General features: G+C 36.1%; 5 protein-coding genes and 1 long non-coding RNA gene across 9 annotated transcripts; 1 reads left to right on the top strand and 5 right to left on the bottom strand.

Moving 5' to 3' along the window:
* Positions 1-2,593: 2,593 nt before the first annotated feature.
* On the bottom strand, positions 2,594-12,051 carry LOC120006130 (protein INVOLVED IN DE NOVO 2-like). Of its 4 annotated transcripts, none has more exons than XM_038856037.1 (9): positions 11,770-12,051; positions 11,548-11,649; positions 9,155-10,441; positions 8,767-8,948; positions 7,759-7,848; positions 7,374-7,658; positions 6,749-6,958; positions 5,330-5,568; positions 2,779-2,915 (listed from the first exon to the last, which is right to left on the bottom strand). In XM_038856037.1, exons 3-8 carry the CDS (start codon positions 10,419-10,421, stop codon positions 5,332-5,334), a joined length of 2,271 nt encoding a protein of 756 aa, XP_038711965.1. In that variant the 5' UTR covers positions 10,422-10,441; positions 11,548-11,649; positions 11,770-12,051; the 3' UTR covers positions 2,779-2,915; positions 5,330-5,331. The 4 variants fall into 4 exon arrangements, with proteins under 4 accessions (XP_038711966.1, XP_038711965.1, XP_038711964.1 ...); XM_038856036.1 differs by having other exon boundaries at positions 11,548-11,590; XM_038856038.1 differs by lacking the exon at positions 11,548-11,649 and having other exon boundaries at positions 2,594-2,915; positions 5,330-5,418; positions 6,748-6,958.
* A 5,387-nt stretch (positions 12,052-17,438) lies between these two features.
* LOC120004737 lies at positions 17,439-18,135 on the bottom strand. Its single transcript, XR_005469630.1, has 2 exons — positions 17,974-18,135; positions 17,439-17,752 (listed from the first exon to the last, which is right to left on the bottom strand). It is a non-coding gene; the product is annotated as an uncharacterized LOC120004737 (long non-coding RNA).
* A 412-nt stretch (positions 18,136-18,547) lies between these two features.
* LOC120005834 (AP3-complex subunit beta-A-like) lies at positions 18,548-29,337 on the top strand. The gene is made up of 11 exons (XM_038855683.1): positions 18,548-18,763; positions 19,565-19,641; positions 19,946-20,195; positions 20,769-21,389; positions 22,628-22,801; positions 24,137-24,263; positions 24,343-24,452; positions 25,567-25,767; positions 25,882-26,843; positions 27,602-27,871; positions 28,826-29,337. Exons 1-11 carry the CDS (start codon positions 18,548-18,550, stop codon positions 29,178-29,180), a joined length of 3,363 nt encoding a protein of 1,120 aa, XP_038711611.1. The 3' UTR covers positions 29,181-29,337.
* Positions 29,338-30,053: 716 nt separating this feature from the next.
* On the bottom strand, positions 30,054-35,180 carry LOC120006408 (serine/arginine-rich SC35-like splicing factor SCL30). The gene is made up of 8 exons (XM_038856435.1): positions 35,043-35,180; positions 34,350-34,542; positions 34,161-34,238; positions 32,468-32,632; positions 32,314-32,348; positions 31,300-31,378; positions 31,027-31,212; positions 30,054-30,511 (listed from the first exon to the last, which is right to left on the bottom strand). Exons 2-8 carry the CDS (start codon positions 34,532-34,534, stop codon positions 30,412-30,414), a joined length of 828 nt encoding a protein of 275 aa, XP_038712363.1. The 5' UTR covers positions 34,535-34,542; positions 35,043-35,180; the 3' UTR covers positions 30,054-30,411.
* Positions 35,181-43,186: 8,006 nt separating this feature from the next.
* On the bottom strand, positions 43,187-44,862 carry LOC120005939 (protein FAR-RED IMPAIRED RESPONSE 1-like). Its single transcript, XM_038855819.1, has 2 exons — positions 43,731-44,862; positions 43,187-43,542 (listed from the first exon to the last, which is right to left on the bottom strand). Exons 1-2 carry the CDS (start codon positions 44,860-44,862, stop codon positions 43,187-43,189), a joined length of 1,488 nt encoding a protein of 495 aa, XP_038711747.1.
* A 1,467-nt stretch (positions 44,863-46,329) lies between these two features.
* LOC120005041 (probable dual-specificity RNA methyltransferase RlmN) lies at positions 46,330-52,481 on the bottom strand. Its single transcript, XM_038854469.1, has 10 exons — positions 52,153-52,481; positions 51,863-51,938; positions 51,615-51,712; positions 51,177-51,278; positions 50,937-51,023; positions 49,473-49,589; positions 48,658-48,761; positions 47,274-47,413; positions 46,994-47,130; positions 46,330-46,912 (listed from the first exon to the last, which is right to left on the bottom strand). Exons 1-10 carry the CDS (start codon positions 52,447-52,449, stop codon positions 46,736-46,738), a joined length of 1,335 nt encoding a protein of 444 aa, XP_038710397.1. The 5' UTR covers positions 52,450-52,481; the 3' UTR covers positions 46,330-46,735.
* Positions 52,482-59,410: the final 6,929 nt, after the last annotated feature.

Here is a 59,410-nt window from a genome sequence, read left to right as displayed (position 1 = left end):
CATAAAATCTAGATTATTGACCATTTTCGTAAGAAAATAAATAAATTGCATTTGTCTTTCCTCCATGAACAATGATCAAATTAAAGTATATTTTATCAACAAAAACCCCCTATCTTCTGCCACCATCGATTATTGTAATACAATCACTAAATGGTTAGGAATCCCACATCGAAAAAATATAAGGATCCAATACGATTTATAAGGATAAGACATCCCCATTTTACCATCATGACCTTTTCATGAACTCAAGTACCATTAAATGACATTAAATGAGACGGCAAATGAAAAACAAAGTCGTGTAGATATCTATGAGAATTGGATAACCAAAAGTAAACAATATTATTGGTATAAATGGGATGAGATTGATCCAATATGGTTTATATGGATAAGGTCTCCCCCATGCTACCATCAAGGCTTTTTCATGGGCTCAACTACTACTAAGTTAGTAAGTTAGACGGTTCATGAAGAACAAAATCGTACGAACCCGATATATTCACGGATAACCCAAAACAAACTTATTGTTGGTGTGAGTGAGATGGGATTTTCAGCACTAAGCATCTATTATTATAGTACAATCACTAGTTTTAGATCTCTTTTAAGATTCAATTCACATTTCATTGAAAATCTTAATTAAATGTATCAATTGTCTAATAAATTTTTTTAACATTAAATAAAAAATGCCAAAATGATATATGTACATAATTTTTCCATCCATAAACTTAAGTGGTAAGCCAGATAGACATGCCACATAGATTAAAAAAAATAAACTAACTTTATTAAAGAAGTCACATAAACATGCCACATGTTTATATAAGTTTATGAATATTTATTTTATGGATGTGTAGTGCTTCCGTAAAATATAGGGAAGAGTGGTGCAATGTCAAATGTTTTGTAAAAATATTTATTTTAGATTTGAAAAGATAGATGAAAGGGAACCAAAATAATATGTGTACATAATTTTAATGTCCATAATTGTACAAAATGGTCCCCATACTTCTTCTCATGCCACGCCACCTAGAGTATGGACATCAAAATTATGGATATGTAGTGTTTCTGAAAGGGAATCATAAAACTCAAAATCAAGAACCTTTCCTTGCTTTTTTGACAAAGTTACTATCTTAGCAGCTACTGGATCAAGCCATCGTAAATAAATTCCTCCATTCACAAGCTTCAATTGAATTTGCTCCACACGAAATACCCTACTTGCAAAGGTATCTACCACCGAAGTCCCAGAACACCTTTTCTGTTGTAGCATTTTCACAAACACCATATGTACACATGGTTCATTGTGAGGATTAACAGCCATGACCTGCTCAATTGTCTCTATCTCTTCTCATTTCCACGTATAAAATGTGAGGGATTTATGGAGTTGAACAGATGACGTTGCTTGGGATCTTCTACCGTCGACACTGCTTCAAAATTCCGCTCTTGAGTTTCTCGTAGTTTTCGGTGAAATTGTTGTCAATGGTCGCTATAAACTCCTCATCATAGACCTTTTCTAGATCGGACGTTGATTGCAGCGTTTTAGTGGAGATCGGAAAGATCTTCCTGGATGCCGCACGGAATCAAGGTAGACAACGGCGAAGATGCCGATATGTGCAAAATGATTGAGGGATTCGTATCAGACATGGAATTAAGAGCAAATGGACGCACCTAAAACATGAAACCTAACTCTGATCGTTCATCATCATTTTCACTTGCTTCATAGCGTAATAGATCATGTCTGAGTTGTACGAAAACCTACAGTGAGTGCTGCTTGGAGGTTTGTTAGAAGAACACTAACCTTTTCCAGCTTAGCTTCAATGATGGATAGGCAATTTTCAAGATGAGCTTCATCGCTCATCATGGATGGATGATTTGATTATCCATGGCAACAAATTGTTGATTGTGCGATTTGCGCAAGAAGTAGAACCTCTGTCAAACCTAACCCTAGCAATAGAGGGAAGAGAATTACATATAAAATCAGACAAGACAAATGCTGAAGAAAACTCTTCATTTCGATATCATTCATAAATTGTCTTACAAACTAAGCTAAGTTTGTTATTGTAGTAACAAACATTACAGGAAGACTAACGGAACACTTAACGGTGAAACCACACAAATGAAATTGCTAACTAACGAGATCAACTACAACTGCTACAACAGACTATATGAAAAGAGTATCATATCACAATTTCCCTAACATAGCCCAAAGTTTAAGAGGTTGCAACATGAAGAAGCATAAAACCTTGAAATAAAGCGATCCCTTCAAGTGTTTGAAGGATTCGATCGACTTGACAATCAAAGACAGAAAAGAGACGTTCTGGACCCAAGACCCAAAACCCACCTGAGAAAGAACTCAAAGATGCAAATTTCCCTAATTTGCCAATGAGTCACCGATAATTTCTCAAAATTTTGACTTGAAAACGAAACAGACAGGATGTAACACAAGGTTGGGGGAGCTTTATAACTTGCTTGGTATCCTCAAAAAAATTTCCATAGCAATTGAGATTCCTTACTGCTAACCACCTTGTGCCAATGCCAACGGCACTGAGCTTGCATCTGTTCAGATGCAGGTCAGGCTTTATCAGACCTCACACCCAACAGCAGACAATAACGGAAAACAACGATCGACGCATTCCAACACCAGGCAATGTTTCTCAAACAACATGCAGGTTAAACCAGGCTGCTACAGTTAGCGGGGTTAGCAGGGTCAGGGAAGATAAACTGGTTGCCAGTTCTTAGTGCACATGATTGTTTATGCTTAATCTAACACAAATTTAGACGGAGATTTTTAAGACACTACTTTACAAAGAGAAGATGCGTTCTACCACAATTATTACATGACAGTTTGTTACATAATCTGATGTGCAGGTTACTTGTCTTCCAGTTTCTAAGACCTCTGCTCCATCTTTAAGCACTTGGCACTCTGGTTCCTGTAACCATATCGTTTTCAAGTGAGGAAATGACCAAATTGTACGTTGCCTCAGTAAAAAATCAATCAAGTAATTATTTTCATTAAGTTCTATGATTTCAACTAATATATTGCAGCTTATCAGAAGAAAAAAGAAAGAAATAGAACAATAAATGCAATAATATGATAAATGCAATGCATGATAAGCTTCTATTCTTGTTTTGAAAACACATGGTGAAGAAGATGCCATGTTATGAAATATTAACTGAACTCAAGGGCATGAAACAATGTCTAAGAAATTTGGCATAATTAGCAATTCTTTGACAAGGCACACATAGCTCTGTTCACATATAATATCTGCATCATCTGAATTTCAAGTCACGCAACTAAAATTGCAGACACATATTCAAGGTAATATGACTTATCCACACTTCCTGATAGACAAGTAGAAGTAGAGTTGCATCCATTAATATTATGCACAAAAACTTTCCTGATCAAACTTCCTTGTCTCCACTGCTCTTGAACTAGCTCTTCTTTCTCATGAAATCTGTATTACATGGTACAATTCTTACTCTTCCTCACCCATTAAAATGTTTACAAGCTAAGATCCATATATTAATAAAAACAAAAACAAAAACCAAGCAGTTCTCTCACAGCAGTAAAGATCTTCCCAAACCGCCAACAGAACCTAATATCTCGTGCAACTATAAAAGGATGAGTTGGTAAACAAGGTAAAACATTTTTTGTCATAAGGAGTAACAAATGCATACTAAGACAGTTACGGCCAAATAACTGACTGATCCCTCAGAGACAGCAACACTCTTGCAGATCCGGAGATCCTGGGCCCTGCTGGCTAGGATGGATGTGAGACCATGTAAGGAAGGATGAACCTTAGTTGCACCCCATTATTTGCTAAGTACACCACACTCTAAATAAACCCCAGTTAAAATTAAAAAAATTATGAGTTCACCCCATTTTGTTCTTTTTTAAAATTTTACAAATTGCACCACATAATCTCAGCCGTTGGATCTCACCAACGACTGAGATTAAAGAAAATTAAAAAACAAACCAAATCAGATTCATCTTCAACCCTAGCTTTCCCTAGCTCAAAATTGCTTGAATGATAAAGGATCGGATGGCCTCGATTCTCAGAGTTCTGGTTCCATGATTGTTTAAAGAAAGCTTCAAGAGGAATTGATGGACTTGTTCAACCAGCTTCAACAAATATGGAGAAATCTATATGCTATAAAGGTTTCCTGGAAGATGCTTGCACCAAATAAGACACGTGTTCAAAACAGCTGACAGCACCAAATAAGACATGTGTTCAAAACAGATGACAGATGCAAGAGATTACATGGGCTTGATGAGCTCCCTGTTCAAAACTCCATGGCACATGAATCCTGAGCCCTTCGATCGACAACTCCGTGACGTGTTCAAGGTACTGGACAAGGACAACACGGGTTACTTCACCGTCTCGGATCTGTGCCACATCTTGACCACCAACATTGGGGAGAAGCTGGAGCCTTATGAGTTTGATGAGTGGATCCAAGAGGTGGGATGTTGGGTTCGATGAGTGGATCCATGAGGTGGATGTTGGATTCAGGAGGTGGATGTTGGGTCCGATGAGAGCGTGAGGAGGGAAAGAGAGAATGTGGAGGAAAGTAGGCTCAGGAGGGGGTGTGTATAAATGAGGGTTTTTTGTGTTTTTTAGGGTGTAGTTAGTGAAAGCTGGGGTGCAAATAAGTCATCATAAGGAAGAGGACTATCCCAACTTACTGCCCGTTAAGAACTTAGAATATATATATATATATATATAAATGATGTGAAAAGCTAGGTTGAATGACAAAGTAACTAACCTTAACATGGTATCGAAGCAAGAGGTCTTGGGTTCAAACCTTAGCTTCAGCAATTTAAACTCCAATTTATTATTGCCCCAAGTGTGAGCCTTTGTGTGTTTGTTGTTGCCTTAGTGTTGGGCCTTGTTTGTTGTGCACGTGTTGGGCCATCAAAGTTGTCCAGCCCACACGTGAGGGGGAGTGTTGGAATAGATATATACATATATAGAAGAATTCTCACATGCATACCAACTATAGCCACCAATTTTACGCACTATTACACTCCAAATCCAATGGCTGATGATAAAGCATAACAAAAGTGGGGACCGCACAATTGCTTTGGGACCCCGTGCATCTATGATTGAAGAACAAGTACGTAAAGTTGGTGCGCATGTGAGAAGAGCTTTATATATATTTATGATGTGAAAAGCCTAAACCCAACAAGTTAACTTGAATGGCAAAGTAACTAATATTAACACTACGTAGCCAATGACAACAAAGAACTCATGACCATGGGCATTTTAGAAAAAGAAAAACTGTCAGTGTGGAAGTTACCTGTAACTATAGAGACCAGTAGAAAAATTGAACATTAAATACGAACCTTCAATATATTCCCCTCTTGCGTTTTGGTAAAGTCCACTGCTCCAATAAAAATGAAACTCCCTCCCGCAAAGTTGCCCGCCTTCCATCCTTAAAGTTCCACAACTCTGAGGTTACGTAATTTGCACTAGGGTTGTATTCAACTATCTCAATTAAAGCAGTTGTCACAGCATTATACACTTCATCACCAAACTCATTCTTTAGAGCTTTCAATTTCTCATCTTCATTGTCAATTATCCTCTGAAACAATTAGAACAAGGAAAAAAAAAACTGATTTAAGTCAACAATGCCAGAAGCAATACCAAGAAGCAAGTGGGGAGCACTTCGAAAAAGAAGAAACTATATATATGTGTGTGTATGCCAGAGTCCATGATCTTTCTTATCCCTTCTATCCTTTTTTAAACACAAAATAATTTAATTAAGGGGCAGAAAGACGGTGCAATCCAAAGAGAAAGAACAAGGCTACAACTAGACAAACCTCAACAAAAAAATAATAATATAAGTACAGCATGACACCCCAACAGACCCTGATTAGGCTACATCTAGAGAAATTTGGTCAAAGACATTCTTAGAATATTGAAAGCCAATTATCGATGAAGTCGTCCAGAGAAGCTTTTTTGACAGAGAACATCCTGTTGTTCCTCTCAGGCCAGATAAGCCAACAAGTAACTCAATTTAAATTTTAAACTGACCAGCAGCTTTCCTTAAATTCTGTTCATACCAAACCAGCCCCAAGCTATCAATTCCAAGAACAGCTTGTTGCCACTTGCCAGTGACCCCAACTATATTTCTATCAAAGTTTTTTGGTCTCCCTACTCTGTTCTTATTCTCACCAACTTGAAATTCCTCAACTCCTTGCACACCACACTAATATAACAACAATTTATGTGCGCGAACCATTTTACACGATTTTTTTCCCCAATTTTCTCTTTGCTAGGTGCTACACCAAACCTAGCTCGAATGACCTCGTTTCTTACTTTCTTATGCTATCCTTCCTTTATTGACAGTTTGACAATGCAGTATGTACATTTTGCGAGTCCTCACAAGGAGATTGCTTAGCGAACAATCTCTCTCACCCACCCCTGTCCAGACCAAATTATAAGAAGTTAAGAACTACATAGGAAAGAATCGAACACATAAGAACTAAATCACACCAACTTATAAAAGTCTAGAGATTGAGGGGGAACAGTCTGTAAATTTTTAGAACTGAAACACATTTTACCTAAATAGGGGACAATTACAACTTCAGATGCCATTTCAAAGAGCAAAAAAAATTCATTTATCCATAAGCATGAGTATTAAGATCCTATTATCCTAAGACAATAACATACAGAGCATAGTATGGACTAGACAAAACTTGCGTAAAGAAGAAGCTGCAGGGCTAGATATTATCATTTTATGAGATTGAAGAAAGGCAAACCTCAGTTTTCCCTCCAACTGTTATGACTCTGAAAGGATGCCAATCTGGATCTTTGAGATATTCTTCCCACAATGAGCACAATTCAGATGCTTTATCTTCGGCTTCTTCATGGTTATATTTTCTTTTCATCACTTCGTGGAATGGTTTGTTATTAAGTTCTCCCATTCGCTTAACACCAATATAACCACGAGTTGATATTTCTTTCAAACCCTACAAAAAAAAAGTTAATTAGTAAATCTTCCCACGCTAAAGAAGCTAGTGATGTAGGCAAGAAAACTTCAAGGAGAGACACGGTTGACAGGATGTATAGTAGTGCTGCATATTATAAATCAAACTAATACCAGGGAAGATGCTTGCATAAAGGATTTATTCTACTTTCAACCATAGTTTTAAAGACCTTGAAATTTATGAGTAAAACCCCCGATTTAATAATTTACGCAATATACAAGCTAAGTAAGTGTATTTCAAAAAGCTCTTCTGCAATTGCTTCCATTAGTCGTTTCATCAGTTTATCTAGGTCATTTGCAGTTCCCTAACATCTGGTAAGATGATAAAAAATGAAGATATACTGTCAATTTAACTTACAGAGCCATTTTCAAAAGTTGTACAAAATAAATTTACCCACGTTAATTAGTTCTTTACGTGCTTCCTGCAGCTCCTCATTGCTCTCATGTTCCCTTACAATTAGTGTTTGGTTCAATGCATCTAAATCTTCAAGCTCCTCTTCCTTTTCTCTCTTGTTCTTAAGGATTTCCTCCACTTCTTGCATGACTTTCACATCGCCATCAGCCAAGTGCTTCTTGACATTTAACTTTCCTCTCATTTGCTCAATCTCCAACTCCAGAGTTTGTTTCGCATCCAGCTGCTTCTCCAGCCGAATGATCTTTTCATGAAGAACCTCCTTTTCCCTCTAAAAGAAATTATTGTCCCAATCACATCACCAGTCTATTCCTTAAATAATAAGGAAATATAATGATTGAGGTTTAAGCACCCTAAAACATATATAATACCTTTTGGTCCTCAGACAATTTCAAGACGCTTTCGTCTGCCCTCTGTTGCTCCAAAGAAGCACTTTGCAGTGAGCTATTTCTAATGGCATTCTGAAAGAATAATAAAGTTAGTGTTGGCAAGCACATCCATCGCCTACATATCAAGCATTTTAAAAACTCAAATTGATAGTGCAGCAGCAAAGAAGCTAGCAGATCTACCAAATTTTTCGATGCCATCTCTTCCAACTGAAAAAGACAATTATGGCAGAACATGCAGAAAAATCCACTTAGCAAAAAAAATACACAATTTACCAAACTGCAACTGCTTCCAAACATAATCATGTGGCTGTGTAGTACACTAGGCAGCTCAACTCTTAATAACACAGTTCAATGTGAGAGAACAACCATATTGGTCAGGTAATTCGGTCAACTAGCACTTTTCATATCATGTACCTTGACGTAACCGTTAGAGACCAGCCATCCAATTACATAAGAGGAGTGGCAGGATAACATATGTAGGAATCTATGTATATAAATATGTAATATACACAATAAAGAGAGGAAATGAGGACAAAAGATTGGGAGACTCATTGTAAAGTTTGCAAAGTGCATTGTCCACTGGACCACTACACACTACCAAAAAAGGACATTCTCTGAAAAGGCATGCCTGTTTGTATCCGGAAAGGAGATATTTGCATAATTTCTAAAGAAAAAGGGATAATAGATAGTTGATTATCACACAAACATGGGGAAAATAGCTAAAAGCCTGCTTCGCAATTAGATGAATACCGCATCAAAGAGGAAACTGGGAAAGACAAAAAAATAAAAAAAAAATAAACAAATGAAAACCAAAGATAGGACATGGAACCGTGTCACATATATCTTTGGCTCCGAGATGATGGCTCTCAGGGAATGTAACCACATCCTTGTTATAAATAAAGTTAATCAAGACACTCTCTAATGACTAGAAAATTACTATATTCAGGGATAAAAGTGCAACAATCAATCAAAGAATTGGTCAAATAGTACCTTTTCAATCTCTTCAGAAAGCCTTTTCCTTTCACTTTCATTCCGGGCCTCACGTTTTTCCAATTCTTCAACACGTGATTCCAGCTCTTTTTTGTGAGATTCCAATTGGATCTTGAGCCTCTCATGGTCATTAAAAATCCTCTGAAAGTGATCCCTTGCACTCAGTTGCATTTTTCTTACCTCTATGAATGTGAACAAATATACCATGAAAATAGTGTGATACCAGGAACAATATTCTAAAGTAATAAAGAAATTTGGCAGCTGAGAAATACAAGAGCTAGAAATATAACACGGCCAGTTGCCCAAAGAGAGATAATGACTAGCTTTTTCACTATCCAGTAATGCAGAGTACAGAAAAACAAGACCTGGGCCTTATAGCAAGTCAAACCTTCGTTGTAGGATTTATGAAGCAAGTCTTTCTCCGCCATCAGTCTGCCGAGATTGACTGCAGTTTCATCAAATCGTGACTGCATCTCAACAATGTGCTTCATCTTGACCTCAATAATGTTTGTAAGGTTGGATACAAGTCTATTTTGCTTTCTTTCTTCTTCCTCCATCGTTTCAGAAATAGATTTAAGGTCTCGACTTTTTTGCAATTGCTCTCCAACAATGCTCGACAAATTGTAATCATCAGCCCGAGCTACCCAAGCATAAATCCCAGATTTTTCAGCACCATTTGCATACCAGTCCCTTTTTCCATGATGATCAGCATCATAGGCCTTCTCAAATGACATGGCATTATGTAGCCCAGGCCAATCCTTGTGGAATTCGACAAGAGCACAACCTGAATGGCCCCTGTAATTCCAGAGTGGAAGAACTCTTATTGGGTTGAAGCCTCTCTTTGTCAACTCATCCCTCAACTTGGAACCACTTTCTCCAACATATCTCCCATCCTCTGCCCTTCTAGTTGGAATGTTAACCAAAATACCTGTCCAAGGCCACACAAACTTCTCATCGTGGCCACAACCATCAAGAGGATCAACCACAGCCACAGGGTCTGATGGACCACCTCCATTCGCTAGATCCTTCTCCAAATATTTGACCAAAGCTAGATGATGAGCCTTCTCCTTCGCACTTCTTTTGTTTGAACTACTCTTGCCTACACCAGAAGCATGCTGTAGAAGATCCTTATAAAGGTAGTCCCGCTTTCTCTTCTTCGGACAGTAAGGACAAGTAAAAGTCTCATATGATGTTTTCACGGAGTAATTTCCTTTTTTCAATTCTTCATAAGATTTAGCTTCGTACTCTTCCATTTCAGACTCACTGATACCTGTCCAAGGCCACACAGACTTCTCATCGTGGCCACAACCATCAAGAGGATCAACCACAGCCACAGGGTCTGATGGACCCCCTACATTCACTAGATCCTTCTCCAAATATTTGACCAAAGCTAGATGATGAGCCTTCTCCTTCGCACTTCTTTTTTGTGAACTACTCTTGCCTACACCAGAAGCATGCTGTAGAAGATCCTTATAAAGGTAGTCCCGCTTTCTCTTCTTCAGACAGTAAGGACAACTAAAAGTCTCATCTGACGTTTTCACAGAGTAATTTCCTTTTTTCAATTCTTCATAAGATTTAACTTCGTACTCTTCCATTTCAGACTCACTGATGTCTGAGATATCCTCATCTGAGCCCTGATCCTTCACACTGGCCATTAAAACTTTTTGGACGGCACCTGAAAAATGAAAGAAATATTAATTGACTCAACTCCTCATATTTTTCTGATTTACACAATTTGCATCTATTGCAAAGGAATTTTGTGCAGCTGGTAGATGATGTGATAAGATTCTTGATTGAGCAACCAATAACAGATTACAAAAAAAAAAGGTTTTTCTCTGGATAGCTTCCTAGTTCCTAATTCTAACTCCAAAGACCAACTACAACCAGAAAATTACCAAAATACCCATCACACAACATAATGTAGCTGAGTAACCAAATGCAATGTTTTAAAAGCCAAACGAGTGATCGACCTGGTCTGGGGGGCATGACCGATTCAAAAGACCTATCACACAACATAATGTAGCTGAGTAACCAAAAGCAATGTTTTAAAAGCCAAATCAGTGATCGACCTGGTCTGGGGGGCGTTACCGATTCAAAATACCCATCACACAACATAATGTAGCTGAGTAACCAAAAGCAATGTTTAGAAGCCAAACCAGTGATCGACCTGGTCTGGGGGGTGTTACCAATTCAACCGGTCTGGTCTGACTGGTCAGTTAGTATTTTTTTCCAGCTATTAGGAAAGGATTTAGGCATTTAGCATCTGATTATAATCTGACATCACAAAAATTAAAAGCTACAGACATACTTGTACAAAAGCTAACATACATGGTGATGGTCACTTAAAATTGAATAAAGTATGTGCTTCCTTAGAAGAGAATCAAACAAGGAATAAACAAAAATATAGACAATGAAGTTCCAATTATCCATTACATGTTCCATTCATATCAACTCTTTATTCTTACTATACACTCCATCACATGCCAACAATCAGGACGCACTTACATAAAAGCAAGTACTCTTGCAGTGGATTGACATTACTAAATTGAATTAATGGGTCAGAAGTAGTGAATAATTGGACTCAAAAGTAAATTGAAGACCAGCAAGGCAGCAATGCTTTTCAAAATCAGCCGGTAAAATCTAAAATGTAAAGAAAATGACAAGATTGCCAGCTAAGGTAGGCTAAAAGTCTGGATTCTAAACAATGCTACATAGGAAATTAAATTATGCTATAAAAGGAAAACGAAAATAAACTATTGCTTAAAAATATGAGAAGCTCACCAGAAAATCAAATATAGACAATGAAGATCCAGAAAACAAATCCCTGTTCAAATTTCAACACAAGTAACTTCAGCACAACCACAAGAGTCAAAGCCCTAAACCCTGACCCGGAATGCAGGTCCAGCCAAAGACAGATTTTTCTTTAAGGGAAATTAATGGGAAGTAATGGCATTAATTAGTAATGACAAGTGTAAAACAACAAAATAATTGCATGATAGTTACCGATTACACGAGCACTGGTTCTCCACAGGCACTGGTTCAGTGATTCTACACAGGCAATGGTTCTCCTATTAAATGAAATAATAGCAGTGGTGATCCGTGATCCGCGGTGATTCAGCGTGGTGCACGAGCGACAGTGCGAGACGAGCTGCCGGTTAGGGTTTCGTCGTCGTGTTCACGGTTTAGGAACGTCAGTTGTTGAGGAAGAGAATGGAGAGACAGAGGGACTCATGTCACCTGACAGGCCGACACCTGCCCTCATATTTGTATAATAAACTAGTCGGACTCCCGCGCATGGCGCATCCATTTTAGTTAGAATAATCTCAATCTCTTTTTAAAAGCCGATAAATATTATTTATTTATAAAACTCATAAAAAAAAACAGTTAAGAGTCAAAGCAAACTAATAAAAGTGAGAGAGTCGATATTTGTACATAATATTGGACTCAACACACACAATTACTTAACACATTCTTAATTGGTTTTCAGTACACACATTGAACTTCCTAAAGAACCCCATATTAATTATAAAATATTTAATATCCTAAACTACCCTTTTTCCCACCCATATATCTCAACTTCCTTCCTTTAATAATCATTAAAAGATTTTTGACAGTTTTTTCCAAATCAATTCTGTAGATTAAGTTTAGATAGAGGAGAAATAGATATAAAAGACTTGATATTATTGAATTATATTAAGGAGAAATAGACAAAAAAAAAATTATTGATTTATTATTATATTAAGGAGAAATAGATAAAAAAAATACTTCCTACTATTGATTTATTATACATCATTACAGACACCAATTTGTGAACTTGTGATAGCATGGAGTAAGTTCGACAATTAATAGTGGAAGACATTGAATTCTCTATCATAATATTGTTCTTGTAATCCATGAATATTCAATACTGGGAGAAGATGGAAGACTAAGAGAAGATAGGATGCGAGAGAAGAACAATCCTTCATATAAAAATTTAATTAAAAGATTAGGGTTACAAAGTTAAATTTAATTTAATTGTATTGAGTAAAAAATATGAGTGCAAAAAGTAGATAGGTTTTTAAGTAATTTCATTTAAGGATAAAATGATAAACTAAAATATTTAAAAAAAAAAATGTGTGTATTGAGTTCAAACTTGTGTGCAAATATCGACACCCTAAAAGTGAGGGCCTAAGGGCCCAAGCCAAAGTAAGAAAAGTTTTAGCCAATGAACAAAAGCCTCTTCTCCAGTTCTCCCCATCCATCGTTTTCCACTATTCCGTATTCATATCTCATCATTCTCAGTCTCACGACTCTCCCCCCTTCTCAGATCGAGCGATCGGCAATGATCGACTGATTCTCTTATTGTGTTTGTTGACTGGCGAGAGTTGAGAGAAAGCTTTAGGGCCGACTGGGTTGCAGCCTTGCAAGTAATTTTTCAATTTTCTAGGGTTTTTTTTGTTTATCAATTTATCTTCATGATTTCTTTTCCCAATTTTCATAATAGTTAATCTTTTGCAGATTATTATTAAAATCTAAATATTATATGAATACTTGCTTACTTGATGTTGGTGTTATTTGGTGATTTGGTGTATTTGCTGTGCTTGGTGATGGTGAGAACCATGCCTGGTGCTTGGTGAGTGCCTGAGTGGTGTCGTGCTTGTTAGTTTTTTAGTTGATTTTTTTTTCAATTTCTTTTGCTCAAATTTTACACATTGTCATATGAAAAAAGTAATTATTGTGGGTGTTGAATTGATTTTTAATCATTGTTTGTGAGAAATGGTATCATACTGTTTCAAATCTATTTGCAATCTATCAATTTTCATTTGCATTGCTCATCAAATTTGATATGAAATTTATTATTTTTATTGTAATACATATAGTTTGAATAATAAACTAATTTTCATAGGCTTGATTTGGTGGTGTGTCGTATATTGTATTTGTACTTATACTTAAAAATAATAATAAACTCATTTTAAAAGACATGTTATTTAGAATTTTAAATAATTTCTTTTCGTGATCAATGCAACTTTTTTCATAGTTTATACAACTCTACCTCTATGTTGCACCTTATACATTTTATTTCTAGCTTCATATTTCCTCGAATGTATTTCTCTTAACCTTTCCAATATCGTCTTTCTTGTTCAATGCATAGTAAATCAACTAGGATGTTCTTGCGATCTCATCTTGTCATCATTCTACTACATTCTCTTATTGTTTTCTTTCTTTTTTCTTTCTCTATAAGCATAGATAATAGAATTTCATTTTCATTGTTGTCTTCATCCATTATTTGTGATATTGTCAAAATATATAACAATATTGGTTGATAGGTAGAAACGGATTCTAAAATATAAGTCATCCCAACACATTAGCATTCATATGAAAGAACAATTTCGTTCTTATTAGAAGTTTTGCGTTTAGGTTTCCATGTTGTTCAAGATCCATTAGAAAATGAATCATGTATCATATAATTTGCAATAGTAGTATAAACAATTTTATCAGTCGAATAATCAGGGATCTCTGTTGAAATGATCCTATCCGCATGCTCTACACTCGGGTTCTTGTCATCACTACGTAAAAAAACTAAGATATGAGCATGAGATAGCCCTCTTTTTTGGAACTAACAGCATACAAAAAAATTATAGGAGAAAAATTGCATTAGCCACTTAATATAACCAATGTATAGGTTTTTTTTATAAAATCAATAAACTATCGGAGAAAATAATGTTAATTAAAGAACTAAGACATTCAACAGATTGACTTACTATTGTTCTTTCGAAAATTTCTTTCTTCCTTAAATCACACATAAGCTTTATATATCTTAATCTCAAAAACTCTATTTACTATATCCAGTCTTTTTACAGAATCTGTTTGTCTAATCTTCTCCAACATATATCGAATTTCTGGGCATTTGGGATTACACATGAAAGTTGTAAAAAGATCGAGATAACCTACCCATTGACAAATAATCATAACATCTTGATAATTTTGAATCATGTACCTCAAACCCCCGGTATGAGTAGATGGCAATTCGCTTTCCAACATCTTCCGCAATAGTATCACCACACAACGCTGCATTCCTCAATTCATCATATAACTCAATCGTTTCTCTTCAATACACGTATAAACATCTAAACAGATGTTCATAACCAATCAAGATCGAAGATTCCATCAATCTTGGTTGAATTCTAATAGCATAATACCCACACAAAAACTGATTAAACAGACATCCATAACCAACCAAGATTGAAGATTCTATCAATCTTTGTTGAATTCTAATAGCATAATATTCACACATACTAATAGTATCCAGCATAATTGCCTTTGCACCTAAAACCACTCTAAATGAAATATTTGACATATAATCGTCTTCTCCGCAAGATAACAATAAAGGATATTGCATTGACATAAAGCTTGAATACTACTCGTTAATATGCTTTAAACCCTCACTAGGATGCTCGACAATAACATCCCTACGCACATTTTCAAGGCTGAAATCTCAAACAACCAAACATTTAACTTTAGAACACGATGGTAAGTTGTACTCCCGACCATTATGGCTACGTGAACTATACAAACACATTCTACAATATAACATATCAAATTCAAAAAACTTATCTCTTGCCAATATGTAAGTCAAACAGAGGTCTACTATGGAGACAATAGCGGGCTTTAGGAGAGCCGCACAATAAAATCGATGGCATTGGCCAAGGGAGAGTCGTTGGACAAAAGGAGAGAGAACTTAAAGCTCCAATACCATGTTAGAGTGAGAAAGAGAGAATTGTTGTATATCTTGAATTAAGTCTTAGGGTTACAAGAGTATAAATAGAGAGAGCATAACGAGTAAAATACTAAACTACCCTCAAGACAAACATAAACATAATATATCTCTAACAATTCACGATAATTAATATATATTAGCTGTATCAATATATGGTTGATGATGATGATCCTTACGATATTTCTTTGTTGTTGATTCTTCCCTCGACAATCTCATGCGCAAGTAACTCTTCTTTCATAGGTAAAAATTGAAGGTCATGTTACTTTGTCACTTCCCCATAAAAAGAACTTAGCATTATGACCAATAAAAAGCGATTGCTTCACACTGAATTGAAATGACAATTGCTTAGATTGTTTAATTACATATTAGAATGTACATCTCACCCAGAACTCCAAGATAAAAGGAAAACGATTGAAAATCCAAGCATTTCAGGTAGCAAGAGTTATGCCTCTGTATTTCATATTTAAAAATTGTCAAAGATGAACACCATACAGTCACAATTGTCTAAAAGATACATATTTACTAAAAGGATGCGGTCAAAAAAATGGAAGTGAAGCCGCCAGGAATCTCCAAGCGAGTATGGAGGAATGGGAGCAAAATGGGCGTCCTTAAGGGGCAGGGTCAGAAAGAATTAGCGGATGGGTTGGAATGGCGTGGATAGAAGGACCGAGCGCCCCCGGACGTAGCTGAAAGGTGAACCGGGTAACCAAAGTCACGGTCAGAATCAAAGGTAGTTCGCACATATATTTTTCATCACAAAAATACAATGATAAACTGATGGGAAAAATGATACATAATAACCCAATGTACATGCTGTAAATGAAAAGAAAATGCACACATCAAACTTTCTACCAAGATTAAATCATCATAATAATAATAAAATTGGGCAAGATTTGAAAAATCATTCAATTTATTGGAAAATCATACATGTTTTGTGCACTTGAATAACGAACTTTGCTTGTGCATACACCTAATTATTCCCGTCTTAACCCTTAAGAACGAATTGTTATTGTGGATACCCCAAGGAAATCCCGTTTCATGATATATTAAGAGTACATGATGTCTTATGTGAGAGAGATTAGAAGAAGATTGGTGCTTTGGATTTGGAATGCCTATTTTTTTTTCTTCAATAATTTCTCATGAGATTCCAACACATCTTGCGAAATCATGGCGTTTTTAAAATCGTTGTGAGATGATGATGGTTCCATTGAGTGCTAACCAAATCAGTGAATCGATGACAGGTAGAAGACGAAATATTGGACTTGAGTCTTTTTTTCTTGGCTTTGGAAAATCTAGCTTGGAGATGTCGTGAGTGCTTGAAATGGAGATAAGTAGTAGTGAATCACCACCTAAAAGGAATAACAATCCAGGTGTCAAAATAAGATAAACATTGTTTAGAGCCTCTCCTTTATGTATAAGGATAAATATAGATACATACATTATATTTTAACGTCACACTTCACAGTCTCACATAGTCATAAGCTAAGGCAATAAAATCCATCTTACAAATTTAAAAACCAAAAATTAAAACTCTAGAGCCATAGTTGACGTATTTCTCGTGGTGATGGAAGGTGGATTTTAGATGAAATAATCATTGCTTGACCCTAGATAATATAGAAATATGATTATTATCATCTATTTTTTATCATTATTTTTTTTGAAAATTCGATTCCCGTAGCTGATAATCTTATTTCATGAAAAAAGAAGAAGCTATAATCTTAAAACATTTACATTAATCAAGGAACATGATTGATTACTGGGATGACAGTGATCTCATTTATTGGGATCCCCATCACTTTTGTTGTGGGTTCAAAAATGTTGGGGATCCCAATCATCCCAGTAATAAATCTTGGTCATTGATTGATGTAAGTGTAGGAGCCAACAAAACATGATGTACATTAATCAAGGCATATGATTGATTACTGGGATGACTAAGATCTCATTTATGTGGCCTGGATGACTTGATATTCTATTTTAAAAAAAAATAAACCCAAAAAAAATCAAAACCTAAAGAAATTTCCACTTTTTCTTTTTGCATACCGCCGCCCCACATTCCACATTAGTGTCATTGCTTCTTCCTTACCTCATCGTCGTTGCCTCACCCACCCATCCATCCATCCATCCCACTACCTCCCCCAATCCATTATTGTCACTACAGCTTATGCCCTCGACAAATCCGTCATTCACGTCGACTCCAACACCTTCTATGGCACTCAATATTTGATAGATCTGCAAAACCACAAATTGGGTTTCTAGATGTTGGAGCTCAAGGCATTCAGTAACACAAGGATGCCATAGAACACAAGCGGCCAATATAGAATAAACAAAAAGCAATAGATGCAGATCCCGGAATGAAGAACAAACAGTATACAAAAGTCAGATTCGAAATTGAAAATTGATGAAAGAGTAGAGAGTGCAAGACTTTAGGGAACATGAGAGAAGGAGCTGACCTTTCTTATACTCGGAGAGAGAGTCTCGTTGCTGTCTTTGTGAACGACTACCTCACGGACCACCGGGAGGGTTTGCTAGATAGATTCTTCGTCATCCTCGAATGACTTTGGGTTTTTTTATGTTTATTTTTATGTGTGTTTTTTTAATAAAAAAAATCCAAATCATTAAATTTGTCGGGTCATGTCAGGTCAAACGATCATATCAACTGTTTGACTGTCCAAAAAGACATAAATCTACCCGTGTGATAAATTTGAAACAAAACTAAAATTTTCGATATTCAAATTTAAACATTTGAAAAACGAGTTCCGAATTGAATTAGGTTAAATTATTTAATGACCAAAAGTGTTATTACCCTAACAGAACGGTATTAGTGCTCAACAGTAAATTTATAAAATAAGACCATTACCCATCACCGATTCTCCCCGATCAGGTATGGACTGATCCGCAACTAAAGCCTGTCTGTTCCTCTATCCAAACACACCCACGGCTCTTGCACTCAGTGCCCACGAGTCCGCCAACACCCATCATAATCTCGGTTCAACAGTTCTCGAATGTGAATTCCGACGTCTGGAGATGTTCCCTCAATTCGGTGCAACTGCGGACAACTTAAGCAGAGCGTCGACTCTGATGTTCCGGATCGGTACGGACGCCCACCTATACGACGATCCGGAAGACGTCAACATCGCTCCGCTCCTCGCCAGCAAATTCGACTCCGAGATATGTGAGGCTCTCAAGCGTCTCCTCGCCCTCATAGCCCAGGGATTTGACGTCTCCAATTTCTTCCCTCAGGTAGTGTATGATCACCTTGATCACATATATAGTTCAGTTTCCCACACTATTCAATTCATCTGTTTTATAATTATTTGAATGATGCTTGAATCTTATTGTTTAAGGTAACGGAATGCACTGATGTAGTGATGTTACTTCGTTTGTTGTGTATGAGATATGTGAGTGGTGGTACATTGCTAATCCAATAACCTGGCTAACTTGGAAACGCTGATAAGTTGAATTGAGTCGTCATCCTGGTTGCGAAAACTAGGACGACCTCAAAACTGTTCTGGACTGTTGAATTGAGCTCAGTTTCATTGTAATCCAGGTCGAAGTTAAATTTTCCAAGCTTTTGCAAAAGGAAAAAAAAACAATGAAAAAAAAGAAGAGTTCTGCTAAGAAATCAGATGTGGAATTAAGTTCAGTTTTGCTGAGTGTTTTAAGTTAGATTTAATACCATGTAAACGTGTTAATAGAGGTGAAGTTTTATATCTCCTTTTACCTGGTTTGTTTTAATTTCGTTTTATCCCTGATAAATGGATATGATTTAACTCATCCTTTCCAGAAAGAACCAAAAATTAAGAAAATATTGGTATACTTAAAACTCTCTAATACAAGGAGGGCTCGTTTCTAATTATTCTTTTTTTGAACTAAGAAATTATTTGCTTGGTAGACTACCAATTCTCCAAATAATTTTGCCGTACGAGCTGTCCAAATAGAACCACTATATCTTGAAAATTTCCATGTTATCCTGTAAATAAATTAATTCTTATGTGGTACTTATTGGGAAAACTTTTTCGTTGCTTTTTCATGGAAATACAGGTTGTTAAAAATGTGGCATCTCAATCTTTGGAAGTGAAGAAGTTGGTTTACTTGTATCTCTTGCATTATGCCGAAAGGTATGTATTGACATGTAGTTTCTATGATTTAATAATTTTGTATTTTACCTACATGGTCATTACCAAGCACCTTCTGCTCCTGACTGTTGGAGAGAATTTTGTGTTCCCATGGTTGTCTGCTGTGCATAAAGTCTGACTAAACTGTATTAACCATCCCTTCATTTCTGGAATTTTTGCTCCATTGGAGTGGCCAGATGAATGCAGGGTTCTCAGATTATGTCTTCGTGCTATGTTATGAGTTATTACTTTGAGAGTATTAGACTCATGGCTTGTTATCAAATTACTTTTCTATTTTGTATTTTAGGTGTCCAAATGAAGCATTGTTATCAATTAACTCTTTCCAGAAAGACTTGGGGGATACAAATCCATTGGTGAGGGCATGGGCACTTCGTACCATGGCAGGAATCCGCCTGCATGTAATTGCACCACTTGTTATGGTGGCTGTGGGAAAGTGTGCTAGAGATCCATCTGTTTACGTCAGGAAATGCGCTGCCAGTGCCCTTCCCAAGTTGCATGATCTGCGACTGGAAGAACACACTACCGCGATTGAGGAGGTTTACTTCACTAACGTGGCTGTCCAATGTCATTCTTTGATTTGTTGTCTGAACCTATTTAGAGGCAAAAGTTTTTAAATACTTGCATTTGTTGGTTTGTTTTATTTTTAAGCAACCACCAGTTGTCCATTGGCTTATTTGCTATGATGAAAATGCTATGACAAGTGTAACTTGTGAAATATAAGCATTTTAGAAGCTTCATTGCAAAATGCCATGTTTCTTTTTCTTGTGTGATTCTCTTTGTACATTTTTTATAATTATTTCTTCTTTTTTGATTGTTATACGTGAATTAATTCTCTAGTTACCTTTGAAATTAATTTCTTTGCATTTGAATCAAATTACTTCAACTTTCTTTACAGGTGAAAACATGTGTCAATATGATTGGGTGTTTGTGGTGCATATTTCTTCTTTATTGTAGGCTTCTTGCCTTGAAATTTGAAGGGACATAATCAAAATTATACATGTCAATTAAACATCTTGTTGAGCCAAATGCTTCAAATATTTCTTATGTATCTGAAAGGCAGAGGCTAAATTTGGTTCCGCTAACAGACATTGAATCTTTTTGTTGTGCAGATTGTAGGAGTTTTATTGAATGACCATTCTCCTGTTATAGTTGGAGCTGCTGCATCTGTGTTTTCTTCCATCTGTCCTAATCGTTATTCATTGATTGGAAGAAGTTATCGAAAGTTATGTGAGATTCTTCCCGATGTGGAAGAGTGGGGTCAGATAATCTTAATTGGAATTCTTTTGCGCTACATAATAGCAAGGCATGGGCTCACTAAAGAATCAATCATGTTCACTTTGCATCAGAGATCCCATTCTGAAAAAGATGGATCAGACATCAGTTCTATCTTCGGAGAGAACTCAGGTGAGGTGAATGCTACATTTGAGTTTGAATTAGCAAATATGGTCTCCAGGTGTTATGTTGAAGGGCCAGATGAATTCCTGTCACGGGCAAGTTCCACCAACACGACTTCCTCTGAGCTGAATGTTTCACAGTTCACTTCTGCGAAAAACAACGATGATGTGAAGATCTTTCTTCAGTGTACATCGCCATTATTTTGGAGCAACAATAGTGCTGTTGTGCTTGCAGCAGCTGGTGTACACTGGATTATGGCACCAAGGGAGGATGTCAAAAGAATTGTTCAACCGCTCTTGTTCGTCCTGAGATCATCTAATGCCTCAAAATATGTGGTACACTGAGTTTTCTCTATCTAGCTATATCATGGATATGTGATACTCTATTTGATTCCTTTCTACACACAATCAACCCCCATGTGTACTTATATTGTTTAAATGGAAAATGTATACTTTTTGTTACTGTTATTATAATTATGCATTCAAAAGTTTTATCATGATTATGATAATACCGAATATTATCATACAGACCTTCATCTTGTGGAGATTGTATAGTTCACTATGTGAATGAACATTAGTAGTTCAAACTTCAAATATTTGGGTGGCCACCTTCCTTTTTTTGGGTGGCTGTCTGTTAGTAGATTTAGCTTTATGTTACGAATGGGAACTTGTGATTTTTGATTTCTTGGTGTTGCACTGGTACTGAGGCACCACACAATATTATGTGCAGTCTGCCTAATTTAAACTTTGCGAAAACAAAAACTGGGTTCCACTTTGCAGCTTTGACTTTGAAGATCTATTTTTGCTGCCTGTAATTCACTCACATTTATTTTTTGATAAGATTTTCTTTTAACTTGTTCTGCCTTTTCCATTTTGGGTATGCTTTTTTCTTTTTCTTTTTCTAGAAGCTTATGCAGCGAAGTTATACTGTGAGAGGCATGGCCTGTTAAGGCCCCAATGACAGAAAGAAGAATTGTATCATTAAGAGCAGGGGGAAAGGGAGAAGTTTTGGAGCAAAAAATTGAGTTTAATTGTATATGAGAAGGTCTTACGACTCTTACCATTGAAGTCGTGGGGGAAATAATTAAGATTTCATAGTCCTCAAATTGAGCTTAGATTCTCTCTCTCTCTCTCTCTCTATATATATATATATAAATTTATATATATATATATATATATATATATATATATATATATAGATATATATATCTCATAGTAGTTTTTTCAATTCTTCTTCAGGCACTTAGTTGATATTTCAGTCGAGAATTTATTTTTTTACTATATCTACATATATGTGTTGACATGTATGAATCGATTAACATTTTTCGCTGCTTTGACCACTAATGGTATTATTGGCAAATATGAAAGATACATACAGAGTATTTCAAGCATCTCTAGAATCTGTATTTCACGAAAATCTTCTTATTCTTTATGGATCTGTCAGCTTCTATTTGTGTACATTGATACTTATATCACTAATTGTGATCTTGGAATTTGGTTTCTGGCTTTCTGCTATTTTTAGCATTTGTTCAGGGCATAATTGTAAGGATGACTTTCTTAATCAACTGGTGCAGGTCCTCAGCAACATTCAAGTGTTCGCCAAAACATATCCGTTTGTCTTTGCTCCAGATTTTGAAGACTTCTTCATATTGTCTTCAGATTCTTATCATATAAGAGCTTTAAAGCTCGAGATTTTATCTTCCATTGCAACAGATTCATCTATATCACTGATCTTAAGAGAGTTCCAGGTAAATTTTGAACCCCATCCCCCATAAACCATGTGCATGCTAGCTACTTTATGTTATACTGTTTCTCCTGTAGAGGTTTGTCATTGTATATAAGATGCATTGGATAGAGTGAAATCGAGTTGTTAATCTTATACATCCCTTATTTGGTTTCTATAACCGATGTATGCCTCTTGTTGAGCTGGGAAGTCTACTGAGATCTTTCTCGGTTTTGTTTTTAGGAAATTTACTATGAATGAACTGTATTTAATCTAACCCGGCATTTTTATAGTTGCAATTATGGATGGTTAATGAAAGCAATAATAGCAGGGAATTGGTTGATGCTAAAAAGGCAAAATTTCTTCTGAAGAAGGTTAAATTTAATTGGTTGACTGTTGGGAATTGGGACTGTCAGTAGATTAGAAGCTATTTGGAACTGGATAAATAAGGTTCTGATGTTGGGATTGTCAGATGGTTAGTCAATTAGAATGAATGAGAGCATCAATGTATGTTAAAATTTAGGCTTTATGGTGCGTTTGGTAGAGGGGTAATGGGGTGTAATGGTTACAAAGGTAATTAAATTTTAAGTTTACTTGTGTTTGTTATGTTAGTATAATTTTTACTCATGTAATAAATTTTAGTAATTGAGCTTATTTTTTATACATAAAGTTTATTGGTGGGGGGACCTGGGTAATAAAAAGTAATAGGCAGTTTTACTCCAACCTATTACCCCCTTAATTAAATCCCCAAAAAACTCCTCACATATGGTAATTGAAAATAAGCTCCAACGAGAAGAATTTCACACTAGAAACTTATATATATATATATATATATATATATATTTATAATATGTGTCTGCCTGTGTGTATATATATATATGCATATGTATCTATATTTTTTAAATTTTGATACATGATAGTCGTAACAATAAAAAAAAAAAAAAAAGAAAAAAAACATGATCTTACTTTTTTCTAGTTTGGTTCATTACAATAATAACAAATAAGGGTAATGGTATTACACCAGTAACGTATAGCCGTAACAAACAAGAGCAATGAATGCTTGGGTAAATTTTACCCTTCTTTACCAAACAATGGTAACAATTATTCTCCATAATTATTACTACCCTTGTAACATTTACATGAGTAACAAATTATACCCCCATACCAAACGCACCCTTAATGTATTTGCATCTGTGCAAATTTACTTACTAATACGGTGCACCAAATACAATCATTTGTCTGACTTTGCTTTGTGTTATCCAATTATTATTTGAATTTCATCATTACTTTGTTGTAACTATTGCCATTTCTATATGTTTTAAGTGCATGAATTGATGCATATTTATTAGTTTGTCACTAGGATTATATTAGAGACCCGGATCGGAGATTTGCTGCTGATACTGTTGCTGCAATTGGTTTATGTGCTCAACAACTTCCAAAAATGGCAAACACATGCTTGGATGTGTTATTAGCTCTCACTAGACATGGTTTGTTTCCAATTAAAGTGCCATGTTTTGTGAAATATTCATGTATATTTATTGTCCCTGATTCCCAACCAAAATGCAGAATTTTTTACTTGTGATGTCGGTGACATGAATGGAGAGGCGGGAGTTTTGGTTCAAGCTATAATGTCTATCAAATTAATCATAAAACAAGATCCACCCAGTCATGTAAAGGTACATTTTTCTTTCTCTTGTTCTGTTTTGCTTCTCAAAAAATTTCTGTTGCCTTTTGGCAATCTTTGTTGAATGAATTTTCAAATCTTTGAGAAAAGAGTAGTGAGAAAAATGAGAAGGATGACTTCAGCTACTCTAAATTTATTTTTTGTTATAATTTTTTGCATTATCAGTAGGTTTTTGTGCAAGCTGCAAAATTTTAGTGTTTGCTACTTTTCTTGCTTACCTTTCGTCCTCCTGTTGGGTCTGATAAAATTGTAGGTTCTTGATTCTATATGCTACCATTTTTAGTTTAGTTTTTCATGTCCTCCCTCCCCTGGCATATCTCATAGCTTTAGTTGCCTCACCTTTTGTTTTATATGATGTGTAAATTGAGTGGAGTATTGTGATAGTAAAGACTTGTAAACTGCCATTTTTAGTTTAGTTTTTTTTCCCTCACCCCTCCCTTGCCATATCTCCTAGCTTTGATTGCCTCACCTTTTGTTTTAGACATTGTGTAACCTTTGTTTATGTTAGAATATATTTACATGTTTTGAAATGCCTCAACACTAGAAGTTAACTTATTGGATTGAATGCAATTTATAACCCTCATTTGTTGTTGTCCCAAGTGTGGGCTTTTGTGTGTAATAATGGGCCTCGTTTGTTGTGCTCGTGTTGGGCCGTCAAATTGTCCAGCCCACGTGTGATAGGGAGTGTGAGAATATATGATGTGAAATGCCTCAACCTAGCTAGATAACTTATTGGCTTGAATGATAAAGTAACTAATCTTAACATTTTAATATCGAGTTGAGTACGACTTGTAAATTTATAGCAAAATTTTTTTGAAATATTGCTAGCTGTTGCATCTCAACCCCATTTGGATCATTGTGAAATGATGATTGAGCATTATATCGGATTACTGTGATGGGCTTCTGGATTGTCAGAGTGTTGCATACTTGTTAGATACTAAATTTTAAAGGAATTGGATTACTCCACACTTCAGTTTGCTTTGGTTGTGAAAATTCATAACTACATCTTTTTTAATGTACCTCCATCATGAATCTTGTTTTTGATAATGCAGAACTTCAATTATTTCCTGTTTGGCTCTGACTTTTTTGGAATAAAAAATATGAAGGTTATTATTCAGTTGCTTTGTGGTCTGGATGCAATCAAGGTGCCTGCAGCCCGTGCAACAATCATTTGGATGCTGGGGGAGTACAGCACTTTAGGCGACATGATCCCTAAAATGTTAAGCACTGTACTTAAGTATCTGGCACAGTGCTTCACTTCAGAGGATCTGGAAGCTAAGCTTCAGATTCTTAATACTAATGCTAAGGTACATCAACTTAATGCCATATTTATAAAGAGTCAGAACTCAGACATGTTTCCGGTTTAATAGTTAATACTACGTGATATTATTCCTATCTTCATCCATTGGCTTCTGCTTCAGGTACTATTATGTGCAAAAGGGGGAGATGCTGGGACATTTAGAATTATTATAAACTATGTGCTTCAACTTGCTGAATGCGATTTGAACTATGATGTTCGTGATCGAGCTCGTTTGTTAAGGAATATCTTGTCGTGCAATCTAGGTACGCAAGGCCTGGAAGAAGATAAAAATTGTCTGCACAAGAGCATGTTTTGGGGACACAGGGAAGCATCATCGCATGAACCTTTCAATTATCGAACTTATCTTCCTGGGTCTCTCTCACAAATAGTTATTCATGCTGCTCCAGGGTATGAATCTCTCCCAAAGCCTTGTAGTTTACTCCGTGATGAATTCAACACGTTCTCAAATGTAGTTCAAGGAGAAATGGGAGCTAGTAACAGTGGTTCTTACGGGACAGATGATTCTGAGATATCATCTGGATCTATGGAAGTGGAAAGTCCTTCTGATTATAGTTCCCAGCAGTCTGTGACTGGCTTAAGTGACAATGAGGAGACTGGTTCTGCTAATGAGGAAGACAACCATGTTGAGCCACTGATTCAGATTTTAGATTCAGGCAAGGCTACGACTAATAAGAATGGAGTTGCTCTATCGCGTTCCGCTGATTTAAATGAGTTGATGTCAAAGGGAGCTCTAGAATCATGGTTGCATGAGCCTGGTTTTTCCATCTCAAGTACAACAGAACAAAGTCAAGCACATAGATCTTCAGCCAGAATATCAATGGGTGATCTAGCAAGCAAGGTTAAGCCTAAAAGCTATACGCTCTTGGATCTATCAAATGGAAATGGCTTGAAGGTGGATTACTCATTTTCTTCTGAAATGTCAAGTTTATCTACTCAACTTGTATGTGTAGAAGTTTTATTTGAGAACTGCTCCTCGGAACCCATGTTGGAAATGGCTCTAGTAGACGAGGAGTCTATCAGAACCTCAGATTCAGCTGAACAACCATCTGTTTTTACTGAGAGGTGACTTTGATACATATTTGTCTGTTAATGTCTCTAGTTTCCCTTGTTGTGCTTCTCTGGCTCTGTGATCTGGTACCTTGTAGTGGGATAAGTTGGTATATACTGGTTTTATAGGTGTTCTTCTCTCATATTAACTTGTGGTCCATTTTCCTTCTAATTTGTTTTCTGACTTTTAAATGGTCTTGCCACAAAGGTATGTTAATGATGAGCATGAAATTGATGACCAAAAATGAAGTTCTTTTTCCTTTTCTATTTCTTGAATATTGGAAAAGTTCATACCTCTATTGCCAACAGAGTAACAGTTTGACATACTCGTTAACCAAAATATTTATAGGGAGGATTTATCACCTGTGTAAAATACTCATCTGATATATCATATATCTTAGGCAATAAGATTCATAGCAACTATGCCGAGGTCATAATTTCAATTAGTTTTTTTCTAATATAGATTTGACATGCTGTTTTCATCTTCAAAATTTTTTGAATGTATGCTCATATGAAAATTTGCTTATTTATTTGAAATGAGTTGTTTGTATTGTTTGTTATTTGATGTTTGGATACGGTGTTGGTCTGTCAGACTATACTGTTCTTTTATCTGTCTGTTAAGCCTTTGTTTTTCTGCCCATAGGTTCCCTTTACAAGTATGGCTGGTGTTTGTTGGATTCATGGGCTTTCTGCTGATTAAAATAATAAAAATATATATCTCTTGACCTTTTCAACCCTAATTTGTGTTACTGTCTTGTGTTTTCATTAAACAGCTCCTTGGTATCTCGCCATGATGTGCCCACATTAGTTGCAATGGAAGAGATTGCTTCCTTGGAACCTGGACAGACAACGAAGAGAACTCTGCAGGCTCACTTTCATCACCATCTGTTGCCTCTGAAATTGAAATTGTTTTGTAATGGCAAGAAGTTCCTAGTCAAGCTGCGGCCTGATATTGGATATTTTGTTAAACCACTACCAATGGAAGTTGAAGCTTTCATGGACAAGAAATCACGTCTTCCAGGAATGTTTGAATATGTGAGGAGGTCAGTTTATATAATTGGATTCCTTGGTCATTATTTTCTACCTGATACTTAAAAGAAAAGTGAGTAATTGGAAAATAATGCCAATTACTATCTCTCTACATCTAATAGTACCAGTGATGCAATTGGTGCGAGGCTTTCAAGGCAGTGCTTGTATATTGGTTGAATGAACTGGACACTGTACCTCACCCGAATCCCACTGAAAAGAATAAGAAGAAAGCACTTTAGAAGGCACATTGCTTGTATTCTGAAAACTATATTATTTTCCTAAAGCAGCAACTGAAATTTTTTAGGTTTGAAAAGCAAGAGAAGTTTTCAGAATCTCACCTAATGGGACCCTTGTTTTCTTCATCAAATATATATCTTCTAGTAAATACTGACTTATTTTTTGGTGTGGCAACTGTTAGATATTGCCATATACATTTTAGTATCCACCAATGCTCGGCCTATTTTATTGGATAATCTAGACATCTTAAACAGTTTGTCCGGAAGGTACAGGTTGTAGGACCTAGGGGTTGGAAGAGCTGATCATCCATATGTTCTTGTTGCCTGTGATAAAAAATTTGGCTTTGATGCTTCTGTTTAAGATGAGTGAAGGGTTTGAAATTGTAATTTGAAATTCACATAGAAATTCAAATCATCTATTACTTCTTATCTCAGAGAATTTAAAGTTAACATTGATGTTTTTGGTTGACCCATATTTGAAGGTGCCATGCATAAATACCTGGGATCAATTATTAGTGCTCTTCATGTGTTTACTTGAGCATATGCCTAGAGATCTCAGTTTGTGCAGACTGCATGGATGAGTTCTATGTTGTACCTATCAACCTTTATAATCAATTACTTGTGATATTTATGCTTGTTCGTAATTTTTGTAAACTGTTGTTTGGTTTACTTTCTGGTATGCTAAAGTGAAATTATTATTTGTTTCTCTTTTTTATTTTTCGTGTTCAACAGTTGCACTTTCATTGGACATGTTGCGGAGTTAGATAAGGACAAGGGCGATGGCTTGCTAACAAAAGATTGTTTTCTCGTAATCTGTGAGAACTTAGCATTAAAGATGCTTAGCAATGCTAATCTTTATCTTGTCTCTGTGGATATGCCAATTGCTACCAACCTGAATGATGCGTCAGGTTTGCAGTTGCGGTTCAGCAGTGAAATCGTAAGCAACTCAATTCCTTGTCTAATTACTATCACCGTCGAAGGTAAATGCTTAGAGCCTTTGAATGTCTCTGTAAAAGTCAACTGCGAGGAGACAGTATTTGGCTTAAACCTATTAAATAGGGTTGTGAATTTCTTAGTTGAGCCCTGATAAACCTATGTGTAACTGATGATCATGGTGAAAACTTTGCAAGCATTGATCCCTGGGTTCGGAGGGCATGTGATTCATATAATTGTTTTTAATGTAAGATTGAATTTGTTATTTTTCCCGATTATTATAAATATTAGGGATCCTTTTTTTCCTTGGATTTTCATCCAAAAATCATGATTTAATTTGACTTTGCCTCAAGCCTTTTGTGTTCATCTGGCTGGTTGATACAAACGCATTAGTAGAGAGTATGATTGGGTAGAACTAAGTGGAAAAATAAGATCTCTGTGTTATACTCAAAGTGATTTTTGGCTTGGTGTCCATGTAGTTGTCACAAAACTCAATAGTATTTTTTGGCTGTCTCCACTTAGTTGTCCCAAAAATTTTCAATTTATGCTTCTTGGTATTGGTCTTCTGCCATTCAACTCACACCTCCCCCTTCCTTTTTCATTCTTTTGGTGTGTCAAGCCTGTTACTGAACAGGGGGTGACATGCCATCTCTCTTATCGTTCTCTGTGTCTGTCTATGTATGTATATGCGTTTGATGCTGAAATGAGGGATTCAGTGAGTAACAGCAAAGCGGTAAGGCAGTCAATGTCCAAGAATAAACAAACCCATCCAACTCATAAGCCAACCGTTCCTTGCCTTCCTCTTTCTTTCTTCTACCGACCATGTCAAAATGGGCAACACATTTGATCCTTTTTTAATTGCTCAATTTGTAACTTAATCTGAGTTTCAAATGCAAGAAAACGCCTGATTCTATTAATTAATAAACTGGAAAGTTCAATTCTCAAACTAGGTTTTCAGAGTTGATGACCGCAGCCACACCACACCATCATGACTACCAAAGAGAGCAAGCTGAACGACAGACAGTTCCATGATACAGAACATATTAGGCAAACAAAACAGTTTTATCATTGAATTTCTGAATGAGAAATATGAAGGACCAGACTGAAAAGCAATACATTTCCAACTTATACCCATGGTTTTGGAGTTCTGAATTCTGATTATCTAACGCCATAGTAAATATGTGAAAGCCATATCGTTTGACCAACAAACTCAAGAGTATTGAAGGCGAATTAAACGGATGATGTTTATCCAAATTTCTTCCTGGAGCTGGATACAGCGACAGCATTGGAATTTCACAGAAAACTAGTAAACTTGCTCAATACCAGACTGATAACTAGCACACACTATCATGCCACTGATATTGCCTTGTACTCTTTTCTTCGTTTCAGGAACCAGATCGAGATCTGGATCCTGAAGGTGACCTAGATACTCTACCGGGTGATATCCATCGAGCACGTGCATCCTCAGAATCATACCTAGATTTCCTGCAATGGCAATATCCAATTAAGAACATAATAAACCACGAAAGGAAGAAGACGGGTGGCAAAGAAAAAAAAAATCAAAGTTGATAACAAATTTTCTTTTGGTGCTGACTGCAAACAGAGAACTTAGGCAATATCACAACCAATATTCTCTGTGCTCTCGACAGGATTCATCAACCAGCCCCTGCTAGAAGGTGCTTGGATTCACCTCTCATAAAACACCATTCAATAAAAAATAAACAGGGCACTAATTACAAAAGTTACAATTCGTAGGAAGCATTATAATCCACAAATTCCACAACGAAGCACAGCCAATTACTTACTTCCACCAGGTAGCACAGCCATACAAAAGAGTGCAACAATAGGAAGAATACGATGAGTAAGAGGAGCCTTTTATTTTTTTTATAAGATGAGTAAGAGTAGTTAATTAGCTTCCCCATGGCAACGCAGCCACAGGAAAGAGTTGAGTCCAATGAATAGGATCAAACTGCATTAAACAACTAAAAAGGTCCACTTACTCGCCATAACCATTGCCATTTCGGATTTCATCCACACCATTTCCATAACCTGGAGAGTATGACCTGCGATGGTGAGCACCATCTTGCTCCTGCGGAGGACCTCTAGGAGATTTTGGGTGGTCTGCATGCCTTCTACTTGGGGACACAGAGTAGTCTCCCTGCCGTCTCGGGGCAGGAGAGTACGACCTGCAAGGTAAAAAATGCATATAGGTGCTCACCAACTTGTTTTATGTTATAAAAGGACGACGAGTATTCATCACCTAGACAACTTACCTTGAGCGATACCGAGTTCTAGAACTTGGCCGACGACGTGGGGAACGTGAACGGGACAATGAACGAGATCGAGGACGCCCTGCGGCAGAATTAATAGTATGAATTATTCTGTTATGACTGCATTCATTTATATGACAGATGAAAGGAATGAAGGAGAGCAATTTGCAGGAGCCAACACTGGTAATTTAATCAAGTGAAGGGCTCAACAGAAATTCCGTAGAAAGCAATGTGTCTACCTGTTCTACAACTTAAAACATGCTATCACAACGGTAAAATTTTCATTTAGAAGGAAGATATCACATTACACAGAAAGGGAGGCCCATGCAGTTTTACACATAATGGGGTTCATAATCAATAGTACTTTTCACCCTATTGGCAAACTTGTAAAAATTAAAGTAGTTAGGCCAGGAGCTACAAACCTATGGAACATAATATCTCTCCACGACATTATACCAAAGTACTGGACATCTCAAAGAACTGAAATTTCAATTTACTACACCTCATAACCCATAAAAGAAGCAGAAAGGTGATTCGCACTTGATTTCAAGGGTTCCAAAAATCCAAACCTTTCTTTGGCATGCCACACTGGTGCAAGAAGTACATATCAAAGACAATGGTATCGCCTGAAGAAAAGTTATTTTACGATGGTGGCATGGGAAGGGGGAGAGTTATAGACAGCCCAAACAACGATATTGATGAAGCTAATAATTGGACACTCAAAATCCCAAAACAAGGGGCAGCACAGAGGTCATGCCACTTTAAAAAAATACTTGCATATCCCCCTTTCTAAAGGGAGAATCTGAAGCCAAGGAAAATCGAAAGGAAAGATAATTTCTCTTGAATACCATTTGCCAAGACTGAACAAGTAGTGCATTGACTACATCAAGATATGTGGTGTACCCATCTAATAGAATTGATAACCAAAGGCAGAAGGGGGTGCAAGTAAGAAATTGAATCTGTCCCATATAAATATGTCCATTTGGAATATACTACCCTTAACAAGTAACTACATACCATAATATGACGATCGCCCTCCTCCATAGCCTCCTCTGTAGATCATATAAAAAATCAAAAAAAGATCTAACACAGTTAACTGTCATGAGAGCAAGTCACTTAGAGTAAGTGTGCATAAATGCAGACAAATATTAGAGTTACAAAGATATATTACCGAGCCCTAGATCTATGGCGCATCTCCTCCGGTCTTTTCCTTGTCTCTGCAGCAACAACCACAGTTATTTCCCTTCCAGCAAATATTTGTCCATTCATACGATGCTGAGCTTCCATGGCATCATAAGAATCCACAAACTGCACAAATGCAAAACCTCGAGGTTCCCTGCATAGAAGATATCAAAGGCTTCATCCAAAGCATACAAGATAAAGAATGAGAAAAAAAAATCAACAGTCAGACAGAGTCCCATCAGCACACTGAATTTCATCCAAATTAAATTACTTATAATACCTTTTGTGCATATCTAAAAATCTGCTCCAGAGCTTTTCCACATACGTGAATACTGAATTTACAAAAAAGCAGCTTACCCCCTGACCTTTTCTTTAATTGTCAAGACCAAAAGGCAACTTGAAAAGAGGCAATTGTCTTGAAACTTCTTCACATGCTTGTGATTTTAGATGCACTCGAAATCAACTTTCCAAACTTAAGTCTCCTCATGTAGCCTTCAATTTGGTAAAGAATCAATCTTCTCCCTCATCAAACTTCTAATAATTGTGTAATTTTATAAGCTCTCTCTATCAAGGAACATTCTTCATTTGAACAATACTTTTTACACCCTTGGAACCAATAGGTTAGGCAATGACAAACAATAGATCTTCATGAGATGTGGGACTTGGGCTTGGTTTAACTTCAAACCAATACACCCCCTGACAAACCAGTTCACAATTTAATTCACCGTGAAGAAGGAATAAGGATCCTCGACAAAACAGTTTAGAAAATGGATTCAGGAGTTTTGTTTACTATCCTATGTACATGTTAAAATTGAAGACGATAAAAAAAATCAGAATAGAAACTAGATATCAATATGTCTCAATACTTAAAAGGACTAACACTTGAAATTCTAATTGTCAGGCTCGAGAAGTTTACTTAAACAAACTAAATTCTCACAAATTCATTTCAGTTTTCAATAACAAAAATTCAATTTCAACTCAAGCAACAGGAAGCCAAGCCAACTTACTGAAAAGTCAGTCAAGCCTACTCATGCATATTTTCAAGCTCAATTTCTTAACAAGCGAGGATAGACCACATTACCGGCTCAAATAGGCTGATAAAAAGTAAACTACTGATTCATATAGGCTTGTAAACAGTAACCACTTGAATAGTCAATTGTCAAACAGATCTACTAATCCATGAAAATCGACACTTAAAGTGTTTCTCCACAATATAAGAAGACATCTTAGCTATAGCATGGGGGGAAGGAGAAAGCTACCCTTTTGTGGTATCTATCATGTATATGCATTAACAATAACAAAGTCGAGGTGTCAAATTGAGGGAAAAAAACAAACCTCAAACTAATTTGGCAAAGAAGAGATGTCAACTAGCTTGAATAGTAAAGCTGCTAAGATATGCCTAAAAAATTTGTCCTCATCTGACTAGCTAAGTACTAGTGAGGACAGAGTGATTGAACTGTTACAAAACTGATGTATTGTTTGGAACTTTTTGGTTGCCCCTTAATACAATTTCTTTTTTTTTTTCCATTAAAAAAAGAAGAAGTGCTAATTATTGTCATATTAGTGGAGCAAGGGGAATGAGACAACGACGTAAAAGAGTACAACCCTAGATGATAGAAAACAGACTTTTTAAAAATCAAAACAGATAATAAATCAATCTTCAACGATTATGGATTACTCACCCTGTGTAATAGTCCTTGGGCATATACACATCCCTAACGAGTCCAAATCTCTCAAAGGGAATTCGAAGTTCTTCTGGCCTACAAATAGCAATAAGTAGTGATAGCCATCAAATCCATGCTACAGACAAAGGATCCTCATTGAGAAGAAGCTTTCTACTAAAGAATTTACATATAAGAAAAAAAGACCACCTGCAATCAAGAGGAATGTTCCGGACCAAGAGACTCCCACTATTCTGCTCTTTGCGCCTCCCATACCTGCCACCGCCGCTGCCGCCACCACCACCACCACCATATCCCCTCCTCAGAGGGCTCCTTGATCTGCCTCCATATCCCCTCCTTGGAGGACTATAGTATGGTGGACTGTATCTCCGCATGATAATGCCTACCAAAATAATCATAAATCATTTGAATCAAAACAAACGGTAATCACAATTAATCTACTACCACAACACAAACTGCAAGGCCCATCAAAAGTGAAAATATAAAGGCATAAAACAAAAACGAACGGCAATTGATTCAAATTATCCCAGTATACCACCAAACAGCACCAATTTCAAAATACCCACTGCAACATAAATCCTATAAGATAAGAATTTAACATTTTTCATCATTGTCGACACTACCAAGGAAACAAAACCCAAAACCCAATGAGCCAAACCTAAACTCTCAGAAACGGAATTCCTATGCAAACCAGAAACGGGATTCCGATGGATCGTCAAGGAAATCGAGAAACGGAGGTGAAGCCTTCCAATCAATGAGAAGATTTGGAAAATACCGGAAATTTTTCTATGGCTTCCAATTCCCCAGTACCAAACCACAAGATTAGGGCTTTTAGTTTCCTGACAAAACCACACACAGACATAATACGTATTCGAGAGTTACCGTGGAAAGCGAAAATCTGCAAGGACAGACGGGGTAGAGATGAGCGAATCCGAACACTTTAGATCACCAGCGCAGTGACTTCTTTGTTCATGGTCGCCTTCTGACAAGTGACAACTTTTATAAACCCAGAAAATTGGGTTTTAGCAGATTCGACGGGTCAACCCGGTTTCATCGCATCTGGGTTCTAAATTATTGAGCCAAACCTATGGCAAGGCCCATCAAGGCCCAGTTCATTTTATGTGGTGTTTACAAATTTTGGTCTTGTGCCCAAGTCGTCATAGCCAAGAGAAATTTTATCTACACACCACAAAAACATTATCTTTACAAAAATTTTAAATTATTTGTAGTTTATATAAATATCTTTGTATACAATGACATATTAACCCTTAAACTAAAAATTTAAAATAAATCATCTTTAAATAATTAATTAGAGACTACTAAGTTTACGCTACCGCCGCCTCCTCTCGATCCATGCTAGTGGCAGAACAATGAAGGGGATAGGGGGCCCTCAAAAATTTTGAAATTTTTTAGTATAATAGTAGTAAATATATAACTATAATTCTTTTTTACTATAATACTATCGGCTTATAAATAATGTAAAAACTCAATCAATATCATGGGCTCCATTCTCTTTTAATCAATTTAGGCTCAATTCTCTTTAATATAGTTTCCTTGTTGATTTCCTCTCTTTAATATAGTTTCCTTGTTGGATCCTAAGGATGCTTATAGATCTTTTAATGCAAGTAATATTTGTACTCTTGTTGAGAAATATTATCCTAAGGATTTTATGGAACGACATAGAATTCTTTTGAAGTTTCAGTTGCAGCATTATCATCTTGATGTGACGAAAACGCGACTTCAGAATAAAATGAAGGATGAGTTTCTTGCAAATTGCTTGGTTCTTCATATTGAAAGGGAGATTGCTGACACTTTTAGTTCATACTCGATTATAGATGATTTCTACTCAATGAAAGATCGTCGAACACAACTTAAATGATTGTTTTTGTTATCTTGGATATTTATGTTTTAATTTGTGACTTTTATTTTAATGATTATATAGATATCTACATGTTTTCGGTCACTTTTCAGTAAATTGTCTTAAAAAAATTCAAAACTTGCAGACTTTGCAAGATAAATAAAATGAAACATGAAAACAAGAGCAAACAGTTCTAGTGTCAGCTACGATGTACTTGAAAATTGAAGCTTGCGACAGTGATCAAAGAAATCACAATCTTTATGATTACCTCTTTGGTACGTTGATCATCGTCTTAATCCTTGTTCGAGATTTAAGACATCTGGTTGTGATGAAATCGATAAAGGAGTGGAGATTGAATTGGTGGTTATATGTGTGTGTAAACTTAACACTAATATTTTTAATATTATATAAAACAAGGGTAATTTGGTCTTTTCACTATAATTTTGTATGTAACTAATTTTTTGGTGTAAACTTATCATGTTCGAAAAGTGGTATAAAGATAATGTTTTTGTAGTGTGTAGATAAAATTTCCCCATATCCAATTATCCATACAATTAGGACCTAATAGTCTAATGCTCCAATAAATAATATCAATATATATAGTCCTCATTTTGGGCCACAATATAGTATGATTTGTTAGAGCAACCTCAATGGTGATTTTTTTTATGGGGCATGGGTAATGTATGGGGATTTATGTTTTGTTGATATGATTGCGGTTGTGATATACATACATAAAATTGGTATACATAAGTATACATAATCACATGGCATGTTGACTAGGATGATGACTGTGCAGTTTTAAAATTCAAAATCTCAAAAGAGGAAATAATATTTTAAGTTGTTTTTGTCATTTCCAAGATCAAAACCCTGAGAACATCGGTAACCACAACTGCAACAATAGAAGCTTCAAAAACTCATCCCGATATACAGTCCTATACTCGTCCCCCTCTTTATACCTCCGGCGAGCTTTTTCATCTCCGTTTATAATCGTCCATGATAACCGTTGTCGGCATACACCTATAATCGTCCATGACAACAATTCTCTGAACTGGTGTTGCTGAAGTTGGGTTAACATCGACTAAAGGTATGAACTTTGAGGGAGTAATTTGTTTCTATTTAATTTTTTTGATGTTTACTGATCTTTTTTTACACGGTTTCATTGTATATGTAGATAAGGTAGTTGATTACACTATAATTTTGTGTGGGTATATAATACACTGCCGATTTGTGTATTTTAATGGAGTTGTTTTGCTCGGTTGAACTATGTAGGTAGATAAAAACTTTGATTACACTACCATTTTTTGTGGGTATATAACTACACTGTTGATTTGTGAGTGCTTGATTTTTTTTTTCCCACTTCCATTGTTGAGGTAGCTCAAAACTTAGATTACACTACCATGTGGGGTGGGTATATAACTACACTGCAGATTTGTGTGTTTGAATGGCTTTGTTTTGCTCGGTTGAACTGTGTAGGCAGATAAAAACTTTGATTACACTACCATTTTTTATGGGTATATAACTACACTGCATATTTGTGTGTTTGAATGGCTTTGTTTTGCTGGGTTTAGTTAACTAAAAACTTTGATTACATTACCATTTGTTTTGGGTATATAAATACATTGTCGATTTGTGAGTGCTTCAATTGGTGGGATTAAAATGTAAAATACACTACTGTAAATTAAGGTAATTAATGATGCAATTGGTTTGAATGGTTTACTTCAATTGGTGGGTGGGTTCAATTTGTGAAACGTCCCCCTACTGTATAGTACATTACCATTTTGAATAATGTATTGGTATATTACTATATGCAGAATGTAATTGCTTTACTTTTTCGCTTTAATGATTTATTTTACTGTATAATACACTACCAGTTTGTATTTCAGTATGGTCAAATTACAATACCGATCTAATATGCAAGGAATAGCGACACTATTAAGAAGCGTGCGATTGAAGAGTAGTCATAAAAAGTTTTTACAAATGACACCTTTTTGGAACTTGTACAAAGTGTTCAAGAAGGAGGAGCATAAGAATTAAATACCAAGAAACACGATTTGATCGTACAAGACATTTTTGGCACCTACAACGATAAGCGTGGATCGTTTATTCTTGGAGGTAAGAGAGTTACCATTACAGAGAATGATGCTTCTTTGATATTTGGAGTAGTGTCTGGAGATATTCCATTGGAGATAGGCCGAAGCAAGATGCCCGATGATTGTGAGTTTGTGAATCGAAAGTTTAATGGAATTGATATGATGCGATCACCCAACATAAAGCAAGCAATTGACAATGCTTTGATGGGGGATATTGAGGAGGACGCAAAAGATGTCGCACGTTTGTTTGTGTTATACACATGTCTTACTCTGTTCTTTTCAACAAGAGCATATGCGTTACCATGGGCTTTAGTAAAATTTGTTGAGGTGGTCGAGGACATGAAGAAATGGAATTGGTCGCAGGCAATCTCAGAGAACATTATGCAATCAATTAAGAAGTACCAAAAGGAAACAAACAAAGTTACAGGTTGTGCAACTTTGATCTCGGTAAGTAATAACTACTTTGTGCGAGTACTCTTGATGTGTATTTACAGTGACAGTTTATGTGTATTTGCATGCAGTATTGGTTTTGTGAACACACAACTGTTTTCACCCCCGCAAAGTCTGGCGTCTTCCCAAGGTTTGTAAAGTGGGACGTAAGTGGATGGCGAAAGGACTTCAAAAAACAATATATACGCACTTTGGTGGGGGGAAGGTTAGTAAATTACGTTAATTTATCTAAAGTTGAAAGTTTATAATTACATTGCGTGTGTGTATAGTGTATTTGTATGATTTTTGTTTAAATGTTTTAAATACTTTACAATTTTATAATGTATTTATAATGTTTTAGTTTACAAAACTTAATTAATCTATCAAATTATAATGTATTTATATTGTTTCGGTTCACACAATAACTAGCTACTTTACATAATTATAATGTATTTGACAGTTTATTATTACATTGACTAAATTATAGTGTATTTGTATGATTTTTGGTTGATAGTTTTAAATACTTTACAATTTGATAATGTATTTATACTGTTTTATTGAACAAAAATTAATCTATCAAATAATAATGTATTTATATTATTTTGGTTCACAATAATAAATACTTGATCATATTATAATTACATTGCCGAGTCTATAGAGTATTTGTTGGATTTTTGGTTGACATTTTTAAATACTTTACAATTTGATAATGTATTTATATTTTTTCTTTTCACAGTACTTAAATAATCTACAAAATATAATGTATTTATACTATTTTGGTTCAATGTACTTAAATACTTTACCAAATTATAATGTATAGCACACCTATTTGATATGCAACTGTCAACAGGTGATTGAAGGTGAATTGTCCAGTGATGAAAAAGAGATAGAAGCACTGCGGAATGATTGTGTGCCATTAGAAGCAGGTTCTGATGTGGACACACGAAGCATCAGTTCAGTCCACAGTGATCCATCATCTGAATCCGATAATGGCAGTGAAGATGATGTTGAAAAACATTCGGGAGGAGATCAATCAATTGATGAATCCCAAAAAATACAAGAATTGGAGGAAGAGTTGAAGTCCAAAACGAATGCTCTTGAATTGCTTCGGGTTGAGAAGGATAATGAACAAAGAAAAAATCAAGAGCTACAAGTTGAATTGGATCGGGTAATTACCACAAACGTTCAGCTTAATGTTGAAATTCAAACGCTGAACGATGCGGTGCCAAATACATTGGAGATTGTTGAAGTTAATGACAAATGGCAGTCACTTGATGACCAATTTGTCATTCCTGACAGTGAATTATTAGAAAAAGAAGAGGCTGTAAAAGAGGATACAATCTATGATAATATCATAGCTCAATTAGTGTTCAATGAAGATGAAACGAATGAGAAAAGGGCAGAAGCAATGAAGAAAATAGCTGACCAGGAGCAAACTCGAAGTTTGAAGACTAAATATACCCCTAACTCAATGATAAAGGGTACTAAAAAAAAGGAACGCATCTCAAATAAAGATTCGGACTTTGAGTATGAGGTGCAAAATAAAAGGCCGAAAACAAAAGTCTATGGGAAGGAGTTGACAATTATCAATATTGATGATTGCAAGACACCGGAGCCTTCTATGAGCAAAGAATAAGTTATGGACACAAAGTGTGCAATCTACAAGCACCTTATTCCATCTGATCGGGATAAATTGAAGGCTATAGATTGTATTAAAAAATCCAAGTAAGTTCCATACGTATTCTTATTAAAATGCCTTGATTACAATTCCTATAATTTTGATAATTACATTATTATAATTATAGTGTAATAATATGATTGCACCATTGTATGTTGTCTTTACAGTATTGTTCTGTGGAATGGTGAGAATCAGTTGCTGTGAAGTGATATATTAACCATTTATAACAGTAATATGATCACGAACAATGTAAGTATACATGTTATAAAATGTACCTTTGATAAACTATGTTAACCAATATTTCTTAAGTAACCTATATAAATACACTGTAATTTTTTTGCAGATCATTAATGCCCACATGGAATATCTTACAATGAAACAAGGTCCTATTGTGCGTGATCCACCTCCTGAGATTTGCAAGACCGCTTCCTTTGCGATTACAAGTTCATGCATGGCATTCTTGAGGATGAATAATGATTCTCTAATTAACAAATTCATCTCTGACAAACTTCGTGGTAGTGGGACTAGATATAGGTTTATCATTTTCCCACTCCATGCAGCTGGAAATCATGAAGTTCCAAATCACTGGACATTGTTGGTTCTAGACACTGAGGATGGCATATGGATGCACTACAATTCCTTGTTACCAAGGAGGAAAACAAGAGTAGACCCATACTTGAAAGATGCTGAGAAACTAGTAAGCCTCCATCTATAATGTAAATAAGTACATATATATATAAGTATATTGTAATAATGTTTATATATATATATATATAATGTATGCAGATAGCTTATTACGATACTCTATTTCCACCACCTGTTGGCAGTCAATACACTCAACAAAAATTGGTCACAATGTGGGACACACCACAACAAGCACCGACTTCATAAGTTCCGAAATACACTGCCATTATTTAGTGTATTTCGTTTAATGGTTCGCTTTCACATTATGCGAACTACACTGCCAGTATGCTGTTCTTAACCATTTTTTTATTGAAAGATTCAGTTTTGTTTGTTGGTTGATATTTTTTTTAGAGTCTAAATTATTACAGTGCGATTATTATAATTTATTTGACTTGATTGTTGTTGTTTGGTTCCATTTGTGTTTGTAAATCAAATATTCATCACACTACGAGGTTTGTAATGTATTTATTGTGTATGAACAAATCTATAACTACCCTGCCTTTGTGTTTGATGGTGGACCGTGGGTGTTGATGGACTTAGAAGTGTTATATGTATTTCTGGATTTGTTTACAGGTTGGGTTCCCTAATTTATGGGGAGATGCTGTCAAAATTTTTAGTGATTTCTCATTCAATTATATAGTATTTTATATAACTTTTACGTTGTGTAATGTATTTGGGTTAAGTATGTCCGAATAATTTTTCCTTTAATTTGTTGTTTAGAAAATATATATAAATACACTGACACATTCTTTTGTAATTAAAAACAGGGTAGATTGCGGCTTAATATGCATGTACCTAATTGATTACATATTCAACAACGTGAGCATAAAGAAGAAGCTGACCAAAACAGACATCTACCAACTTAGGACGAAATACATTCAAAACTTTTTGAATGATGGTGGACATTCATGGGATGTGTATCACTACAAAAAAGTGGAAATGATGAGCAAGACATTTATTTAGTTATTTAATTGGGAAGGAAAGACGTGTTAAACTCACAATGTTATAATTTTGTTGATGTTCGGATGCTTAAAAGTAAAGTGAGACTTATAACTTGAAATGGTTATCTATGTATATTTTTGCTCACATCAATTGAAGCATTTTGTACGTAAATATATGGTTATTTCATAATGCATTAAAAAATGTGATATGAATATCCACACATTACTAAACCTCATACACAATAATAGATTTGTTCATAGACAAATGGAACACAGAAACCAAACTAAAACAATCAAGTGAAATAAATTATAATAATGACAGTGTAATAATGGGACCGTTAATTCATAATGCATTAAAAACAGTGATACAAAAACACTACTAAAAACATAATGTATTTATATACAGGAATGATAACGATAGATAATTACACTGTTGATTCATAATGCATTAAAAACAGTGATACAAACCCACTACAAAAGCATAATGTATTTAGCTACTGGAATGATAACAACCGATAATTACGCTGTTAATTCATAATACATTAAAAACAGTTATACAAAACCGCAACTAAAGATATAATGTATTTAGCTCCTGTAATGATAACAACAGATAATTACACTGTTGATTCATAATGCATTAAAAACAGTGATACAAAACCACAACTAAAAACATAATGTATTTAGCTACTGTAATGATAACAACACTCAACACCCTAGATCTCCATTTGTCCCAGATCCTCCAGCTGCGTTGCTCGTGCTACCAACATAATTCCTCTTGAAGACTTTCTTCTTCATTACACTGCGTGGGCTCCTTTCCCTCTTTTGATTATTGGATCATTAGATATTGAAGAACCCACTGTCAAAGAAGCAATCGATATTCGCGTTGGAATTGTTGTCATGTTATTTATGCACCCTTCAATCCACTTTATGACGTTTGAATAATGGTGTTCATTTTATGCCGCCAAGTCTGCCAATCGAGCAAATATCTTACACATGTGATCATACCGAACTTGATCATTTGTGGTTGTCCACCCATCAAAGTTTATTTTCACTCGAGAATGACATCTTCTAACATCTTTCCTTCACCGTGGGAAGATGTAATGTGCCGGAAGTAAATACTCATCATTCGCCAGAAGGACAGTTATAGCATGCCTGCACAAAATACCCCTAAACTCAAAGTTCAAACAAGAACACCCAACGTTAAGTTCATCATACATTACAGTGAATATAACTTTCTTCTTGCCACCTTCACCATAAAAAATGTCTTCGTATAGAATGTATTGTGTCCCTAAATCAACGGTACACATTGATTTGATACCGCAATACATCATCCCACTCAATTCCTTCTAAAACTCTAAAAACTTCTCTTGAGTCACCACTTTTTGCATTTGCATTTCCATTTCGTATTTTGTAACACACACTAACTGCTTGTGGGATAAGTCAAAATCCGCCTGACATTCCTTCTCAATTTTCTTCTGCAAAGCATTACGATATTGCTCGACAAATTGTTTCAACGTTGTCTTTGAGTTCACATAACCGTCAAAGAAAGCATTCATGCTCTCGCTTCGACCAGTTGTTGACATTCCCGCCCAAAAATATTTTTTGACGTAGATAGGAACCCACTTTTCTTTCTCCAAGTACATATTCTCCAGCCAAGAATTACCATCCAGATTATGCAGATAAATAAGCATACTCCATTTATCTAATACAAAACAAAGAATCGTTAGTTAGATAAATAAATTTGATGTTCACAGTGTAATTAATTAATTAATTACACTGTGAATTATTTAGTGTATTAAAAGTCACTAACATACATAAACACATGACGAACAAATGTAATAAAAAAATTATTGACAATAAGCATAAAGAAAAAATAAATAACAAACGTACTTTCAAATTCATCGATACTATGGGAGTCATAAACAGCTTCGGCCAACATTCGCTTGATGGATTCATATTCTCCATGTGAACCAAATTTCTCAGGCACCTTCTTCATGATATGCCATAAACACAATCTATGCTTTGTGTTTGGGAAGACAATTTCAATCGCATTCTTCATTGCCCTATCCTGGTCAGTGATTATACCATGAGGAGCAACACCACCCATGCACGCTAACCATGTCCTAAATAACCAAACGAAGGTTTTAGTGTCCTCACTAGAAATCAAACCACAACCAAGAAGTATTGAATGCCCACGGTGATTGACACCAACAAAGGGGGCAAATGGCATGTCATACTTGGTAGTTAGGTATGTCGTATCGAACGTAACGACATCACCAAATTCATGATAAGCTGCCCTGCTACGCGGATCTGCCCAAAAAACGTTCCTTAAACGCCCATCATCATCCCAATCTATCAATGAAAAAAACCCCTGATTATTAGCTTGCATTTTAAGAAAGTAATCATGTATGGCATTAGCATCCCCTTCGCCAAGGCGCAAACGCCTAGTCCTAGCAAGAAGGTTTCTAGTATCTCTCTCCAGAAATTGAATATTATCATGACCACCGGCACCAATGACAAATGAATTGAAACTCTTGTTCGGTCGAATTCCAGCAATATCATTAATCTCTAGTTGTCTTTTCATAGACGGATTTATTTCTCTGTTACATGAGAAGAATCTAGAATGACTAGGACTTAGATCGTGGTTGTGGACATCTTCAAACAATGTAATCTTCCATTTCCCATCAACAGAAAGTCTACCAACAAGCCTCGCCTTGCACTCATTCTTACTATAGCCACGATGATTGACTGGATTCTTCGAACGTGATACAAATTTATTCGACCTCCCGCATGAAAATATCATATATTTGTAATCACCATTCGCATCCTTCGTTAATGACCTCCTCTTGACTGAAAACCCATTTACTTGACCATATTTCTTGTAAAATTTAAATATATCATCAACCGATTCAAACAGCATTCCTATAACTGGCACATTCGATCCAACAGTCTTTGTACCAGTTTGAACACAATCAAGTTGATTGATATTGATCTCACTAGCAATATCATCAAGTGAAACCATATCTTCACTGCAAAAAAAATATTGAAACATATATTTGTTAGGAATAAAATATAAATTCAGTAGTACACTGGTTATTCGTAATGCATTAAAAACTGGGTAACAAATACACTTTCAAAATCGTAATGTAATAAACTAATGGCATGACAAAGATTTCTATCCCAATGATAAAGTCCCACCATCAAAGTAAGACCAACCTATTTAACAAGGAAAATATCTATACAATGAATAACTGGTTTAAATACATTGATTATTCGTAATGCATTAAGAACTGATACCAAATACACTTTCAAAATCGTAATGTAATAAACTAATGGCATGACAAAGATTTCTATCCCAGTGATAAAGTCCGCCATCAAAGTAAGACCAACCTATTTAACAAGGAAAATATCTATACAATGAATAACTGGTTTAAATACATTGATTATTCGTAATGCATTAAGAACTGATACCAAATACACTTTCGAAACGTAATGTAATAAGTAACTGACATTAAAAAAAATTGGTATCTCCATTGATAAAGTCCCACTATGGAAGACATCTTAAAGGAACAATAATTGTTCATCACCAACATTGTCAAATAATACTTCAAACACAACAAATGTAAAAGGAATAACATGGGATTTACCCACATCTAGTTCAGTTACAACAAGGAGAACAAATAATAACATCAACATCTACCACATCCAACTCATTATGACCGATACCATTCAGATCCAAAACATAAACTCTAGTGTTCATAAAAAACATTGAATAAGAGAATATGAACCTTGAAAACCTAGGGAAACTCATAACTCGTAAGTCGTCGGGAGTAACACAAGTAATCGCACTAGTCGAAACAGAGAGGCACTGATATTCTTGTAGCCGGAGTCGAAGATGAGAGAGACACAAAGAAGCTTGCAGTCGGCGTCGGAGAAGAGAGAGACACGAAGAAGCTTGTAGCCGGAGTCGGATAATATCGCTGCACGAAGAAGCTTGTTGCCGAAGTCGAAGAAGAGAGAGGCACGAAGAGGCTTGTAGCCGGAGTTGGAGAAGAGAGAATAACTCGTCGAAGGCTGTAACGTATGAGAGTCGGTAACGTATGAGAATGATTATAGTACAGTCTAGAAAAGAGTGATATTCTAAAGAGATATAAGCGGGAAAGCCATGTGGATTTTAGGGTTTTGTTTAAACATCTATGTGGCATGCTTAGTTGGCATGCCACATAGATTATGTATATTATGTATACCAACTATTATGTATCTATCTCATTTTCCATATGATTGTATTGAAAGAGGAGAGGTAAATTTATTGGTTTGATTTTTGTGTAATAGATATGAGACTCATTTTGGATAAAGTGAGCCAACATAAAGACAAGGCAAACAACATGTCCCCTCTTGGTCCCAACAAAAATGGACCAATAAAAACCAACTGTTGTTGTACCGTGAACCGTGTTTGTTGGCCCAAAAAAAATAATCACACCCCATTGTTGGTGGTAAGTGGGAATTCATTTGTTTGTCACAAATTCATCTTGTACAATATTTGCTAATGTAGAAAGCTTGGCTTGTACCAAACAATGATACATTTGATGGCATAGAATAATTTATTGTAGATAATACAACATATTACAATGTTGCGACTTTGGAGTTTGTATCCTCCCATCCTCGCTCTTCCCAGCCAGCCACGTTTTAGCACGACCAGCCGAGTAACATCCTGCTCTTCTGGTCGTTTGAGGATAATCGCATTAAAGTTGACTCAATGCCTCCCAAAACATTATCATACAGCTTTGTGACTCCAAAGAGAGCACAGCTGAAGATTCAAATTACTTTGGCATTGTAACGAAGAGACAACCATGGGATAGAGTGGAGTTGGTAGAGAAGCAAAAAACTAAGAAGTATTAGCATGCAACTGCAAGGTCTGATTGCAGTCGTGGGTCATCAGAGGTGCTGAGCAGCGGAGTCTTCTGGAACTTGTTCCTTAGCTGACCACAAGCTGCACTTGCATCCAGACCTCTTGTTTGGCGCACGCTAACAGTCACTTTACGAGACTCTAGAGCACCCACAAAAGCTTGCACCTGAATAGGAGCAATTGCATCAGGTAAATGGTATATGTTCTTGCTCAAAATGGGGAAGGATGTACTTTGTCATGAACGTACCGCTTTCTTGCTTGGACGCTTATACTCCGAACCTTCTATTGGATTGAAAGGAATCAGGTTCACATGATAACCACTTCCCCCCTCACGCAGCAAATCTGCGAGTTCTATCGCATGTTCTACTCTATCATTGACTCCAGCTGCAACAAAGAAATGAATTAGAAAACACATGAGATAACAGAAAATGGTGTGTAATTCTCCCTTTTTCGTGTCATTAACTTTCATACAAGTATGCAAAGAAAAAACAATCCAAATACAACAATTTTAAGTGTAATTGTTGTACCTAAGAGTGCATATTCGAAGGATACTCGTCGACTGGTTTGAAGAAAGTAATCCTTGCAATCCTTCATGATAGCATCAAGAGGATAAGATCTTGCACTTGGCACTATTGTTTCCCTCAGTTTCTGGTTTGGAGCATGCAAGCTGATGCACAAGGATAAAATATTACTGAGAAGAACGGTCACAAATGAATGCCCCAAAAAAAACAGAAATAATGATGCTTTCCTTCATAAGCTCAAGATAATAACAGATTAAATTAATTTCACTTTCCAAAACACATTAGAAACAGGGAAAGAGAGGCAGACAGAGGGATACCAGCCAAATAATATCTGATGTGCACCATAAACTGAAAGGAAGGAAGGAAATCCTATCCAATCACACTCACAAGTCGGACACATTAGGTCGACAGGTTCTTGCCAAAGAATAAACGACTCTCGAACTCAATCAGATAGAAACAATGATTGAATGCTAAATCAAAGGGGCTTATAGGTGCCCTGGTACCCAAATTTCACCAAACTAGTTGGAAGCCTAAAATAACTATAGCCAGGTACCACCACCTGTAATATACATTTTGGAAGCAGGAAAGAATGGTGTCAGGTGGTAATCACAATGGAAAAGGAAATTGTGTTCTAGTTTGCTTCGAGTAAATGTGTGATTAGGGTAATAGATAATGTGCTTGGTCATTGCTTCCAAACTCAATGGTATCTTTATGCTTTAGTATATTATAAAGAGGACGTTTGAGACTAGTTACTTCACTATTCATCATCAGGAATTATGCAACTGCAACTTGGTAACCACCCTCTTGCTTAGTCCCCTATGTGTGCAAATTGGGATATCAAAAGCTAAAAGGGTTAGGGTAAAAAGGTCTTTCCTTACCCTGGTCAAGTTTCACAAACATTACATTAGGGGTTGGTTAAGGTACTTCTTGATATCATAGTCAGTCGGTCACAATTCAAAAAAAAATATCATCATTCATCATCTTAAACAACTTAGGGTTGGCTAATGGCTACATGAATCCATAGGTGAAATTAGTTGGAATCAACTATCCATTTCTATTTAAAATTTCACCATTCATTTCTTTTTGAAACTACCCTCTGGACAAATCCACTTCTCGATATGTTTAACAGGGGCAAAAAACCTTCAAAGAATCTCTTATCTAACAATCTGAATTTGAGACAAGATGAGCGATAATTGAATATGGAACTCCCCAACTAAACCAGTAACTGAATTGGACTATTGATCAGTTTCAATGCAGAAGTAAAAAAAACAGTAAAATAGTTATAGAGAGCAATTCAAAATTATTGTCAAATTTGTCAGAGAAAACAAAGATAATTTAAATGGTATGCAGAATCATTCGACCAATGTTCTAGTGTAACCAAAGAACACACCTGACAGCTAATGTTGATTGAAGCTTGTGAGCAGCCAGCTTTCTGATTGTGTTTGGAACCCCAACAGTGGAAATTGTTATCATTCGTTGCCCAATTTGTATGTCCTGGAGAAACAAAAATAAATCATTAATATATTTGTTTCTAGATATTTCTAGAATGCAGTACCTTCCTAAGGTTGGGACGCATTAGACCCAACTATGCAGAGTAAATGCCAAATACACTAGTAATCTCCCAGAGTCTACCATTATCAATCAAATCCAAGTTGCACCATGGAGATCTGAACCAAAAGACCTCCTCCAGTTTACCACTGGTCCCAAAAGGTCCCCCTCCCTTCTTACTGGGCCAAGCTTGTTCGAGCAAATAAGGACCCATTGCGGATAATAATCAGTGCAAAGTTCACAACAGGGCGTAGTTTGCTTACAAATTGCACCGAAGGGGAACCTTATTACACAAACAATTTGACAAATTCCACATTAAAAATAAATAAAGCAAGTCTGCGACATAGAACCCAAGTAAGCCTTCACAATTCATAAAAATCTATCCTCAGGGACTTCTTTCCAATGATTGAATGACATGGATGAAGAGAAGAGTTCCACATAAAATATCATCTATTCTTCGAAGAGTATTAGCCATGTCTTAGCAAGAGTAAGAGAAGATAAAATATTCAAACAGATAATACTTCTTATGATAGGTATTAGGAAAGACTAAAGAAATTACAAGGAAAAAAGAAGAGGATTGACCTGTTATATTCTGTAACCCCCGACAAAAGTTAACAAGGCAATTAGATAACTACAGTGAAACAAATCTAAATGCACCTTGTTCAAGCATCGGTGTGCTTCAAGTACTGACTTCAGGTTCAACATAGGCTCTCCCATTCCCATGAACACTACATTTGTCACCCTATGCTCGAAGGTCTCCTCAATAGCCAAAACCTGCTTATATAAAAATTCAGAAAACAAACCAGACGGTTATTGGACTGAAATGTACTGTTAAGAACCAGGCCAAGTGCACGCCCATACACACACCCAGCAAGTCCATACATTCCTTAACCAACCACACAAGTCCAACCACTACCCACATATGGGTTGGTTGTAACCAACAAGCCCAATAGGCCACTACCTAGAAAACTTGTTGGCTGATTGAGGAAGGCATTTGCCCTCCTTATCGTTGGCTGATTGAGGAAGGCATTTGCCCTCCTTATCAATAGATCACAAGTCCCCTATCTAAGCAATGTGGGACATTCGTATCTATACCCCCTACTTTACTGAGCCGACGCCCACGTCGACTGCACTAAGTGGGGGTCGTTCACTGGGCTGGAGTCCTTACCCGTACCACCAGATCCACTAGTAGCCCTTTCCGTGGCAACCCAATCCAGTCCCATACCTGGATGAAGCCGATGTCCATGTTGGCTGCACTCAGTGAGTCAGTGGCTTGTTGGCTGATTGAGGAAGGCATTTGCCCTCCTTATCGTTGGCTGGTTGAGGAAGGCATTTGCCCTCCTTATCAATAGATCACAAGTCCCCTATCTAAGCAATGTGGGACATTCGTATCTATACCCCCTACTTTACTGAGCCGACGCCCACGTCGACTGCACTAAGTGGGGGTCGTTCACTGGGCTGGAGTCCTTACCCGTACCACCAGATCCACTAGTAGCCCTTTCCGTGGCAACCCAATCCAGTCCCATACCTGGATGAAGCCGATGTCCATGTTGGCTGCACTCAGTGAGTCAGTGGGGGTCTTTCACTGGGCTGGGACTTACCCATACCACCAGATCTACTGGTAGCCCTTTCCGTGACGGCCCAATCTAGTCCCATACCTGGACGAAGGGAGATCCAAACACCCACAGTAGCAAAGACCGAACACCTCTGATACCATTGTTAAGGACCCCTCCATACCAATGTTTCATGGGCTCTGGAGAGTCCAGACCCAAATCCCACCTTAACAGTCCAACAGGGCCCGCCCACATCCATGGGCGCAGGCGCCCACAAATCGGCTGTAGTCGAATGGGCCTGTACAATACTAATGTCTCATGGGCTCTGGTGAAAACCTATTGGACATGTTAAGGAGTGGCATTTGCCCTCCTTATAAACAAGACTTAACTCCCCTATCTTTCCGATGTGGGAGTTTCTATCATGTACATTCACAAAACAAATACAGGCATGTTCATAAGAGAATTACAGTAATCTGGAGTTTAGCTCAGCTACTATGTCGACATAATTGGGTAACAACAGAAAAATTATGGGTAAAAGTAGGGGGAATAGGGAAAAAAAATTGTAGACCTGCTCAACAATTTCATGTTGCTTGAGATTCCTTGAATAACCCCCTTTTCCAGTTGCACAAAATGAGCAGCGCAATGGGCAGCCCACCTACATGTATATGTAAGAGAAAACATAACCAATGCCAATGTTACAAAGATGCAGTCCTGCAAAAGAGTTATATGAAAGAGGTGCTCAAAACTAAAGGCTTGAACTATTGAAAAAGAAATTTTCCACTGCCTGCTCCACCAATCAGAAGATCACCTGTGATGAGACACAGGCTGTCAGGCGTATGGGACCTTTTTCATCTCCAACTGGTATACCAACTGTTTCAATCAATCTGTTGTCCTCTAACTTTAACAATAACTGCAAAATCATGGACAAGTAGAAAAGAAGAAAAATAATTCAGAGAGACACAGAGAGTTGAGTTTCAGAAAATTAAAAATGAAGGGCTCGTAAAACTCAAACAATTTGCACATACTAACAGAGCAATTCGACAATTTCACTATGAATTGTCAACGCTTAGAGCAGATAGTCTAAATGCCACAAATTTTGCAGCAAAAAAAAGAAGTCTTTGAAACTACTCATTGGAACTTCAAATATGTAAGTATGCGAACAGATGACACTATGACAGAAACCAACTAGATTCTAGTTACATATAAAACCAAAACATAAATTGATTGAATTCCAAGAAATATCAACCTTAACAGTGCCATCAGCAGCCTTGACTGTGCTATGAACCAATGATCGCCCTACACTCCATCCAGCTTCATGAAGGCCATTTCTAAAAGCCTGAGGCACTTTTCCACAAAACAAGAAAATAATAGGGAAAAAAAAACAATATTAGTGACAAACTCCCCTAAACAGAAATGAAGAGGCAAAACCAAACTAAACTCAGAAGCAACAAAACCAAAAAGGTTAAAATATAGTTGTTACACACTAACACTCACATTGACTAAAATCTTGGATTTCTTTAATCTTCCTCTGATAAATAAGATGATGGAGCTGCTTCCCTCTGTAGGTTTGCTGCATGTATACCAAAAAGAGTTATTCAAATTTGATTTTTTTATTTTAAAAAAAAATCAGATTTTAAGAAAGCTTAGTGAAGAGTAATTAAGTATTTATACGATTTCTTTTGAAAAATGAAAAGAAACCAATTTCAACTTCCACTCTTGTACTTCCTTTCTATTTCTTATACTTTCTCAGCGACCAAACGGAATAATTGAGGCGCAGTATCTACCTGTCCCAAATCGACGGCGAGCTGTTGAAGCTCCTGCTCAGACATGCCGAGGAGCACGCGAGAGTCCATCTTGGAAGCAACAGCAGGAGAAGCAATGGGAGAGACGCTACGGGAGGCTATGATGGTAAATGAGCGAGAGCGAGTGCCCACGAGACGTATCAACGGGACTGAGCACGCGTGCTGTAGCATCGCCATTGAAGGAATAAGCATCTCTATCCTGTTTTGTGTGCCACTTCGGCCTCTGTTTCGCCAGTGAAACGGAGAGGAAGAGGGACATAAAACCTCCAAAGATTTCATGGGGTTTCTCGGCAAGTTTTGTTTGGCCAAAACCTCAGCGTCTTAATTGATAAAGACTTTAATGACCCTCCACATAATATTATCCTCTCTTTCTTCACAATTTTTTTTTAAATAGCTTGAGAAATTTATTTATAATTGAAATCAAACATTGAACACACATATGTGTAACCCAATCGATTGTCAACCGATACTTCTCATTGGAATCGAACCTTAGGCACATATATGTTTAACCCAACCAATTACCAACCAAACCACATCTGATTGATCTCTTTCTTGACAAATTGAGGAGTTTCTTAACAGATTTTAATTTCTATAAAATCTTTTTTGCTCTAAAAATAATTTTGAAAAATAAACCTTATTGGCTCTCTAACAAAAAACGTCCTAATTTTTTTAGTAGTTAAGGTATGAAGCAAGACACAAAATGAGGCTTCTTAATCTTCACCACTTCAATATATGAGTTTTCAACAACTAGAAATTTCTCCTTATTTTTTAAAAGAAAACCTTTAAAAAAACCATGACAGTTCTTGTAGCTGTAACTAGCTTCTTGAGGGAAAACAAATTGATTCACCTTCTAAATTATAATAATAGAATCCAAGAGGTACATAAAAAGGCTTCCTAGATTTCCTTTAAAGCTAGAAATTTGATCACCTCAAGAAGCCTGTTTTCAGTTCATTATCTAGCTAAGCTAAAAGTCACTTCAGAGTTCAGAATTCCCACAATAAAAAAAAGGTCACTTTATGATTCAACTATAAGAGGCTAAGAGCAGAAGAGTTGTATCCATCAACGTTTAAAAAAAAAAAAAACTAGCATAGTCGTTGCAAGCGTTGTCGCAACTCGGTGTTTTTTCACATTAATATTGGAGGTCTTATGATACCAATTAATGATAATTGGTTTATTACTTATTCTTGGGTTATTATTTGTTGTGGAAACTTTCTTTGCTATTCTGGCAGTAGTGGTGAAGCCACATTGTAGTGAGTCAAAAAAAATTTTTTACTAACCCTAACTATATAGTAATTTATATAAAAGATCTACCTGAATTTTCAATTTATACCCCTTGTTGTAAAAAAATAATGATCATGATTGAAATAAGAAGATATGTGACAAATATTATTTATCATATTTTATAAATTTTTTATTTTTAGTGTTATTTTTTGTGCGTTCAAAGGTATAATTAATAGATAACTCAAAAAAATTCGGAGGCTATTTCAGGACCCCAACTTAGCTTTGTACACCTTGACATAAAATCCTTTGTCCGCCCTTGCGACCCCCCCCCCCCCCTCATATGATAAGCTGGCTTCGCTCCTGTCTAGCAGGTTTCATTGTTTTTGATAATATGATATTTTTTTGTTAATTCATTATCAGTGATGATGTTTGTGGTTGGAGTTCATATTTTTCTTCTGTGGTAAAGAGGAAATGGCCTTTTGAGAGTTAGGTAATTATTAAGTCCTATGCCGTGAGGTTTGTAGTTCACTATTTATACTATGAGGTTCTTTTCAAAGAATGATATGCATTGTCTCAAAAAAAAAATTCTCAAAGTAGTATTATGTGGATATGCAACTATTCTTAAGGTAACATTTTTTTCCTTCAACCAAAATGTCAAGGTAAAGCCTCGGTACAGCAATAAAGATGAGATTATAAAGATCAGAAGCTAATAAAGTGGATTAGATTAAGCTAAAAAGTAATTAAGAATGGAAATTTAAAATTCAAGCATAAGATCTATTCCAAACTCTTTTTACCAGCCAAGTCGACCTAACTGTGAAATCAAAAGATCTTAATTATAATTTAAATCAATCATGGTGATTCGCACTACCAATCTATTGCCCAGTTAGAAAACAATGGTAGAAGACATGAAAGTTAAAGTTTAACAGTTAAAGTTTTGGCCTAGTTTCATTCATCATGTGGGTGGCGGCTTGTCCACAACGTCTCTATACTTTGAACAGGTAAGTAAGTTTTGATCTGGATATATGTCCGCTTTGTAATTTATGTGGAAGGGAGAATGAGACAGTACATGCACATCTTTTCTTTGATTGTATCTATACTGTTGATGTCTGACGTTTGATCAAGGCGAAAATTGGTATAGTTTGACCGAAATTAACATGGGCTGAGTTGGGAGTTTGGGCAAGCAACTCTCTAAAAGCCCAGACTCTGGTAATCTGTACAATTTTCTTTTAATGCATCTTACTTACCCATCAAAAAAATAAAAAGTTAAAATTACATCCAAACAAATAAGATTATTAACTCATGAGCAATGAAAATTTAACCAACATAATCTATATGTAAAATGATGATGAAAGAAGCAACTTTGGCAACTATTATTCATGTAGCAAGGATTTTGCATCTATAATGGTGAATCATTCACTAATACACATGAAGTAGAGATAGAAAAGAGATCATCCAAGAGGAGGATGCCTATATAGTTGAGTTACTTTGATCTATATTTTTTTCTTAGAGGATTATATACAAACAAAAGAGTTTTGGTATTTGATACTCCTAAGAAAACAAAAAGATCTTGGATGTTTTCTTCAAGGAGTTAAGCTCTTCTTAATTTTCACTAACCTCCGCTTAACCTTTGTAGTTAGTTCAAACTTTTTATAGTTGTACAACTTCTATTTATAGAATAAAAAGGAGAATACACTTATAGATGTAACTCATGTGGTGGGGTATATTAGTTTTTCCCGTTTCCCAAAGCTAGAAGCAGTAGATTTGTTGCACATTGGTTTTTTTGGAGTTGGTTCTTCTATTTTAATAGAAGTATTGCTATAAAAAAAATATATTTATTTTTGTAATTTAACCAATTGTATATGAAAAGAAAGTAATGGAATTGAAGATAAATAGTGTAGTAAATAAAATTACATCTGTCTTGGTTTTTTTATGTCACTGTTGCAGAAAACTTTAATGGCTCTTGCTGTGATTGAGCCATGAAATGTGCAATTGAAAGATCATTCGAATCTGAAATGACAGTGGTGACATCTAGAGTTACTTCATCTTTTTTAATTTCATGTGTGAATATATGAGTCACCTTGTATGGTGTTGCACCAAATGATGCAAATTAATGATCATTTTTTCTCCATCTCTAAAACTTTTTCTTCAGAGATTCCGTTCAAATATCAGCCTATAGGTGTAATATGAGGTACATTCAACCTAAGAATAGAATAAATATTTTATTAGAAATATTATCAAATACGACATTGCTATTTAAACCCTCTATATTGCTTCTCTCACCCCTCTATGATACGTATTGACAATTATATTATGTCAAAATTAATCAAACATTGTCTTTCACACTTTTCCAGTTTTCCTTTTGTAATTATGCTGTCATTATTAACTTCTCATCGATCAGACAACTGTGGGAAATGGAAGACTGTAAATGTAAATGGGCCGACCTTCTTAAGCCACATTTGTTATTCCACCCATCAATATGTGTGTGTGTATATATATATATATATATATATATGTTTTGATGCATTCACTTATTTTCATTGGTTTCACTTATAGGATGACTCTCTTTGCCAAATATTCAACTAAAATAAAGACAAATAATATTTCAGTACTCAAACAAATTATGTAAATTACAACACTGTGATTTCAGGAGGAAATATAAAACGTCTACACTTAATAAATGCTTCTAGTTGTTCTGTGTACGACGTAACCTATGCAGCTACGCAATCTTACCTGTATCTAAACCATTGCATCATAATGGGAGGCATCGGGTAATCGTTTGTCAAGGAAACTTGGACAAAGTGATTATTGTTAATGAACCCGATAGTGATAATAACGTGTTCATACAGCGGTGGAGGCATTGATCATAGTGGCAAAAATGTCAAGCACTGTTCAAAACTAAGAAGATGTAATATGACATTGTACCTTGAAGCAATCAAGTGACCCATGTCTGGCATTGTCATCCAATTCTGAAGTGGTGTTGGTCTATCTGATTCCAAGAAGTTTAGTGAGTTGTAAATGGAACATGCCCGATCATAACCATCAAATAGTTCAACATACTCTGCCCAAAATGTTCTCAACTCATCAATCAAGTTTTGTCGGATGTTTACCCATGCATCCTCTCCAAAACCAAGTAATCCAACAATAGCCTGGAAGCCATAATTTCCATCAGCTTTTACATCTTTTACGAACATAATGTAAGGATGCAATATAAGTGGGAACTGACTAAGATATACATGCTCATGGACAGTTGACCTCAATATTGAAATCCTTTACGTTGGATATGGTAGAGTGCTGTAAACAGATGAACAACTGTGTCTACCTGGTTCCTGAGAGTAACAAAAATCTTGTTGAACGAACTAGAATGCAGACGCATCACCACTAGTAGATCTGTCTACTTTGTTCTTTGAGGAGGGGCGAATTGATGAACAACTGTGTCTTCCTAGATCCTGAGAATGATTCAAATCGTGCTGAACAAAATCGAATGCGTACTGATTACAATGAGTTGATTTGTCTACTTTCTTCTTTGAGGATGGGCGTTCACAAATATTTGTCTTAATAACTGGTTCAAGAAGAGCAGTTATTGATGGATTAATTATCTCCCTCAACTTCCTTAGTAGACTGACTTTACCAGGCCTTGATTGATGCTTAAACTGTTCTGTGAACATTTCTAACTCGACACTACAATCGATAGCATCATTGATAGGTGAAACACTTGACAATAAGTCAAATTTTTTCCCAAAACTTATCAATGCAAGCAAGTGGTATAAAACGATCTTCCTTCGTGTATATTGCAAGCTCATACGCACATGGAAGTCCATTACTTGTACAAAGTTTACATCTGCAAAAGTAAATGTCTTCACCAACAATTTTAGACCGTTCAAATTTCAACCACATTAGATTCAACGCATCCAATGAGACAAAACCCAGTAATTCTCGGAATAGGCCTATTTTGAATCGATGTTGGATAATATTTTTGCTTTTCTCCAAACTAGCTTTTATTGCTGTGAACTGACCTTGGATGAGCTGATGAATAGACGACACTGCTAACTCCAAGTCTGATTGAGGTGTGCGCAAGTATTCTTTCAACTTCGAATGTTGACTCTCGACTCTGTTAGTGGTCAGGTTGCCGAAATGCATATAGGTGTCTGTCGAGGTGGATATGAACATCTCCTTATATGGCGTCAATCATACATCTTTAATATAATTTATGACTTTGGAGTAGTTTTGTAAAATCATCTCAAGAGTAGATAAATTATACACATACGCATTCTCGGTTTCTGATTCCATTAATGTGTGCCACATGGAGTAGAATGAATCTGAAGATTCCTTGTCTCGAAATGATTTTTTATAGTAGGATATGACAACTTTGTCGATGTGCCATCTGCAAAGCAGTTTCATCGACTCGGGAAATACTTGGGCACACGACCTCATAAATGCCAAATCTCTATCAGTGATAATAACTCTTGGAAAAGTGGATTCACCTATTGTCAAATAATTCAGTATCCAAGTATAATTGTCCTCCTTTTCTGATTGCAAGAAAACAAATCCTACGCAAAATGTCATCTTCATAGAGTCACGCCCACAATCTCAACTAGAGGCATCCTGAACCTGTTAGTTTTATATGTAACATCCATCAGTAACACATGCGGGAATGCACGCAATAGTTCTAATGTACATAGATGTGCAAAGAATAATTCTTCAAGCTCAATAGTCTGACCATTACTTCGATTAAAGAAAACGTACTCGTACTGATGTAGGAATGACATGAGTTGTTGCATTTGGGATTTATCAGCTTTCTTTGTAGTTCGAAACTTCTGGCGTGCATTGTATATAGTTTTAATGGTGGACACGTTCAGATCCCTATTCTTTAACTTGTAGAAGATGTTTCGTGGCTTCACCAAATTCTTTGACATATCTACCAATATTTCATTTTTAGCAGTAGAAAGCTTATCGATATATGAATGACCCTCCATATATAATGCCGCGAAATGGTTATGCACTCCACATATCATTTGTCTTCAATTTCATCCCTTTCACTCTGAATGGACAATCTCGTTTTTTTTGTGTCAGTTAACCTTGTGGAGGTTTTCTTACTTTTGTAGGAGCCACCACGATCACAGTTTAACAATAATTTGTGTCTCTTCCTGAATCCACCAATCTCTGAACCTTTAGTAACAATAACAAAACCCAAATTACGTCTAATATTCTGCACCCATTCAATTAACCATTGACGCGAATTGAATACCTGAGAATGTATTAATTTTGTTAGAAATTAACGAAAAATAGCATGTGTTAATTTAGTTATTTAGCATACCATATTGGTGGAAAATTCATTTGTAACATACACTTCAATGTCTTCTTCACCTGCATTTACAAGGTCAGGTTCTTCTTGTTTTATTTCATTTATATCAACATCATCCTGCTAACAATACAAATTAACTTTAATATATGCAATTAATCAAAATAATTATTAAAAAAATAAATTGATATATTTACCTTATCACTAGAACTACTAGAACCACTTGACAATCTTAGCTCTTCATCCCATAATTTCAGATGATCTATTTTTTCTCAACCTCGAATGTGAATTGCAACAACTATCATAGGAGAGATGGTTGACTTTACAGAAATGAAAGTAGTGAAGTTTTCCTTGAGGCTTCAAGCTAGAAAGTAAATAGCACTTGCAAGAGAAGTAGTGATAAAGCTACTAAGACTATGAGAGCGAAGATCGATGCTTGATTCAGTCAATCAAGGCATCAGAGTCTTTATGTACATTGAAGAATAACTGAGTAATTGAACCCCCTCTCCCAATCTGAACATGCAAAAAGTTAAAGTGAGATAGAATATTTTGAATTGATATGAAAGAATCCAGAGGGTCCCTTCATCCGAGGGGACCGGGGTGACATTTGTTGCTAGGAGAACGAATGAGGCGAGGGGTGGGCAAAAGGGGAAACGTGGGACAAGCGTGGCGAATAATAACAAGTAAATTAAAAGACCAAGGTCAAATTAGTCCAGTCAT

This window comes from Tripterygium wilfordii, chromosome 9 (assembly GCF_013401445.1).
Source record: "Tripterygium wilfordii isolate XIE 37 chromosome 9, ASM1340144v1, whole genome shotgun sequence".
Classification (NCBI taxonomy): Eukaryota; Viridiplantae; Streptophyta; class Magnoliopsida; order Celastrales; family Celastraceae; genus Tripterygium; species Tripterygium wilfordii.
The sequence above is the reverse complement of the archived record's forward strand: the minus strand, read 5'-3'. Positions and strand labels throughout refer to the sequence as shown.

Coding starts and splice junctions, on each gene's coding strand:
- LOC120005939 (XM_038855819.1), bottom strand. CDS start 44,862: ATGGTTTCACTTGATGATATTGCTAGTGAGATCAATATCAATCAACTT. Junction 43,543..43,730: donor TAGTATCGATGAATTTGAAA/GTACGTTTGTTA, acceptor GTTTTGTATTAG/ATAAATGGAGTATGCTTATT.
- LOC120005041 (XM_038854469.1), bottom strand. CDS start 52,449: ATGAAATCTTTGGAGGTTTTATGTCCCTCTTCCTCTCCGTTTCACTGG. Junction 51,279..51,614: donor CTGCTGATGGCACTGTTAAG/GTTGATATTTCT, acceptor ATGATTTTGCAG/TTATTGTTAAAGTTAGAGGA. Junction 46,913..46,993: donor AGCGTCCAAGCAAGAAAGCG/GTACGTTCATGA, acceptor GCTCCTATTCAG/GTGCAAGCTTTTGTGGGTGC.
- LOC120006130 (XM_038856037.1), bottom strand. CDS start 10,421: ATGGCCAGTGTGAAGGATCAGGGCTCAGATGAGGATATCTCAGACATC. Junction 7,849..8,766: donor TTTCTGAAGAGATTGAAAAG/GTACTATTTGAC, acceptor TTATTCTTTCAG/AATGCCATTAGAAATAGCTC. Junction 5,569..6,748: donor CAGTTGGAGGGAAAACTGAG/GTTTGCCTTTCT, acceptor TAATTGTTTCAG/AGGATAATTGACAATGAAGA.
- LOC120006408 (XM_038856435.1), bottom strand. CDS start 34,534: ATGCGGAGATACAGTCCACCATACTATAGTCCTCCAAGGAGGGGATAT. Junction 32,349..32,467: donor CGCCATAGATCTAGGGCTCG/GTAATATATCTT, acceptor TATGATCTACAG/AGGAGGCTATGGAGGAGGGC. Junction 31,213..31,299: donor AGAACTCGGTATCGCTCAAG/GTAAGTTGTCTA, acceptor TTTACCTTGCAG/GTCGTACTCTCCTGCCCCGA.
- LOC120005834 (XM_038855683.1), top strand. CDS start 18,548: ATGTTCCCTCAATTCGGTGCAACTGCGGACAACTTAAGCAGAGCGTCG. Junction 18,764..19,564: donor TCTCCAATTTCTTCCCTCAG/GTAGTGTATGAT, acceptor ATGGAAATACAG/GTTGTTAAAAATGTGGCATC. Junction 24,453..25,566: donor ATCCACCCAGTCATGTAAAG/GTACATTTTTCT, acceptor AAAAATATGAAG/GTTATTATTCAGTTGCTTTG.